Source organism: Argentina silus (genome assembly GCF_951799395.1).
Source record: "Argentina silus genome assembly, chromosome: 17".
NCBI classification, from domain to species: Eukaryota; Metazoa; Chordata; class Actinopteri; order Argentiniformes; family Argentinidae; genus Argentina; species Argentina silus.
Genome location: NC_139671.1, coordinates 11832327 through 11902591, shown reverse-complemented (window position 1 = coordinate 11902591; position 70265 = coordinate 11832327). Strand labels below are relative to the sequence as shown.

General features: G+C 41.9%; 6 protein-coding genes across 12 annotated transcripts; 4 read left to right on the top strand and 2 right to left on the bottom strand.

Annotated features, from left to right (window-relative positions):
• Positions 1-1771: 1771 nt before the first annotated feature.
• Positions 1772-11819, top strand: fermt1 (FERM domain containing kindlin 1). Its single transcript, XM_083688569.1, has 15 exons — positions 1772-1883; positions 3737-3895; positions 4806-5039; positions 5263-5400; positions 6390-6576; positions 6933-7035; positions 7243-7350; positions 8575-8706; positions 8905-8954; positions 9522-9646; positions 9776-9882; positions 10074-10298; positions 10386-10510; positions 10663-10804; positions 11011-11819. Exons 2-15 carry the CDS (start codon positions 3745-3747, stop codon positions 11182-11184), a joined length of 2001 nt encoding a protein of 666 aa, XP_083544695.1. The 5' UTR covers positions 1772-1883; positions 3737-3744; the 3' UTR covers positions 11185-11819.
• Positions 11820-12144: 325 nt separating this feature from the next.
• Positions 12145-17713, top strand: trmt6 (tRNA methyltransferase 6 non-catalytic subunit). Of its 2 annotated transcripts, XM_083688522.1 has the most exons (13): positions 12145-12428; positions 12950-13080; positions 13375-13484; positions 13715-13806; positions 14038-14121; positions 14406-14530; positions 14764-14934; positions 15168-15352; positions 15456-15541; positions 16399-16501; positions 16688-16774; positions 17019-17197; positions 17318-17713. In XM_083688522.1, exons 1-12 carry the CDS (start codon positions 12316-12318, stop codon positions 17178-17180), a joined length of 1449 nt encoding a protein of 482 aa, XP_083544648.1. In that variant the 5' UTR covers positions 12145-12315; the 3' UTR covers positions 17181-17197; positions 17318-17713. The 2 variants fall into 2 exon arrangements, with proteins under 2 accessions (XP_083544648.1, XP_083544647.1); XM_083688521.1 differs by having other exon boundaries at positions 17019-17713.
• A 387-nt stretch (positions 17714-18100) lies between these two features.
• chgb (chromogranin B) lies at positions 18101-22918 on the bottom strand (the record flags this gene model as incomplete). The annotated part of the gene is made up of 6 exons (XM_083689342.1): positions 18101-18184; positions 19528-19641; positions 19819-19972; positions 20114-21440; positions 22245-22316; positions 22873-22918. 6 exons carry the CDS (start codon positions 22916-22918, stop codon positions 18101-18103), a joined length of 1797 nt encoding a protein of 598 aa, XP_083545468.1.
• A 13575-nt stretch (positions 22919-36493) lies between these two features.
• On the top strand, positions 36494-54165 carry gpcpd1 (glycerophosphocholine phosphodiesterase 1). 4 transcript variants are annotated; one of them, XM_083689414.1, is made up of 21 exons: positions 36494-36618; positions 36751-36879; positions 37281-37375; positions 37561-37651; positions 37798-37882; positions 39148-39223; positions 40186-40227; positions 40714-40837; positions 41082-41316; positions 41582-41744; positions 43538-43667; positions 44221-44275; positions 44452-44544; positions 44803-44880; positions 45125-45164; positions 47042-47100; positions 47363-47428; positions 47514-47650; positions 47767-47902; positions 48184-48344; positions 52650-54165. In XM_083689414.1, exons 3-21 carry the CDS (start codon positions 37327-37329, stop codon positions 52846-52848), a joined length of 2019 nt encoding a protein of 672 aa, XP_083545540.1. In that variant the 5' UTR covers positions 36494-36618; positions 36751-36879; positions 37281-37326; the 3' UTR covers positions 52849-54165. The 4 variants fall into 4 exon arrangements, with proteins under 4 accessions (XP_083545540.1, XP_083545538.1, XP_083545541.1 ...); XM_083689412.1 differs by having other exon boundaries at positions 36751-37375; XM_083689415.1 differs by having other exon boundaries at positions 36590-36879.
• Positions 54166-55958: 1793 nt separating this feature from the next.
• Positions 55959-63319, top strand: napbb (N-ethylmaleimide-sensitive factor attachment protein, beta b; the record flags this gene model as incomplete). Of its 2 annotated transcripts, XM_083689176.1 has the most annotated exons (11): positions 55959-56094; positions 58696-58778; positions 59048-59164; positions 60096-60142; positions 60490-60567; positions 60762-60817; positions 60912-60996; positions 61138-61242; positions 61354-61422; positions 61510-61560; positions 61762-63319. In XM_083689176.1, the coding sequence occupies 11 exons, from the start codon at positions 55997-55999 to the stop codon at positions 61861-61863; spliced, it is 891 nt and encodes a 296-aa protein (XP_083545302.1). In that variant the 3' UTR covers positions 61864-63319. The 2 variants fall into 2 exon arrangements, with proteins under 2 accessions (XP_083545302.1, XP_083545301.1); XM_083689175.1 differs by lacking the exons at positions 55959-56094; positions 58696-58778; positions 60096-60142 and having other exon boundaries at positions 59057-59164.
• Positions 63320-63446: 127 nt separating this feature from the next.
• On the bottom strand, positions 63447-67919 carry gzf1 (GDNF-inducible zinc finger protein 1). 2 transcript variants are annotated; one of them, XM_083688542.1, is made up of 8 exons: positions 67862-67919; positions 66975-67469; positions 66461-66644; positions 66101-66270; positions 65769-65863; positions 65504-65671; positions 64989-65146; positions 63447-64723 (listed from the first exon to the last, which is right to left on the bottom strand). In XM_083688542.1, the coding sequence occupies exons 1-8, from the start codon at positions 67873-67875 to the stop codon at positions 63959-63961; spliced, it is 2049 nt and encodes a 682-aa protein (XP_083544668.1). In that variant the 5' UTR covers positions 67876-67919; the 3' UTR covers positions 63447-63958. The 2 variants fall into 2 exon arrangements, with proteins under 2 accessions (XP_083544668.1, XP_083544667.1); XM_083688541.1 differs by lacking the exon at positions 67862-67919 and having other exon boundaries at positions 66975-67828.
• Between the last annotated feature and the right edge of the window lie 2346 nt (positions 67920-70265).

Below are 70265 nucleotides of genomic sequence, written 5' to 3'. Positions count from 1 at the left end.
TTATTTTCCATGTTACTATCCACCAATGACACAATTTATGAGACTGTGGGTTGGTTTGTTTGTTTTTGTCATGGAATTTACATCCCCTCTCCTGCTAAGGGACGGAACAGGGACTCAGGACTAGTTCATATGCCAGCAGTAAAGTCTCAGCTGGAGGAGTATAGAGCCAGCCTCGCATTGCAAAATGTGTTTAGTTCACACACTCTTATGTCTCTTCCTTTCCCTGTCTGTCTACTGACTGTGTGTGTGTGTGTGTGTGTGTGTGTGTGTGTGTGTGTGTGTGTGTGTGTGTGTGTGTGTGTGCATGCGTCTGTGTAAAACAGACATCAAGTTGTTGCAAACAGTAGCCCCATAATTCAAATTGTTCAGACGAGTCTTGAACTTGCGACCTCTGACTTGCCAACACATGTGACCGTCTCCTCAAATACCCGATGTAAACCAGCTATGCTATCGAAAAGCTAGCAATTTGACATCATGGGTAGGGGTATTTGAAGTTTTTTATCATCTCAACTCGGTTACACTCACCCCTCTAAACTCACAACACCACAGCCAGCCCAGCTGTCGAGCTGCGCCCAACTGCGTATCCGGGTCACGGCACCAATGAAGCAGACGTCAAGTTGTTTCAAACGGTAGCCCTGCAATTCAAGTTGCTCCGACCGAGTCTCGAACTTGACCTGCCAACACACGTGACCATCTCCTCAAATAGACCAGCTACGCAATTTGACAGCGCGGGTGGGGGTATTTCAATTTGAGGAGTGAGTTTTTTACCATCTCAACTCGGTTACATGTGCACACGGGTGTTGAGAAAAGCAGAGGTACAGTACATTTGAAATCTGACAGAGATACAAAATGTAGCTGCTTCTCAGTTCTGCTGGCAACCAAATTGGTCTGATATGGTCTGCATGCAGCTTCAAGAGCAATGACAGACTGTTCATGTGCCCTTAGCTCCTTACTGATGACTGTGGTCTAATGACGCCACCATGTGGCAGAAATAGAGAACTGACAAGCTCCTCGACTGTGGTAAGGACGCAGTGTGACTCACTTTGACCATGTGATATACACAACAAAATGCACACACATGCACACACACACACACACACACACACACACACGCATGCACGCACGCACACACACACACACACACACACACACACACACACACACACATTACATTCAAAGCAAAAGGTATCTATTAATCATCGATAGGAACAGTTCAAGACATTGAAGCATCAACCCAATTTGTGATTATTCAATTGTATGAGCTGACATTGACCCAAGGCAATGATTTCATTCAAAACAGACCTGAACTCATATCATCAGTATTGGATAATAATACAGTAGTTCCCCCACCATGCAGCATCCTGAGGATGGCAGGCTTGACCAACCTCTCTCTGCAGTGTGTATTCTCATGAATGAACGACTTCCCAAAAGACATAACTCAGGGAACAGACTTCCTGTGTAATCATGTAATATGATGTATTATTATTATTCAGTGCGTTAATTTCCTCATAACCCTTCAAAAGAACGGGTGACATATGACACATTACAACCCTTTTACATCACAGGATGTATGGATGACGGTGTACTGTAGGGATGGTGCGCTGACTCATCAGTGATAACAGAGAAGTTAAATACTGTGTGGGCCTACCTGCTCCGCTCAAACCTATTCCAAACTTTATGGTGAAGGGGTAGAAGTTAACAAACATATTAAATTCCGATACGAAGATGGTAATTGAATGACTATGCACTAGTAGTTACTGTGTATTGAGAACGTGAACTACTTCCTTACCTGAGTGAACAGGGCGGGTTCTATTCGATCAGCAACTGGGCTCTCCACTGGGAGAAGAAAATCAGGGAAGGATTATCGTTAAGACTATATCAAGGTGAGTTTCAAATTATAACTGTCAATATGTTTGACATTTGGTTACAGCTTACTAAACATCCATTTCGCCAGCCCTTTTAACTGGTTTCAAAATGTATTTTTCAAGCGGTTTCAAATTGAATTTAGTTGAATCAACCGTTTACCTGTTTCATAGGCATTGAACACGTTCGATTTTTCGAAAGATTTGTATTTGGGTTTTAGTCTTCTCCATGTCCTTTAACCTGAGGTTAGAGGGCGACTGTTCACCTGAGAGATATGTTCGATTCGCGATAGCCTTGTGTCCGTTCAATCGCTGTTAGTACGTTGAACCACTTTAGGCTGAACTAGGCCTTCGGGTTTGAAATGCAGTTGTCCTATTTGCATTTCATCTAAATCTAAATTAATATATTTGTCAGTATACCCATAATTTTCTTAGTCATAGTAGAAAGGAACATGTAACATGTTGAATAGAAATTATTCACCATATACGACGTAGGCTATGTAAAAAAACAGCATGATCTGTATTAATTCTCTGGGCTTTGTAGTGGTGATGCCCACCATACAGTCTAATGTATATCCTTTCCTCTCGGAATGTTTAAAAATGTACAACTGTACACACTTTTCACTGATTCGTACCACTCATGTACTACATGTAGCATACTCTCTTTGCTAAGGTTTCTATTGTAGTTTTCCCTTGTAGAAACCCTAATATTCCAAGGCAAACAATCTTATCATCACGTTTTGTTCTTTTATTTTGGTTCCATGTTTTGTTTTGGTTATGTATTGCTTATTGATGCCTGCTGCATAATATTCGGTGGGGGTGTGACAGTAGTTGCAGATTGTATTTGACAAGCTCAAACTTCAACGGAACGCTGCAGCTATGGATTGAGAGAGGACAGTAGACTCTGTGCAGCTTGATCTTGATATCTAAAGATTTTTCTGATCAATATTGTAGCACCCAAGAGTAAAAGTAAAAGTTTTGCAACTTCTCAAAACTGGTTCATTAAATAACATATTCTAGACCACATGCTGTAGCTTTACCGACCCTGCTTCAGGTATTCCTATTATTTAGAGATACCATCGGACAGGTATTTCTATAGCCTCAGGCCACAGAATCTGACTCTCCAATAGAGCGTCTCAGGAGGGTGCTATTGTTCTCCTTGTGTGTGTGTGTGTGTGTGTGTGTGTGTGTGTGTGTGTGTGTGTGTGTGTGTGTGTGTGTGTGTGTCATTGTTGACTGTGGTAGAGCTGAGATGAAGGGAGCTTTGGGTCGTGCAGTTGTTTTGCATGGTGTCTCCTGCACTAGATGCGTGTCCCTGCTCGTCACACATTCCACCCCTCTCTGTCTCCTCTCCTCCCCCTCTACCTGTAGTACTCTCTCTATGTCTTGCTTGTCATCCTTCTCTCTCTCTTTCTCTCTCCTTATTTTGCTATTTTCCTTCTATCTCTAGTTGTCCAGGAACTGTATTTCACACTCTCTGCCCCCCCCCCCCCCCCAGTCTCTCTCTCTCTCTGTTCAAAACTCTAATTAGAGAGGTGATTTCCTGTCTCAGACCAGCTGTGTTTGTTTACTGTTTGCAGCCTCACCTCTGCCATAAGCCCAACTGTTACAGCTCATGCACCCATAGGTGATGATTGATATTTGATTCATGAATGTAGCAGCTCAGAGATTGGCCTCTGATGATCTTCTCATCAGTCACTCAATGTTCAGATGGAAACCACAGGTCCTATTCTCAGCCAGAGCTGTACTAGAACAACGCAGCAGGATGGGCTACTCTCACAGAAGTACAGGATAGATGAAAGCAGTAGGCTCTATGGTAGAAGTATACTACCCTAACTAACCCCCCCCCCCCCTCTCTCACTCTCTCTCTCCAGGCAGGGCCATGATCACAGCAGCGGAGTATGGGAACACATCGTGGGAACTGTCTGTCCAGGTGGACCAAAGAGATGGAGACGAGTCCATGAAGTTCAAACTAAGAGTGAAGGGAGACCTGCACATCGGAGGACTCATGCTCAAACTGGTGGAGAAGATCAGTAAGTGTGTGTGTGTGTGTGTGTGTGTGTGTGTGTGTGTGTGTGTGTGTGTGTGTGTGTGTGTGTGTGTGTGTGTGTGTGTGTACAGATACTGTCTCTATCTCCCTCTCTCCTTCCCTTTCTCTCCTCCCCCTCCGTCTCTCTCCCTCTCTTTCAAGCATGGTGCTGGGAGGGGCACACCCTTGTTTGCCATGCATTCTTCTACATTGCAGTGGCATTGTTTTCCCACAATGCTTTGGTACCACCTCCACAGGGGCTGAAGTTCAGCACTTATCTGATACTCAGTCACTATGGAGGGAAGTCCCCAGGGGAAGACCACATGGAAATGCCTTTGGCCTCTTGTCTTTCCCAGACTAAACTAGGTGTGCTGTGTTTATGAGCTACAGTAGAGTTAGATACATGACTGTACAATACATGACTAACTGACCTGTCATCAGGCTGGACTGACATTGGTCTGGGTTTAGCCAAGCATACTATAACAGGATGTCATACCTAGACATCAAGCCACACCCCTCTGCTCCCTGTGGGTGGTACTGTAGGCAAGTCTGCCACATGTGGTTGGTTGGGAGTGAACTGGTGGGCAGTGCAGTAGCAGTACAGTAAGGCCTGAACATGCCGCAGGCTGGAGTTGCCAAATGGAACACTTGAAATACTTGCGATACGTGCTCAGATAAAGGTCGCTTTATTATTCTACACCTGTGTGTATGATAGTGACCTGTGTGTATGGCTTAACAACACAGACATAAAGTGGTCTATGTTTCACAGAAACAGGGAAAGATCATTGTAGTTTATTAAAACAGTGTTGAATGTACAGTCAACCACAAACATTGATCCTGCGGGGTGAACTATCCCTTTAAATCAAATGATAGTGTTGGTCGTTATCCCCCCCTTCTCTCTCCTTGTCTTCCAGAGGCCCCCCAGGACTGGTCAGACCATGCCCTGTGGTGGGAGCAGAGGAGCTGCTGGCTGCTGAAGACCCACTGGACGTTGGACAAGTACGGGGTCCAGGCTGATGCTGACCTGCGCTACACACCCCAGCACAAGCCCCTGTGTATACAGCTGCCCAACATGAAGACCATCAAACTGACCGTCAGCTACTCTTCTGTGGTCTTCAAGGCTGTCACTGAGATCTGCAGAGTACTCAGTGAGTATGCTGACCTGTTCTGCTTTGAGACAGGGAGGGGGTGCTCCTCTCAATGTTGTTGTTTTTGTTGTTGTTGTTGTTGTAATTTCAGTCAGTCAATCAATCTGTATTACAATACACATTACAAAACAGACTTCAGTGTACAGAGAATATTTTATTTTCTGTTGTTACATGTGTGGTCCTCATGTTTCTTCATGATCCCATGATGCTCTTCTCATTGCAGACATCAGGAGACCGGAGGAGCTGTCTCTGATAAAGCCACCAGACGACGGGTCCAAGAAGAAGAAGAAGAAAGAGAAGAACCTGGCGTTGGACGACGTTTTAGACATGGACACCCTTGGTGGAAGTTCAGGGGGCACAGGTAAGAAACACCACTCTATAACCATGTTAATAAGCATGTTATAAGCACAGTCATATTATATAAGGATGTTAATCGTGCATTATACGCATGTTATTAATGGATTATTAGAATTTGATAATGTTAGTAATCACTTTAATCTTGTGTTATGAGTTTAAGTTAATCTCTTTCTGTTTCTGTTTTATACATATTTCACAAAGTTAGCCGGTAGTATATGCTAAGTTACAATCCAGGTTATGAAGGATTTTGTTCATCTCTATGGCAACGCATGGAGTTTTAAAACCTCTGGCTAGCTCAAAGTGGAACACTTGTGACTTTTATGAGTCACCCTCCCAGAAGAAGCTCACATGGCTCTGTGGACTTCTGAAACAATCAAAGAAGTAATACATAACTCTACATAAATCTGCTGCTGAAGATCTGAAAGAATACTGCTGTCGTGGCAGAGATCTGAAAGAATAGCACAGTACGCTGCCATGTTTGCCAGGCTTTCGTATCTCTCTCTCTCTCTCTGTCTCTCTCTCTTGCTCTCTCTTTCATGGTCTTTCAGTTAATCTGTCTCTCTCTCTCTCTCTCTCTGTCTCTCTCTCTGTGTCTCTCTCTCTCTCTCTCTCTCTCTCTCTCTCGCTCTCTCTCTCCACACCAACTCATTAAAACCACCCCTCATAAGATTGTATGGTCAAAATAGTTCTTTCTTAGGTACTTTTCTGAGCATTCTAGAGAACCTTTCACTCTCTATTGTATGAGGCCTCTCTCCTCTGCATGCCCTGTAAATTATAAAGTCTTCAGTTTCATTAGTCTTTTGCAATTCTTCCCCATGCTTTTCAAAGGATTGTATTGAGTGCGGTTTCTTTTGTGTCATTCTTTTAATTTTACCTCCCACCCTTTAAAACAAGAGGACTAATGTGTTACCATCTCTTCACCTGAAGTGAATTGTGGATTTTTTTGTGGAATAGCCCTTTAAATCTTCCATCTGCTCCACCTCATCCCTCCAGGCAGCCCCCTATACAGTAGAACCATGACCGCAACCTACGACCCAGAGAACGGGACGCCAGCCTCTGCCACCAGCCTGTGGTTTGGGGACAACCCCCTGTCTTCGAGCCAGCCCAACCTGCCCCCTGCAGAGCTGGCCAAGATGTACCAGCAGCTCACCATGGTGGACAAAGCCATCATCAATGCAGGGTAAGGAGCCATCATCAACACTGACTGTTGATTGCTGTGCAATTCTCTACTGCCTCAGGGCAGACATGTTCTTTTACATAATCATTAACATGATGCTCTGAGGTTTTGGTTGTTAACATTGACCCGGACCTACAGTATAGATATACAAATACACAGACCTACTGTATAGATATACAACGTTTGATCAACTCAGTTTTCAAACCATGTTGGCACCCAAAGTACTAAAACATTACACTCAGAAGGCACATTAGAATGCTAATTGTTTAGGTACACTTGGGGCCAAAATGTAGGATGGCTCTGCATTTACCCCTGGATCTAAAAGTGTGACTGTGATTTGTGGCTGCTGTGATTGACAGGTGGCTGGACTCGTCACGCTCTCTGATGGAGCAGGGTATTCAGGATGATGACAGGCTGCAGCTACGATTCAAATACCACTGCTTCTTTGATCTTAACCCAAAGGTAAGGAGCCTGCCTGCCTGTTACCATTGTTAGAGATCCTATTACACAGAAGGTTTTCGATGCTGATGACATTGACTGACATCCCTGCTGAATTGGGAGCTCATTATTGTCAAGTATGATGGATTAAAGTGAGGTTGTGTGTGTGTGTGTGTGTGTGTGTGTGTGTGTGTGTGTGTGTGTGTGTGTGTGTGTGTGTGTGTGTTGCAGTACGATGCTGTGAGGATAACTCAGCTGTATGAGCAGGCTCGCTGGGCTATCCTGCTGGAGGAGATTGACTGTACAGAGGAGGAGATGCTCATGTTCGCCTCCTTACAGGTAACGTTTTCCAACCTCACCTGTCTATTGTACACCTTTAACCAACCTCACCTGTCTATTGTACACCTTTAACCAACCTCACCTGTCTATTGTACACCTTTAACCAACCTCACCTGTCTATTGTACACCTTTAACCAACCTCACCTGTCTATTGTACACCTTTCCCCACGACACATGCTAAATACAACCCTCAACCCAGTGCCCCAACCACTCCATCTCCCATTTCACTTAATATTGGACACTTGTAATTGAATTGGTTTGTAGATTGTATTTGTTTGTAGGTTGACACAGCAAAAACTGTTGTATTCCATGCGTATGATTGATGATATCAATCCTACTGTAGCTATCCGCCTGATTTTAAAATGTGATACTAAACTCATGTATTAAAATGTGCCAATAAAGACTGCAGAAACTTGATTTAAATAAACCAGCTGTAATAAATAGCTCTGAGCTATATATTTTCTCATGGGTAAATTGGTATTATAGTGTGTGTGTGTGTGTGTGTGTGTGTGTGTGTGTGTGTGTGTGTGTGTGTGTGTGTGTGTGTGTGTGTGTGTGTGTGTGTGTGTGTGTGCCTGTGCGTGTGTGTGTGTGTGTGGCTGGCGGCTCAGACTATTATCCTGCTGGGAGAACCGGTTTATCCCATTCCCAGGGGAGGCGTGTTGGTACAAGAGAATCCCACGGGAGAGGAGGAGGGAGTAGGAGGGAGAGAGAGAGAGAGGGAGTAGGAGGGAGAGAAAGGGGGGGAAAGAGGCAGTCTGGTTACCAGCTTGAGCTTTTCTGGTGCAAGAAAAAATGCCAAAACAACAATAACATTTAAGGAAAAATCTTCTCTCAAAATGATCTATTCTTCAGCTCTTTGCTCTTCCAACTTAGACTAGAACCCTGAACAGATTTCTAAAAGCTGTTGTGAGATTTCACAATGATTGTGAAATCACTGAGACTTTTGTACTCGGATACACTCTTACTCCCAGGCTATCAGAGGATCGTATAACAGCGTCTCTCTGCCTCATAAAACAGTTGCACCATAATATGGCATCATCAAGTGTAAATTAAAGTCAGGTTCATACCTGCCATTTACATAGCTAAAAGCTTTCACAGTGGCTTTTTAGTCATGTAAAGTTCTTCATATCCAATTTTTAGTGTGAAAGGTGGCTTAATATTTTCAGTATGATACACTACCTATCAGACAGTGATGATTATTATGTGTTTCTGTTGTTTCAGTATCACATATGCAAATTGACCATGTCGACTGAACCATTGGACTACTCCGATGAACCGGAGATCGATGAAGTAGACGCTGCACTATCCAACCTGGAGGTGACACTTGAAGGAGCAAACACAGACAGAATTCTGGTAAGTGTAGTTCAAATAACTGTTTGTAGGAACCCTAATCCTTTGTTTGCCACAGTTTCAGAGCCATGGGAGAACACCTGTTTTTTTTTAAGCAGGGATTGATGTATGTACTGTAGGCTTCTCGAATTGCATGTCTTAACATGATGATGTCACTGAAAGTCACAGGATAATTGACCCTTCTCTTGTTCCCTCCCCCAGGAAGACATCACAGACATTCCTAAGCTGGCGGACTCCCTGAAGCTGTTCAGGTAACTCCTGATGACCACCACACACAGCACATACAACTATCATACTGTCTCTGCTGCACAACCAGGGTGCGTCTCAATAGTCTAGCGTGGTTCCCTTTCCTGGTCTCTTCTATTGTATCTGCACTGATATGAAAAGACTGTATAGATTAAACCAACAGTGAGGGATGCTCACCAGGTGTTGTATGGGTGGGACTGGTGGGAGAAGACTTGTAGAGGATGCCACTTCCAAACTATTGAGATATAGCCAACCACAGAAGTAGAAAATCTGTGTCGCTAAGGGTCACAGCGCCCCCTGTCTGTTGCTCTCTAACACTGCAGCAATCACTGATTGGTGAAAGATTTCAGATTTTACACTCCTGCAGTTAATTACCGGTACCATATGGATGCATCGTAGACAGAGACCTTCCATGATGAGTACTAGAAGCATAATGCCATTTCAAATAAAAGGTTGAACTCTATATTCTGCCTCAAGTCCATTATGTAGATCACCCAGACCGACAGTGTGACAATTGTGAGGACACAACATTTGTCTTCACAGAGCGTTTTTTGTTTTGTTTCTCACATCAGGCCTAAACGACTAACGCTGAGGCCGTATAAGGAGTACTGGTTCGTGTTTAAGGACACCACCATTTCCTACTACAAGAACAAGGAAGCTGACTCTGGAGAGCCCATAGAACAGTTCCATCTGAGAGGTGAGCGCTACACTCTCCGAGCTCATCTATTTCTTTACACGAGGAAACATTACAGTGACAAGACATGTAGAAAGCAAGTCTCTTGCAGTCTTTCCTAATACCACTGTGGATTTCCTGGTCACATGACAGGCTGTGAGGTCGTCCCTGATGTCAACGTGACGGATAAGAAGTTTGGCATCAAGCTCCTGCTCCCAGTGGCTGACGGGATGAACGAGGTGTACATCCGCTGTGACAACGTGAGTTATACCTCCCATGTCTCTTTTCCTCTCCCCCCTTAAATATACAGGTGTCCATATGATTGATGATCAGTCATTGCTGTGATTAATGATCAGTCTAGCATCTTGGCTAGTTATTTGTGGTACCACTTTCCCCATGTAATCGCTCTATAATATTTGTCCTTTCTCTTCTGATGCTCCTGGGAATAAAGGAGACACAATACGCCAAGTGGAAGGCTGCCTGTATCCTGGCCTCCAAGGGGAAGACGATGGCATATAGTTCCTACAGGTCAGAGGTCAGGAACATCCAGTCCTTCCTGCAGATGAAGAGTCTGGCGCCCCCTTCTGGCCAGGCGGCCCCAGACCTCGACACCATGGAGATGAATGCAGAGTGCTTTGTGTCCCCTCGATACGTCAAGAAGTACAAGAACAAGCAGGTGTGTGTATACTGTAATAACTAGATATATGGTACACTATATTAAAGCTACACAATGACTGAACCATTCCCTACTGGTTGTGTCCAGCTGACAGCTCGTATCCTGGAGGCCCATCAGAACATCGGCCGGCTCTCCCTCAATGAGGCTAAGATGCGCTTCATCCAGGCCTGGCAGTCACTGCCTGAGTTTGGCATCAAGTACTACATTGTCAGGTATTTAGCTACATATCACACATACTTAAATTCTAGAGACCACGACAAGTACAGTACTAACTGAATTTCAAACTTAACACAAGGCCCTCCAAAGCTGGCATGTGAGACAATGATAACGTTTCCCTGTGCCTGTGCATGTGTGTGCATTACAGATTCAGAGGGAGCAAGAAGGATGAGCTACTGGGCATCTCCTACAACCGTCTGATCCGTATTGACATGTCAACGGGGCTACCTGTCACCACATGGAGGTTCGCCAACATGAAACAGTGGAATGTCAACTGGGAGATCAGACAGGTGAATACACACGAGCTACTCTTGTTCCACTGTTCCGCCCCTACCAGAGGGTTGGACAATCATAGCACACAATGTAATCCTTAGATAAAGTCATATGTTGTCCAAGTTGAGAATATCTTTAGGGACATATTTTGCCCCATTTAGTGTTGATAAGTTGTCTATTTGATGGAGGTAAGGTAATCATCCACCTGTTTTCATGTTTCCAGGTGGCCATAGAGTTTGACCAGAACGTATCGATAGCCTTCTCTTGTGTGAGCTGTGACTGTAAGGTGGTCCATGAGTACATCGGAGGCTACATCTTCCTCTCCACACGATCCAAAGACCAGAACCAGACTCTGGACGAGGAACTGTTCCACAAACTAACAGGGGGGCAGGAATGAATGTCTGCGGCGTCAGCTTCATTTAGTGCCCCCCCTCATACCTTGGGATCTTACAATACAAGACTATTCATGCAGTCCAAAATTCATGACATTGAATTTCCATAAGAGAGCAGTGATTTCATTATCAATGTCACGTTGTATTGTAAATGTCGAGAAAAACATATGTCTGACTGTGTCTCACAACAATATCACCCCTTGAACAAAGGGTGGACAATCTCTGCCCTTGAAAGCCTTTGTCTGATGATGATTGCTACATGAACTGAACTCTGAACTGAAGTGGTCACCAGCTTCTCCTGGTTTGTGATGATGAAAACCAGCAGGCTCGTCACTGTAGTTGACAGTGATTTGGACGGCTTCATCCGAACCACATTCTGTTGCTGAAAGACCAAGATAACAGTTTTCTTGAGACATTGAATTCAATTGTGTATCTTTACAATCATTTGAAAAGGTTGTTCGGTTCTGTATTTTTATACATTTAATAGCGTTTTTATTTAGTTTTACAGTATGATGTTTTTGCAAGTTTAGGCCTACAAGTCCAACAGAATTGCAAAAAACTACTGGTGGTGGGTTCATTATCATACAGAGACATTTGTTTACACAGAAAACACTAGCTTTTCCAATCACTGGCTCCACTGAACCACAAATAAATCTGATAAATACTGTTTTTGGTGTATTGTTGTCATTGATAAAAGATCAAAGATAAATAGTGATTTGGCTACAGATGACTGCAGGCTGTGTTGTAAGGTTGTAACACAGGTTTGTCCATTGAAAATGGGAAATGTTTGGCAGAATCGACATTGTTCAATAAACTGCATACCATAGTTCCTTGTAATACACACACACACACACACACACACACACACACACACACACACACATATACATACATACATACATACATCCTCTACTCATCTACTTTCTGCGCCATCTGTGATCGACTAATAGACCTGCTACGGAAATAGCTACTACAACTGCACGCAAGTTAGCACGTGGGAGTATAGATAGCTGATTATCTTTCTATTGTATTACTACATCGTGCCTTTTCATTATTAAAAACGAAAATTCTAGTAGTTTAAGAGTAGCGTTACATTGTCAGCTGGTTTTCAAGCCAGCAAACCACCTTTATTAGCTATGGCGGACAATGCGAATGGAGATGATGACTCCTCGTACAGAGTCAAAGAGGGAGACTTCATTGTATTAAAACGAGGAGATATCTACAAAGCTGTGCAAATTCATAAGAAAAAGTGAGTACGCTTCACTACTGTTAATCAAGCATATCACCGGCAACGTAGTTTGTTTGCCTGTGGTGACATTAGCAGCTAGTAAGGTCTATCTAGCATGTACTGCTGCTCTACTAGCTAGCTGCTGCTGTGGATTGTTGGATGCTCAGTCAGTGCTACCAAAACATTTTGCCCAAGCCATGGTTAGCCAGCAGAATGTCATGATGCAAGCACATAGCTGATCCAGGTCTAGGTGACATCTAACTGGGAGACCCTCAACCAGGCTGATCTTCCCTGATAGACACATACATCAAGGTAGCTAGCTAACCAAGCCTGACTGAGGAGGGTCTCCTGACCAGGTGACAAGACCTCTTGTCCTTATATCAAAAGCCTATCTGGTTGAGTTAATGTCTTGACTGTAGAAGAAGTGTTTGTCTGTTGCCACATTAAATAATGTGTCTTGGTTGTTGGACTTTCCTAATGATATATTGGGACATGTTTGTGGAGGTGATGATCTAGTAATGTCTTCATCACTCCAACTCCAGGAAGATGGTCTTTGAGAAGCAGTGGTTCTTCTTGGACAATGCTATAGGGGAGTTGTACGGGACCTCGTTTGAGGTTGTCCCGGGTGGGATGCTACAGCCACGGAAACCTAAGCTGGTTGAGAGCTCTGCAGGTACAGTACACTTTACTTACCACATCTCATCCTAATCATAACAGTATGAATGAGACTGCTCTGTGATATTGACAAGCCCTTCTAGTCTCTTCCGGTGTAGTGTACCTACTTATGTTTATCAAATCATCCAGTTTGATGTGATGGTTTATGTTCATGGTATTTTAGAGGCACACTAACCAACATTGAGAATGGGATGCATTACAGTACATTGTTTAGGGTAAAGTGGCTCAGATGTTGAAGTGTACAGTAGGTCCTGTGTCTAGTAGTATGTCTTTGTTCTGTACCTCTCTCCAGATGCCAAAGAGGCAGGGACAGACAACAGGAACATTTTGGACGACGGGAAATCACAGAAACTCACCAGAGACGACATTGAGACGCTCAAAGAGAAGGGTCTGAAGGGACAGGTAGTGTACATGAACAGGCACAGCACATGCATGGCTTAGCTGAAAGGGTTGCACAAAATGATAAAGGAATTATTATGGCAGTATTGCTTTATTTGTCTGAAATGAAATGCCACACCATTGTAAAACCATAATGTGAATGAAGCTAGGTTATAAATGTGTTGTCGAACCCTTGTCACTGTATGTTGAAGATGCCTTACAGACTACTCACCCACTTCCTTTCCTCTACACAGGAAATCGTTCAGCATCTGATAGATAATAGCACTACGTTCAGGGATAAGACTGAGTTTGCACAGGAGAAATACATCAAGAAGAAGAAGAAAAAGTGAGTCAAAGAAAGAAGTCCTGATTTCAGTCTGGATATATGGACCCAGATTAAATCGTATTCATCCTGGACTAGAAAGCAGCTATGTGCAGTACAGAGTCTTTATTGCTTTTTAGTTCAGGCTCAATCTGGGTCTGTTAAACAGCCCCTTGCATGTATAGAATCCATATGGAGGTCAGAATATGACGAGGAGAAGGCATTGTGTGTTTCTAATGGCTTGTGTTCCCACAGGTATGAGAGCAGTTTGACAGTTCTGAGACCCTCCTGTCGTATCCTGGCTTTGATGTACCATGGCAGAGAACCGGGGAAAATATGGTGAGCTAACCAGACAGACAGCTACTAGCTTCAACACTGTAGTGATGCCATGACAGCGAAATTATAACATTTCGGCTCAATCCCATTGTCTGTGCATCCCAATTGTCCTTTATCCCATTGTGTCCCTGCCTCCCAATTGTCCATCCTTTTCCCTGAAGTGTACGCTTGTCCACTCCCCTACACAGATTTAAAATCATAGGATTGGCGTAAGTGTTGTGCGTGCGTGCGTGCGTGTGTGTGTGTGTGTATGAGAAGCTTGTTCTAACCCCCGTCCTGTGTTCCAGTCACCTGCGGTACGACACCCTGGCCCAGATGTTGACTCTGGGGAATATCCATGCTGGTAGTAAGGTGCTGGTGTTTGAGACCTGCGCTGGCCTGGTGCTGGGTGCCGTCATGGAGAGGATGGGAGGTACTGAATGTTTACTACTCTGTGTCGTGTTTATTTCTTGTTAGCACCCGACCTGTAAGTTTTAACCATCGATTTGCATTCTCTCCTCGTGCCCACTGTCCATATCCAGTAGTAGCTGAGCAGTCTGCACATACTTTAACATTGTGCCGATCTGAATTAAGCCCAGCTTTTCTTTCCATCCCTTCAGTATTCACCATGATTGCGATGTGTTTCTTCCCCATGTTCTATCCCAGGCTATGGTTCAGTGGTACAAATGTACCCAGGAGGGGGTCCTACCCGGGCAGGAGTGGATAGCTTTGGCTTCCCAGCCCACTTCCACGATACGCTCCATGAGTTCCCCATCTGTCACGTAAACGCTCTGCTGGCGGGGAACCTTAATACGGAGGCCAGAGTCCCCAACACTGGTAGGGTGGGTGGGGGCGGTGATGGAAATCTTTTACAATTGAATCACTATAACTGTTATTATTTTGATTGGGTTTTATTATGACTTCATCAAGCAGTAAACCTTTCAGCTCTAGGCCTACAGCATCACCTTGCAAAGTGTCTGCTATGGTGGCTAGCTGCTAATAATGTGGATGGAGACACATTTGTGAAATGAAAAACGCTGTCGGCGTCATATTTCTCATGCCAACCCTAGATGCTGGGCAGGCCAATGGAAGCAAGCAGGAGGAGCAGGCCGACCCGGCCCAGACGGACCCAGTGCAGGAGGGCAGTCCTGAGTCCCAGAGCATGGAGACCAGTACCAGTACCAGTACCAGTACCAGTACCACTACAGACCCCACTGAAGAGGAGAAGGAGATGGAGAAACGCAAAGAGATCAGAGTATGTCAACACTGTTACTGATCATATGAGATGCTGCTACTTCACACTCCCACCAAGGTGCATGAATTAAATAACAAGTGTGTGGTTTATTATTGATTGACAGGCCCAGGAGAAGAAGGTAAAGATGGAGGAGAGGAGGAAGAAACTAGCAGCTGCAGCGGCGGTGCTTGAGGGGAAGAACGCAGACGGGTTAGTCTCTAATTACTCTCTCTTTTGTCTTCTTCATCATTCTCTCTCTAATCTCTCCTTCGTTGCTCTCTCCTCATTACACATAATCTGTCCTCCTCCAACCGACTCTCCCTTTTCTCTATTATCACTCTCTTCCCATCAGTCTTGTTTTTTTGTTTATCTCTTCTTTCATCATCACACTCCCCTTCTTCATCCCTTACCTCTCCTCCTTTCTCCCTCACCACTCTGTGCTGATGCAGCATACATCTGGTTCATAAACGACAAATAAGCAGTAATAAACCTGAAGTAAACAGTCCCTTGTAATCCCTATACGGTACTAATATCTCACCTAACCATGTGTGTTGAGCATTGAAAAACACCCATCCATTGTATTCTCCTGCAGCCACGTTTGCGTTGTCTTGTCCAAAAGCGTCTGAATGTACTCAGGCATGTCCATGTCAGCGTCTCAAGGTGAACTTTAAAACATTGCTCAGCAGTTCTTTTCATACTTGTTATTTCGACAATTCAAAATGATTGATGGGCTCCGCGTACAGGAGTTGTCATCTCCTCCTGTGTGTGTGTTGATCTGCTTGTTCATGAAGCACTCTTCAAGTGACCTCTAACAGCACAACCCCACCCCCCATATCTGACCAAACTACACCCTCAGTGATAAATCAATCCCTAGCCACAAACCATAGACATCCTATACTAGATGTCTGAGGATTGTCATCGGTGTAAGCAGCAAGCAATATGATAACAACTGTCTTAACAGGCTACAGTACATGGCAATTGCAGCATATTGCTTGCTTACACTATGGGTAGAGGCTGTAGGTGTATTTCAGACAATTGTTGGTCATCTCTCTGCTTGTCCTCCCCAGGTTGGTCATAGCCAGTCGGTTCCACCCGTTGCCAGTTCTAATGGGCCTGATCAAGTTCCTGGCCCCCTCTCGACCTTTTGTCGTGTACAGCCAGTATAAAGAGGTAAGCTCAGCTTATTGCTCTACTCCATTGGATGACCCCCCCCCCCCCCCCCCCGTCACTGTCAAGGAGTTATTACACCTATCATGTTCATACTGGTGGTAACCTTTTATTGTGCTCTTGTTATTAAAACTCTCTCTCTCTCTTTCTCTCTCTCCCTCTCTCTGTCTGTCTTTCTCTCTCTCTCAGCCTCTGATTGAATGCTACTCAAAGCTCCGGGAACTAGGTGGTGCTGTCAGCCTCAGACTCACTGACTCCTGGATCAGACATTACCAGGTGAGTCATGCACTCAACTTGGATGGCATTCAGTTATCTTCCCCGAAGATATTAACAGCAAAATGACCCTTCCAAATGTCTTGCTCTAAAAAAAACGTCCTCATGTATAGCATCTAGCATAGCATATAGTATCCCTATGTAAGCATATGTTTTGTAGGGAGTGACTACTTTTTATTTTATTTTATTTTTTATAAATGCTTCCTCTTCCAAACCCTCTTCTTCTCTCTCTGTTTGGTTTCTGTAGGTATTGCCTAACAGGACACACCCTTTACTGCTGATGAGCGGGGGCGGGGGTTACCTCCTCAGTGGGATAACAGTTGCCACAGACACCCCAAGAGCAACAGGCTCGCAAAAAGCAGAGGAGCCGGCGCCAAAGAGACAAAAACTGGCAGAGACCGAAGGATAAAACACTACAAACCTCAGGTTTAATGTTGCCTCCTTCTCTTGTCTCCTTCTCTTGTCTCCTTTCCTTCTGCATCGATGTGAGAATAAATACCTGATAGGCATTCACCCTGTTGCTTTCACCTGTCCATCTTTCAGCAGAGTTGAGTTGAAGGAGGGGAGATGAGCAGAGTAAGCCAGAGTAAGATTTAACTGCTCTTCTGTGGCCAGTACAGAAGAAGAAATATCTGTCTCTGTCCTCTTGAGACATGTTAAAAAGAAACAAGGCTATTTCTCTGCCCTGCTGCTCTTGGAGGCTTCAAGCTCTGAGTATGCAGTGGAGCGATGTTTTTGTTTTTATTTTATGATTCTTTTTAGCACTAAGTGCCATGTAGTAAATGAGCCATGTGTCATTGCAGCCTCACACAAAGCATTGCAACTGTGTATGAACATTTAAATAAAACACAGTGCTAAAACAACACTGTTCATTTTGTATTTGACTGTCCATGTGATTATGTGCTCTCTCTATTAATGTTTCTGAACAATAAAACACCCTGAGAGATATGTTTTGGTTTGGTCCCAGAAAACTTCATTTTATTAAATGCAGATTGATGAAACAAACAGTCAAGAAAAACACAAACAACCATTCAAAAGTTGGAACTGTTTGGCAAAGCATACTTGAAATTCATAGAAATCTTTTTAACGAATCAGCAAAGCATTGATTTAGTAATATCTATAAACGTCAAGACATTTCCCATGCTGATTCTTTTGATAACATCAAAATGTCACAGATACAAAGGTTAACACAACAGAATCAGTAGCAAGGCTTTGATATTAATTTTTTTGTCTTTTAGTAAACAAGGCAAGCACACAGAGATGGTAGCTGTAGATGAGTTGGTGTCCACCACTCGTGTCCCTGTGTCTGTCTGTCTGTCTACCTCTGTCTCATTCACTCCTGTTCACATGCATCTTCTCAGCGATCTGCTGAAGCTCAATGTCCATCGCTGCAAGGTTCTCCAGCTCTTTCTCCTGAAACACACACGCAGACACACATACAGTAGACTATTGGGTTAAGTTCAGTTACAAAATCATTCTAGACTGTGAACCAAGTATGGTTCATTAAATACCTGCCACCCGATGCCTGCAATGTTTTCAGTTCCCCTCCAGTATTGTAAAATGTGAGATCCCTGGATTCTTGTTTATTAGCCAAAACTTTGCCTGGAAATGAGTTCTGGATTAAGGAGGGTCAATTGGTATTCACACTCAAAGTCATAAATACTGTACATGTTTCTGTATGAATGGCTCTGTTCCCACTGCTCTGCTCCCAGTTGGAGGATGCAGCAGTGTAGTGCTGTCAAGATGAAGAATAATAAGTCTGCACCACCAGCACCAGCACCAGCACCAGCACCCCCCCTTCTCCCTCTCCCCATTGTTCTTCACTGCTCCAAAGCATATTGAATGATGGGGAGTTCTTCACGGGCAACAGCACCATTCTCTATAATAGGGGTATTTTGACACTTAGGGTCGCTCAGGGAGGATATAATTACGAGGGTTTTGGTGCAATCACTGCAGTGGGTAAAAAAAAAAAAAAAAAACGAGGAGGAGGCAAGCGGAGAAAAAGAGAGAGAGAGAGATTTATAGAGCGATAGAGAATCACACTGTGCTTATAGAGACTGTACATCATAGCCTGTGCTTTTATTGCTCAGATGAATACCACACAGCGGACCGTTTGGAACAGGGTCGCTGTCTTTCTCTTGTTTACACCTGCTTAGACCCTTTCAAACTGACGAGTTCCAACGAACAACGTGTTACGTCTGAATGTATTCTTTGCATTATTCATTTGCTTACTGCGCACCTCGAACTAGAACATGCTCGCAGGGGGCATCTTTCTGCATGCATTTGCACAGATGGTCTCGTTGGTTCCACAGGCTCAAATTGAGTCCCACTTTCTCTGTCTGAGCCAGAGCTCCTAGAATATATATATATATATATATATATATATATATATATATATATATATATATATATGGCTTTGGTATGCCCCCATAACAAGCAATTAAATGGGCAATATTGGAACCATATGTTATTTTCATGCCGTTGAAATAATCATTTGGATATTTAATAGGTTACTCACTTAGTCACTTATAGTCATAGTGAAATTACGCTTGATTATCCAAATAGAGTTGTGGCTTAATAAGTATGTGGCTTTTACTGTTTACCTCTCTACTTTAGCATCATTTGTATGAGCATCATGTGAGCATAATACAGTGGATATTCTATACTGTAGGTGAAAGCGCCACGTTTCCTCGTCTCTCGATGACAGACTCAGCTCAGCACACTCAGGTTATTGTCTGTGTTTGTGTAAATGTTACCTCCTCTGGGGTCAGTGGTCTCTGATGTAGTCTACTCTTCTTCACCCCCTCTGGCTCCACCTGGCTGGCCAGCTGGTTCCTCTTATAGCTCAGCAGCTTGGCCAGTTCCTCCAGCTTCATTAACATTATAAATCATGTCAATTTTGATACAAAACACATTCAAAATATCAATATACACTTTAGAATCTAAATAAACCATAGGCTAAGCTTCCAATGTTATTGCAGATGATATACTGTATCATAATGAAGGCTGTAATGCCTAAAAGTGAAAAATAAACATAATTTATAAACCTTGTGTGAGGGGGTTGTGTGTTGCCCCTCTAGGCTTCTCTTCCACCAGGCAGGGTGGTAGTAGCCTCTGTACGCCCAGGGTGAACGCTTGTCATACGCCTCCTCCTTGCCAAGGAGGTGTCTCTCCACCTCACTCCTCTTCTCCTCCAGGTACCTGTCAAACAAAACCTGTTAAAATGTCTCTATTCTACCGAATCATTTTCAGTGTTTATTTTACAGATCCTTTAACTCCCTGAAAAATAGTGACAATGGAGTCTGATAGGGTTATCCTGGACAGATAGAATTAGTTGGATACCTCAGAGCCTCCTGCCTCTCTCTCTCCTCTTCTTCATCTCTGAACCTCTTCTCCTCCTCCTCCATGTGGTCTTCCTGAAGATGTCTCTTTTCTTCTTCATACTCATTTGGCACACTCCTTCGTTCCTCCTCTTCCTCCTCTGAGGAACCTCCAGTGCGTTTCTGGTGTTTTTTCTTGTGGTGATATCGGTGGGTGGGCTTCCAGATTCTCTTCTCTCTCTCATCTTCTTCCTCCTCTTCTTCCTCTTTCTCATGTCTCTTCTCCTTCTCCTCATCCAGGCCCCAGGACTCTTGGCTGCGTTCATTGTCTGGCTCTTCCCTCTGTTCCTCTGAAGGCTCTTCATCACGTTTCTGGTGTTTTATCTTGTGGTGGTATCTGTGTGTTGGCTTCCAGATTCTCTTCTCTCTCTCCTCACTCTCCCCCTCATCCTCTGATCTCTTTTCCTTCTCTTCATCTAGACCCCAGGACTCCTGGCTGCGTTCTTCTGATTCTCCTTCACTGCGTTTGTGTGCTTGGTGTTTTATCTTGTGGTGATATCTATGTGTCGGCTTCCAGATTCTTTTCTCTCTCTCCTCCTCCTCCTCCTCCTCCTCTTCTGACTCTTCTGATCTCTTTTCATGGGAAGTTGCCTCCTCAGATTCCTCATCTGATGATTCACCATCTCGTTTCTGGTGTTTCTTTTTGTGGTGATATCTATGTGTGGGTTTCCAGATTCTCTTCTCTCTGTCTTCCTCCTCCTCTTCTTCCTCTTTCTCATGTCTCTTCTCCTTCTCCTCGTCCAGGCCCCAAGACTCTTGGCTGCGTTCATTGTCCGGCTCTTCCCTCTGTTCCTCTGAAGGCTCTTCATCACGTTTCTGGTGTTTTATCTTGTGGTGGTATCTGTGTGTTGGCTTCCAGATTCTCTTCTCTCTCTCCTCACTCTCCTCCTCATCCTCTGATCTCTTTTCCTTATCTTCATCTAGGCCCCAGGACTCCTGGCTGCGTTCGTTGTCTGCCTCCTCCTCCGAGGGCTCCTCATCTCGTTTCTGGTGTTTCTTCTTATGGTGATAACGATGCGTGGGCTTCCATCTCTTCTCTCTGTCTTCCTCTTTCTCCTCCTCCTCCTCTTTCTCATGTCTTTTCTCCTTCCCCTCATCCAGGTCCCATGACTCCTGACTACGTTCATCCTCTGGGTTCTCTCGTTTTTCCTCCACGGACTTCAGGAGCGCCTCGATGTCTTTCACGTCCGTCCGCCGGACCTCAGGCTCCTCCTCATGCCCTTTGACCTCCTCTTCGTGTGTCATAACCTCCTCATCAATTCTCTTCTCCAGAGGAGCATGTTTGGAGCCTGAGGAAGAAGAGAGGATAAGAAGGAAGACTCAATGGCTCTGAGAACTCTGGCTTTTGTTCTAGCCCTGCATTTAAACAAACACATCATTTGCATCTACTAATTAAATACTCATCCAGATCTGTGTTACTCAAAGGCCCAGGACCTGAGTTTGTGACTGCTGCTCAATTGGCATTCAACAGTGCATTCATGGAGAAAGACCATTAACGTCTGTGATGTTGGCTTCAACCTCATTATAGGAGAATTCCATAAATAAAATGCAGTGCTATGCTAATCTGGGTTGCTCTTTTCATACAAGCAACTGGTTGCTGTGAGCTTGATATTTCCTCAACAGAACCATGCTGGGTCTCTCTGACCTGAGTGAGAGATCTGAGCACTGTCAACACCAACTAGCTATGTCCCCGAATCAACATGAATATGAATTTCAATAGTGGCAATAACCACTAATCTCCATAACATTATAGAACAGGAACAATTGCTGGCACTAATTAATCATTAACCATTGCTTTCACTGTACATTATATATTTTCTGATCAAAATGAGGGAGAGAAGGCAAGGAGAGGAAGTCAATTTTGACTTCTACTCATAAACAAGAACACTATTGACAAGTATTGGTTCAGCAATATTATACCACCAACAATCATTATTAGGGAATGCCGGTTTGACTTGAATGCAGGTTTATACTTTGTATATGTTTACAAATAGTATTATAGAATGGGCATTCCTTATCATCAACAGTGCAACTGAGGACAATCCAAACTGTTGCAACAAACAACTATGCTAATACACATTTAAACGACTTGCCTGCTTTGAGAATGTCTTTGCATTCCTGATCTAGTGGGTGAGAGTCTGGTTTGGTGAGAGCCTTGGACAGGACTTCAACCAAACACCGTGTTACCTGAAAAGACATAACCTTGCATGAGCCTCTGACGATGATAGTTAATTTTCGGATAACTGAAATGTATTCTAGACGTGTTCACATGGTGATCAAATGAAGAGCAATGTTTCCTACCACATCTTCTCTCTGTCGATCTTTCCCGATTGGAAGTGCTAGATGTTCTGTAAATTAAAAGAGCATGTTTTGCTGTTGAACGGGTAGGGATTTGATCTAAAATGCGTCAGTTTCTGAAAAATATAGGAAAGCGTTCTACCTTGTAAAAAACATGTCTAAAGCCAATTGAAACCTCAAGATTCATTTTCTTCAAATTGTTTTGTAAAAAATAAATAAGAAATGTTTGAGGTAGCCTAGAGAAGTAACTATGAAGATGTATCTTTCTTCTTTCTTGCTTATTTTCTTAAAAAGAAAACAACACAATTCCTACTGCACGCAAAATTTACTGCATGCAGCGCACGATACACAGCTGCTATCCATGGTGCTGAAATGTGCTGAGTCCACGCACCTTGAAACAAACAGAGAGTACTAATAGCTTACCTGCAAAGAAGGATGCAACCACGGCAATAACAAACACAAGTTTCATCATGGCAGAATGAGATTACCTCCTGAAAAATGTTATCAAAAAGAGAAAGCAACTTCACATCCTAACTGAAAACACCGCTAAACCAACTCCGGTTCCTTTGTGGGTGTAGGAGCTCGCGTCTTGGGCGAGCTGCGCTTCTTGGACGCTTCAGCTCTGAACTGGAGGGGGGAGGCACTCGAGATAAAGAGCGGGCTAGAAGAGGCGTAGGTGGAATATGGGCTGCACACTAGATGACACTTGCGTCATTAGAACCTTAGAAAGTTACACGATCGAGATAGACAGCTTTCATTCAATAGAGCTTGTGCAAAGTGGAAGGCTATTTATGGTGGGTTGAATGCAACGAATGGGGAGACAACTATGTATATGATGATATAATTATTTCTATCCTGAACGCATCATAATCAACTTCAATTTTAGTCCGTTACAATGCTTTTGTTGGAATTTAAAAAAAATATTTCAACATGTCAAGCCCATGTGTGTTCAGCTCGCAAGCAGGGGCTAAGCAGAAATGTATGTAGGCTACTGTACCGTTTATGTTCTGCACATCAAAAGGATGGATTCAAGGCAAAAACTTGACTGAATAATTGATGGCAAGAATGTGGCATTTAAGTTATCAGAGGGACTGGAGTGGATAATCCCGTAGAGAACAATAACCTGGTGCCTATATATGCTTATAGGCATGGCACTGTTGCACACGCATAAAGCTATGGTTCAAATTGAAATGGCATTAGTGTACAATAAATGGCTAGCATCTACTGTTTTTACTCATGTTCTCCACATAATTTAGTCTCATCAAATAACATCAGGCAGTTTTGCAAACACTCAATGTATCATTTGCTCAAAGCACCCTTCACAAGATATCTTATATATTTTAGAGATAGTCATGCAATGCAAGCCAAACATTTTCATGCTGGATGGATATTCATGAAATTTACTCTGAGAGGCTCAAAAGGAAGGCTGGGAAGATTATCAGGGACACCCCAGTCACTCCTTGTTCTCTCTGTTGCCTTCTGGCAGAAGGTACCGGAGCATCCAGACCCGGTCCAACAGGCTCTGGAACAGTTTCTACCTGCAGGCCATTAGACTGCTCAACTGACCAGGCGGTGATACAACCGGACAGGATACTCTCTATGATGCACCTATAGTACGTTTGTGAGGATCTGGGGGGGGGCATACCAAATTTCCTCAACCGCCTGGCCACACAGTTGTGGGTGAAAAGGGAGTACAGCAGGGAACTGAGCACACAGAGGAGGTTAGGGTTAGGGGTCTGCTCGTCAGGAAGTCCAGGTTCCAGTTACACAGGGAGGTGTTACAGTAAGACCCAGGTCCCTGAGCTTGGTGACAAGCTTGGAGGGGACTATGGTGTTGAATGCTGAACAGAGACAGACAGAAAGAGACAGACAGAGAAATAGACCAGTATCATTGTGACTTAGCTAATGTTCTACCTCTGGAGTTTCCCAGGCAATGAATTATACAGGGATTGTTGCTCTGTGTGTGTGTATGTGTGCGTGTGTGTGTGTGTGTGTGTGTGTGTGTGTGTGTGTGTGTGTGTGTGTCTGTTAGAGAGTGTGTGCATTTGTGTGTGTGTGTGTGTGTGTGTGTGTGTGTTTGTGTGTTCGAGAGTGTGTGCATTTGTGTGTGCGTGCGTGCGTGCGTGCGTGTGTGTGTGTGTGTGTGTGTGTGTGTGTGTGTGTGTGTGTGTGTGTGTGTTAGAGAGTGTGTGCATTTGTGTGTGTTTGTGTGTTTATGTGTTAGAGAGTGTGTGCATTTGTGTGTGCGTGTGTGTCAGTCCCCTGCTGTACTCCCTTTTCACCCACAACTGCGTGTGTGTGTGTGTGTGTACATGCACATCAGTGCTCCCAACACTCAGGGCTCTATATTAATATTTAAGTGAGCTATAAAGAGAGGTTTTTAAAGCCAGTGGAGCAGGATTAAGAGAGGAGCCCAACACATTCAGAAAGGCTCTGTGAACAAGCCTCAGAACTGTCATTGTATACAGGTACACTGGCCTTTCATCACAAGCATTTACATGCACGAACAAAAAGCAAAAGGCACAAGACAAACACGGTATCAACACAGAGCATGAAAGCTTTTGGAGCTTTGATCTCAGTGACGACGACGCATTACACTTTTAGCTCCATCTCAAGAGGGACAGACTTTCATGACGCTCCGACAACAATACAGAGGTCTGTGTGTCGAGTTGTCTGGGGTCAATGGATTCATTTGTTTGTTGTGTGTGGGAGCTTCTCGTAATGGGAGATGATTTTCTGGACTTTGGTCCTTGTCTTTCAACCTTGATTGAACTTAATTGAGTTACTTGGCCTTTTTTATTTTCATCTTTGTCAAACTTTGTCAAACTCCCGCAGGCCTGTCAGCCTCCAAAGCAAACATGTCACCCATAGACACCTGTCACATGTCACCCATAGACACCTGTCACATGTCACCCATAGACACCTGTCACATGTCACCCATAGACACCTGTCACATGTCACCCATAGACACCTGTCACATGTCACCCATAGACACCTGTCACATGTCACCCACAGACACTTAATCAAAACAAGCAGACTGTATGTAGGGAAACACCCCATTTTGCCTGTGAGGAGGTGACCACTTAAGCACTGTCTAATTGAAGCACTAGCAGCACTTTTTCAACAATGATGTCAACAACAAGAACCAAAATCACACTGTAATGTTCATGAATCATCTATCATTTGAAATGAATATGCATGTCTTAGACACTGGGGATGAGTAACATCAGGGTGGATTGGGTCAGATGGATGGGGAGGAGGGTGAGGAGGAGGAGGAGGAGGGGGTAAAGTGTTAGCTTGGTTCATGACGACCTGTGCAGGTGTGATTTCAAAGCTCTCTGCTTACTTATACATGCAGGAAACAAGCAATCAGAGCAGGCTCCTTTGTAGCCGTGTCTTAGTAATGTTCTCTGCTATTGTCTCTCTGCTCCCACACTGGTTGGCTCAAATCCCCACGCTTACAAAGCCACCATTGTAAAGCAGGACGCCCTGTCAATACAAACCTCACCAGGTTGCCCTGCTTCCAAAGGCCCATAGTGGCAGACACACTACAGGACTGGAATGGTCTACAATTACCTCAGACAGGTTCAGACAGAATCCATTGTAAAACATTGGTCCAGGTATGGATAGACTTAGCGATGCCTGATTAGAATATTCTCTTTTAATTACAAGGCCCTCCATGGTTCAGTTCTCTAGGTGGGGAATTAGCATCACTCTCATTTCAATTGAATATATTACAGACACAGATTTCAAAGACTAATAGAAATGAGACAGCAGAAACCTGATGCTTTATTTTGTTTTTGAATATCCAGTGTGTATCTGTGACACACAGTCCTAGACCGGTGTTAATCAGAGAAAGGGATAACGACTAATAACAATAATAATAACAATAATAATAATAATAATACATTGGATTTAAAAGTGTCTTTCAAAGAACACCAAGGACACTGTACAGCAAATAAACTAATTGCTGATGTTTTGTGCTGAATAATAATGTGAATAAGACAGATGTTGAGGCTAATACGCAGCAGCTTAGTGAAAAAGCTGCATTCAGGACAGGAACCATGAGAGGCAAAATATGAAAAGCTCCTAACAAGTTCTTTGGGGAACTGAGGATCAAGGGTAAAATATAGGGAAGAAAAATCTGAATATCAAAAGAACAGAACAGAAAAGAGCTCACTGCAATTGTTTTATGGGTGAACACTGTATTACAATTCAGAAAACGTTCTACCACGTACAATACACCATACACATTTGATGACTGTACACATTAGATTTGGGACTTAGACTTGGTAGAAGTGGTTTCTAATTATTATATTATATCTAGATAGTTGAAACAGAACACACATAAATGCTAAAACAGTGACGTAAGGACAAAGATGAAAGGAAGACCTGATGCATTCAAACTCTATGTTGTTCTGTTGCTTTGTTTAGTCTGTGGGCTTTTGTTATTCTTCATAATGGTTGACATCAAATGAAGAAGCCTAAGGGGTCTAAAAGTCTGGTCAGTAATCCTCCTCTTGTTCATTGAAAAGTTGTGCTCTCTGCTATACCAGGTTATTTATCATAATGGGAATGTATTCCTAGTAAATTTACATAGTAGCTATAATAAAGATCAATAGATAAATTAATCTTTAAAACATATCATTTGACTCAGTACGAAGTGGTCTTCCTATGGTCTGTATTGGTCTGTTGGTACTATATACATCAGCTGAGAAACAGAATTACTGTACATAGTCATGCATTTGGTTTTCAATGCCATGGGGAGAGTTTAGCTATTGTAGTTCCAATCAAAAAACGTTATACTGTAGCAGCATCAAATAATTATTTAGCATCCAGGTTAGCCATGTTAGCACCTCCAGAGCAACATTGGTTACTAGTGGGGTTTATTCACCTGTAGTTCATATTCACATGGCTTCTAGTCTGCACTGTTCCTCTGTGGTATGAAACCCTATTAAACATTAATAGGGGACAGTGTAGCAGTATTACAGCCAAACATGCTCTTCTCCCCTGGGCTTTCATAACACTCGCATGAGTATTGATCTAAAGCAATTAACGCAATATCACCCTCCTATAACACAACACTGGCTCCTAGAGGGAACACAGCTGGCTGTGGGGAATACATACTGTATCTCCAGCACAATTAACTGTCCCTTGATTGGTTTATTTTCCTGAGAGGCAGGCCTACAATTGGCTTCGTTATTAGCCTCATATGCTTGGATTGTACCTGCTCATGTCCTTTTTACTGTATTGTTTTCGGAATAACAACAACAACAACAACAACCATACATCACATATACATGTGATGAAGAGAAAACATTTGATTAAAGAGTGTTTGGTGTTGGTCAGAGCCACTTAATCTGATTCAGCGAGTTTTCTTTTGTTTATTTTTCTATACTTACATACAAAGCACCAAAGTTTGGGATCTCAAATAAAAACAAAGGCAGAAATCATTTTTCCTGTTTAGAAATGAAAAATCCATGAAAAATAGATTATTTTATTAAAGATCCCTACACAGTCCCACAAATTAAATTGTTCTGTGGTTAGAGGCAGATCGCTCAGACAGGAGCATTCCTCATCGTAATTGTGAGACATATTTTCATATAAGAACTGTTAATGGGAATTTGCTTTACTAACTGCAAGTGGGGAAAAAGGCACTCGCCTCATACATACAGTGCAGTGCAGACAAGCTGTAATTTGTATGCAATTATTGCAATGGTCTTTGTTTTGTTTGGCCCCGAGCAAGACAATGTGACCACACAGGAATATTGTGGCAAAACTTGTTACATAATTAGGATTTCAATGAGAGATACAGTATTCTTAGCCCTATAATAAAACAGTTAGAACCACAGTACTCTTGAAGAGTGTACGCTTCACAAATGTGTGTCAAATATTACATGCTGGTTTTTACCTAAAGAGTATGCTTTTTGATGTGTATGTTTGTATGATATGACATGAGTATCACATGTACATTACATGCATGTAGACTTTACACACTACATAGCTGTGTGTTGGAAACATCGCTGTATGTTGGAAACAAAGACATTGCTGACATCCATGTCATTGTTGTGATTTGATACAAAACACATTCACCTGAACCAACACATTGGAGTTGATCACACTGATCGATACGGATGCTGCTGTTGTCCTTTCTTTGTCTACAGAAAACATTTAAGGTGACAGATGCCTTTTCAATCTGGTCAAACCACTCCAAGTGACCTTTCAGCACATTGGCTTGGATTGACACTGATTCTTAAGTGTTGTCTGGTGAGGAGGTGATGAGACAGGAGATGCAGTAGGGGAGATAGAGTACCTGGTAGACATAGCTGTGACCTGGAGACGGTAATGAAACAGACAGGGGGTGAAATTCAATTGTTTTGTTTCGTATCTCCCCCCCAGGCTCCAAGGATTAATGATGCTGCCACTAAGCACATCTAAGAACCTCTCCACCATCAAGAGGAATAACTGACCTAGAACCATTGTTCTATACTACTGATAATAAATTGAATGGCTAGCAATTAGAATAGGTGTAGTTTCAAAGGTTGACCTGAACCAATTTACAATCTCATCAGCTCATGCACATTTACGCTTGTGAATGTACTGTAATGCAGGATTGTTTTGATATGCATTACAAATAATGCTTTGCTGTAACAAAGTATGTTAATATTGTAGCAGCTTGGAAATCATAAAGAATTGTACATATCATAGTGAATTATTATTATTTTTTTTTAAATGAAGTAGCAATTCGGATGGGTCATGAGTATTACTGTTCTGTCTCTGTAAAGATCAGTGATCATCTGAGACTCCAGGAGTTGGTTTACCGGACCTAGATTAAGCTTAGTCCAAGACTAAAAATAATTTTCTATAGAGAATCACCATTAAAGGTGTGTCTTATCTGATACTCTGATGCCCATATTCCAAAACAGAGGATATGACGCCACTGGAACACTGCTGAATGGGATCCCAGGACTGGAGATCTTGTCATGTGAACCATGGACTAAGGGCCTTGTCTCTGTGGAGGTTGTTAGACAGGTCTCGCCAGACTGATCAGATTGTCCTGAAAGGCTTTATTAAAGCAGTTATCAGTGGCATGTCAGAGTCTCGGTCGCCTGGCAAATGAGCAGGAGCCAGGAGGGAAGCAACGCAGGAGTGAGGTCATTGAATGAATGTTGAGACGTTGAGCTGAGACGTTGAGGCGATGTGCAAATGAAGCAGGATATTATCAGGGGAACACAAAGAAGTATGTAAAGTATATCTATAGCTACAGTATGTATAGTGTATTTATGCCATGGAACAGTGAGACAAATTCCTATCAACAAATTTGAATGGCTATATGATTCTGATGAACAAAGAATAAACAATGATTCATAGAATAAATAATTAATCCATAACTGGTATTATAATGGACAGCAGACATCATTATTTATTGCTACTTGATTAGATTAGATTAGATTAGATTAGATTCAACTTTATTGTCATTGTCCAGAGTACAAGTACAGAGACAACGAAATGCAGTTAGCGTCTAACCAGAAGTGCAAAATAGCAGAAAGTGCAATGAACAGTATATACAGGTAGTGCAATATATGAGCAGTAAGTAGTGCAGTATAATATAGTAGTGCAGTGTAAGCAGTATATGAGTAAGCAGTATGATGCTTCCTATGATCATTCAGAAGTTTAATCATGTCTCATTCAATAGCATTGCCTTGAGCATTGTCTCAGTGCTGAAAGATTGACATGAAACACTATTACCAGGGTAAATGGCAATTTCAAAACAAAATCTTCACTAAACATCTGGGTGGATTGGAGTGGATGTCTGTTTGTTTTTCAGGGACGTCAGCTTCTTTCCTCCCCCCGAAATTGGCACATTCATCACAGGTAATCTGTTTTTCTCTACTGGAGGACTTGAGGCAGGATTCAGGTTGGATGGAGGTGGATGTCTGATGTCTGATGGAGAAAGCACCCACAATAGCTTCTCACAGGGGCTTGTATCATCAATCTCTACTGCTACACTGACCTGTCAAAGAGAAGTAATCTTTCCATGCTTGAAATATGCTCAAGCTACCCATCAAACACAGAGAATGATGCTACACTAAGACCACAGCTTACACCAAGGTCTTGCTTGTTGCATTAGTTGTGCAATGATATCTTAAGAATGGGAATATAGACTGTTTGGGAATATAGACTGTAGAATGTACTGTTTATTTTTTTAGAAAGCTTCCCAATAACTTATTATTTAATTATTTTCCATCTGTCATTTCTCCTAGCTCCATTAGATAAAGATGGAAGTTTTAGAAATTAAATGATGAGAAAATGCTTCAAATTAGTCATGGCTGATGATCATGATAATCATGTTCCACAGTGCTCTTTATTCCTCCTGTGAGCATATTTACCTTGCATGTGCATAGTTTAGGGCATAGTTATCTTGCATGCTTCCCTTCATCTACAGTAGCTAATGAGAATGGATCATAAAAACCCTTGTTGCAGAGAAAGAGTTTGATGTGCCAATTAGCCATGCAGACCTTGCAGACCAAACTATGTTTTATTGCAAATGAACCAGGAGTTGCCTCAAAGTGTTGCTGCAATGTTGTGTTGCTGCAATGTTGAATTGCCACATGATTTGAGATAATGTACACTCATTTGGTTATTCTGTGGGTGAGTCATCCTCCAAAGCTAGCTGTAACAAACATAGAGTATGCTGTATGTTGGAAGGAGGCTGTCTATTACAATCTCCATGACACTCCTAATATCCAGAGTGATGCATGAATATTTTATGTTGTGGTGAATTAGCCACAGCACCAGGGGCTATAATGGTGTGTCTTTACAGGTGGTTGTCACATTGTGGTTGTCACGTTGTGGTTGTTTATCAATTTGAATCAACACTGTAATTGCTTACGGCATAACTCACCAACAGTAGGCTCCATGTTTAATTACGGTGAGCAAGACATTAAGCCAGCTATGGATTTAGATGGATGATTTGGAACAGAATAACAGTGTCTGATTCTTCCCTCAGAGAAAGAATAACAACACTGTCTTGTTGCATCTTCAAAACAATACATTTGCCTAATCTTTTTCAAATGTTATAGGGAGCTGATGTTTTTCTTGCTCTCAACATCTAAAATTACTGTTATAATGTTCTCGTAAAGAGCATCCTTTCTAGAATACAAAATCACACCGAAGTGCCTGCAATATCAGGGCTGCGCTTGCAGACGGCCCAAACAAATTAGCATGATCATAAAGACGGAAACCATCTTTGATACAAATCTTGTCTGAATACAAATTGTATATTTGGTTCATCAAAGAGAATTTCTCTCCGCCTTCCCAGTGATTTCCTGCTCTGACTTCAGAGATAGAGAGAGGGCAGATGTTTCACAGGTTTTCCTGAGTCACACTGACCAGGTGTTGTGGTTTTCCTCAAGGTGTCATTACTCAGTAATAACAGAGTAGATAAGGCACACTTTACCTTGTATTTACTGGGGGTTTTCTAGAGATGAAGTGGATATGGGGAGTGACTGACAGATACTCTGGGTCACAGCGACCAGAGGTCAAACACACTGAGACATGACGTCCACACAGAAAAGACAAGCGATGTGGGTGAAAATGGAGAGAGCTCTGCTGCCATTTGTTTATTGTACAATAAACAGATTACATTTTGTGAATTATCTGTTTACCAGTTTTTTAGGCCTGTAACGTAAAAGAGAAATCAACCTGAAATCAACCCAACATTACTTTCAGTAAAATATATTGTACATACATTTGTACTGTTTTGCACTTTTTGAATGTGACATGACTATACAAAATCTAGATTCTTTGTATATTGATTTCTGAGGAAGAGACATCCTATGTAGCATCCTACTGTGCTTCATATGATGGTCCATATTTCCCAGAGCAGTTCCACTGCTTATTAATAACCCTATCGCTCAGCTAGCTTTTGTGAGTTCCCACTCAGAGATTAAAAGTTCTTCTTTTTAGATGATGCTTATCTCTTTATCTGTTCACTCTCCTCCTTAAGACCTGCCAAGATTGTGCGATTTTGAAGGGAGGACATTTTGTTTGCGATCAAACGAGTGGTCCAGTGGAGCCATCAGGGCTCGGGTGGAGATTGAGGCCTGGAATCAGTTACAGTGTCTCTCTCCTGTCTGCTTTCAAAGGAAATTGAAGAAGGCTCTTGGTTGAATTAATCATTACACTACTATCGCTGAAATGATCAAGAACACTCCTCATAAGCTTCAGAACAGAAGCAGCGCTTGTCACAACAGTGGGAGCTGTTATTGTCCCTTCAACTACAATCACACCATCACAGGACCATGGGAGGCTCTTAGCTTTCTTTTATGAGAGCCATCCATTTCTGCCTCAAAGAGTATGTGTGTGTGTGTGTGTGTGTGTGTGTGTGTGTGTGTGTGTGTGTGTGTGTGTGTGTGTGTGTGTGTGTGCGTGTGTGTGTGTGTGTGTGTGTGCGTGTGTGTGTGTACATGCCTGCATCTCAGGCCACTAGATGGGGGTGTGACTGCAGGCATAACACCACAGGAGACCTGTACTGTAGAGCCAATAGTGAACACTTGAATGAAATATATAATGAAATAAAAAAATTAAAAATGACACAGTATACTGTAGATTTTATGATAAGCCAATATGATCATACTGCTATTTAAAGCCATTTTTACGTTTTATGGACCATGCATTCGTTCAGCTGCCCCACATTTTATTTTCTGATGAACTAGCACTATAGAGATCTGACTATAATCACTTCTTTGCCTTAAGGGCTGGATTTCAGACTACCAGAAGCTCAGCACATTTATTCAAGGATAGAGTGGAATTAGTTATGGTGGACTAAAACTCAGAACTGAACTTTAATGAGCACCCTAAAGGCGAAGGCTTACCATCTACAATGTGATAGTTCTTTAACATGCAGAATATAATTTCCTCTTCCAGTCTATGCATGTCCACTTAAATTCTCCTCACATAAATTGATCACTCTATCTATAAGTTTTGAAGCAACTTCAAAACAGTGGTTGTAAGTCACTTTGTTTCAGTCCTATTGCAGCTTGTATGTGCCTTGAGCAATCCTCCCAGAAAATAGGCTTGAAAGGGTATGTTGATTTGCCTAATCTGATCAACAAAACCTCTCTGACAATATCTAGTGGAAATTGTCCCCCTGCATGAACTGTTCCATCACCAGCTGCTTTCGTCTTGTTTTTAATAGAGTTTGGCCTAAATCAACTGCATGCAATTTTGCTCCCCTTTTAAAAGATGTTCCCTACATAAAACTGCTCATCCAAGAAAAGCAGCAGAACAGAACATTCTAACAAAATTAGAAATGATTCAGACTGAATCTAAATTAACAAAAGCAAATGGCTGATTGATGTTATCTATTTAAATACTGACTTCAAACCCAGATGCAGACACACCATTATGAATGCAATAACTGGCTCCTTGCGTTTGAGTTTGTTAACATGTTTGTTGAATTGAGATCTGATATACACTACTACACGTTACTGCTACTCGGCCACAAACTGCCCTACAGTGGACACCATTATACATAAACTGTTAGTGTATTTCCCATTCAAACAGTTAGATACAATCAATCTTCATCATATCCTCCACAGAAGGTTTCTACTATGTATTGTTTTAGTGTGGGACAGTGAGTTGCCTGAGATCATGAAGGAGAAACAGCAAAGCTGTGAGGAACTCTGCACTGGGAAAGCGTTAAATATTCATAATGCTGCAGTCTCTCTCTCTCTCTCTTTCACACTCTCTCTCTATCCCTCGCTCGTTCTCTCTCTCTCTATGGCTCTCTATGGCTCTCTCTCTCTCTCTCTCTCTCAGCCCCCTGCAGTAACAACCACTGCCAGACATCGATCCAGTGTTACAATATGGCCAGACCTCAATACCACGACTCACATCACAACAACACATGCACAGTGGAATCAAGAGCTTTCTCGCCCACTCCTTTATGTCTACAGTATACTCTTCACAAAAACAGCAACAATAAACAATAGCAGCATACATGTTATTATTTGACCAGACCAGTGCCAGATCATATTCACTATGTCCTGAAAAAGAATACACTCTCTCCCCAGGACCTGACACAGACTCAGTGGTGTCCCACTGGTGTTCATTATACAGGCAAGGATAAACAGAGGCCGCTGGAGAACTCAATAACAGCAGCTCGGAATGATTCCTCCTCATTAAATTAATATCACATAGGATCTTTGACCTGCCATCTATCACATAGGTTCCTCAGTGTGCTGCGGTTTTCAGAATGTATTTCCCTCCAGACAGAACTTCATAACATCATCACATAGAGAGATTGGGAATATAAATCTATGAATATGAAGTAGCTGGTGCTTCAGTCACTGTATTCATTCCATCTCTTGTCCCTTCCCCATCTCCCCTCTGCTCTCCTATCCTATCCTCTTCTTTCATTCCCTTTCCATTCCCTTCCTCTCCCCTCCCATCCCCTCCCTCCTCTCTATAATACACTTTGTGAACACTAGAGGGGGCTACGGCCTAACTGTTGTGTATCTGTATTTTATTTAACCTTTATTTTAGCAGGGAGTCCCATTGAGACCAATGTCTCTTTTACAAGGGAGCCCTGCATACACACAGTTTACAATCATACATAATACAAATACAAAATTACAACATTATAAAACACAATCAAGAAACATGTATGTATGTATGTTCAAAATTCTGCAATAAACCAATGATCTATATACCTATATTGCACTAAACTCATCTTATCTGTTCATATTGTCTGTACCATATGTTGATGACTAAAATGATTTGTCATATAAGAACATAAACATATAAATGTACAGTATAGGTTAATAAATAATAATAATAATAATAATAATAATAATAATAATAATAATAATAATAATAATAATAATAATAATAATAATAATAATAATAAATGTGTTGGTAGTGTAACTAAATACAGTCCTGGACAAAATTCTTTCTAATAATTTAAACGGGTCAAGGGAGGAAGTCCCCTGTATAATTAATGCTGTACAGTCATTCAGTCAGGTTAGAGGACGGGTAAGCCTATTAGTGTATTAGTGATCACGAGGGAGGCTTTCTACTCTCATCAGCAGAGCAGGATACTTGACCTCCCTCGTTTAGAAACAAGCACACTTTCACTCAAGGCATGAAAGTGGTAGTATCTTTTTTTTTTACTGATGAAAAATATTATAAATGGCGTATAACCTTAATCTTACCCTATCATAACCCAAGATCAAAGATTGTATTACTTAAATGTTTATGTTTTGATTCTCACTTGAGTGTAAACAAAACATGGAGGTATAAAGCTTGAGAATATATAAATATCCATCTCATCCCATGGACTCAGTCTTGGTTTGCATTGCGCTATCTAGGAATTTGAACTAGACCAAATAATTTCACACTATTTCCGTCTTAAGACATTTCAAAAACAACCAGATTCAGTGTTAGTTGTTTTTGCCAAACGATACATCGGCTGTGAAAATAGGTTAGGCAAACTGGTATATAATCCCCTTCAATTTAAACAGTGTATACCATTCGATCTAAATGTAAGACACATTTAGAACTATTGGCTGGGACAAAGAGTTATGCATCTTGTACACAAGAGAAAATCTTTGCGGGCGACCCCACTGCAGTGGAAAAGCGATTCACCTACAGGAGAAGCAGAGCCTGAACATATCAGATCACAACAACCACTTGTGTTTTTATTTTTATTTTTTATTATTCTATTGTCACTTTATTGTGTTGTTGTTGTTGTTTGTGATGTGAGCTGCTGTAACGCCTTAATTTCCCCTCGGGGATCAATAAAGTACCTATCTATCTAATGCCACCATGTCTTCTAATTGATTTCGTATACGTTGATGAAGGCAATGGTTTCTAATTAATGCATATGTTATTACTTAGCTATATCGACACTCTCAAGCTTTGAAGAGAATGTTAAAACATTGGATTGCTATTGCAGCGAGAGGCTGGCTGGCTGGCTAGCTGCTTATTTACCAGCTGTCATGTTGTTGCGCAACGGAAGTAAAACGACGCCCAGGGTCGCTTGACAGTGAACGACCTAGCTAGCTAGCATAACCAGCTAGTACAGTAGCTTGCTAGCTGGTTCCACCCTTTTTGCTGCAGTTGTTGTTTTCCAATCCGGACTATGGCAGTTTGAGTTGATACAAAGTGTGTATAGATTGGCTAGTTTAACGATGTTAGCTAGGTAACGATGTGTAACGCGTAATGTGTCTGTTTTACCGACTTACCGCTAACACATTACGTAGCTAACGTGTTGTGTAATGTAATTTTCATCGTCAGACTCAGCACAATGCCACTGCATTGGACCTGATTCATTCGAGACAGATGCATCTCAACGTGATAAACCAACACGGCTTTCATCGACCTAGCTAGCTAGCCCTGGCTCGTGTGAATAGATCCAAAAGCAAGGTATGAAACATTTAAAATGGTAGCTAGAGAGCTAACTAAAAATAAAACAATTTCTTGATGCTGTGAAGGTAGGTCTTTTGGTTATCGATTCCTCTTGCCAGCTGATATCTCCATCTCTGTGACTAGTTTTACTTTTATATTTTCAAATGAATATATAAAACAATACTGATCACAGATGGCGCTAGCCAGCTACTTTGATATGCATTGAACTGGTACTATTAGTTGACTTAATGCCTTTGATATGTTGATCATTGAAGTTCCAGTTCTTCTAACCTGAAATTCCTTTTTTGGCTAATTTGTTTGCGCTTCTAGTTTCACTTTACGTAAATTATTGCATATGTGTTAATCAGTTAAATGCATTTGAGATGTTCTGTTTAACAGTGAAGTTCCTGGTTTTCTAGCTTGTTTGCGCCAGCAAATTGCGTTAAATTAGTGCCTGTGTCAACTATGGAGACAACTCAAGTGACTTTGGCTGTGAGGGGAGCAACATCCCCAGGTAAGGCAACCTGAACAGACTAACCAGACCAAAACAGACAAAAAGAACGACATGTTTCAAGAAGACTTCAGGAGTGTCAACCTTTAGAGTAGTCATTGGATCATTTGGACAAGTGTGTGAAGTAAACATGCATCATGAGGGGCTTTGTTTCGGAATGTAATAATGTGGTATATTTATATGAATAGGTGAGTTGATAGCAGTGGTTGGTTGCTGTAAGGCTCTAGGAAGCTGGTGCCATCAGAAAGCTGTGACTCTCCAACCTGATGGAGATGATGGGTAAATATACCTTTCTTGACCAATGTCAGCTTGCTCTTTGAAATATGATCAGGATATGTTTGTCAGTGTGAAAGTATTGGTAAGTGTCTATTGCATGCACAGTTCAGTGTATGTATATGTAATGAAATTTGTTTTCCCCTGGCCAGCACTGTGTGGAAACAGACCATCAGCGTGCCCAGAGGAGCTGTCTTATACTATCGTTATTTCAAAGGCCTCTTTCTGGAGTCAAAGGTGAGTTGCACCTTTTATTTCCATAGATGTAAATCAGTCAAATTAAATGTAGACCTTTTAGAAGATGTAGACATTTTCATTGTATTTTGGCAGTCAGAATTTGTTGTTTTATTGGTTGTGGTATCGACCCGTTACTGTTTACAGATAAGCTAGAGCTTGATTCGAAGTGGTGGTGGTATTGTACTGTCAACCCTTCCCTTGTAATGATAGAGACATATGAGCAATGTTGATATTGATTTTCAGTTGCGGAGGCTGCTGATGTTCTTGTCTAACAACCGTTCTGTTTCGTGTAACATAATCAAAGCAGATTTAATGTTTCAGATTTTCACAGGTTATTACCATAGGTCTTTTGATCATAGTAAATCTATCTCTATAGGGCCACTGTAATCCAAGTGAGACTGAAGTGTGACCAATGAATCGATTAGTGTGTCTTAGAGTGTAGGCTATTAGATTAGTTACAGCAAATATAAACTCACTCAGAGTGTTTAGCTTGGTTTCCTCACTGATGTGTTTTACTAGAGCTGGCCTCAGTTCACCATAACCTCTGTGACTCTAGGAACAGACTGGCCTTGGAGCACTGCCAGCTGGCTTCGTATAATCTGACCCTGTGGGCCACTCTCATGTTATTTGCTGTGCTAGGCTCGATGTGACTTGCGCACTGGAACACACAATCACACACACACACACACACACACACACACACACACACACACACAGTTTGTTGTTGAAGTCTCCAATAACACTTTTTGGGTCTCCTCTAATGTCAGGGAGAACGCCTGGTAGTTGTAAACTATTGTCGGAAGCAGACTTGTCAGGGAGCATGTTTATTGAGGCTAACATCATACCTCCTTATATAGTATGTGTTTAATTTTTCTATGTGGTTATGACAGTTGCAATTTCAAGGTAGACTTCATGTGATCGATACTAATGCAGGGTTTAGTAGCAGATTTGGGCCCAACTGTTAATCTGAAAGAATTTGTTCTTGACTGAAAAATAATTTAAACATATTCAAAATCTTAAACAAGGAGACAGCGAAAAAGATGCTGGAATTGCTGACACAATGATGCCAAGTCCTTCCCTCCTTACTAATAAATCCACTTTTCAGATTTCAACCATTCATGACTGGCTGGCCCAGGGATTGGTGAATAGTACCAGTTCAAATTACTTTCCAGCACTTTGATCCCTAAAGCAGCCCAGAGACCAAAGTAAAAGTTGACTGTATTTTATTTCACATCTTAACACTGTACTAAACATTGGAATTGCAGAGTGCAGGTGGTCCATGTCAAGTCATAGTCAATAAGTGGGAGACCCATCAGCAACCACGCACGATGAGCCCCACAGGTATCGAACACCAGAACAGCGCACCGTTTGGTTTGGTTAAGTGTCCAATAACCTTCAGAGACCCCCTGTCGCTACCTCTCACTACTGATATATCTGATGATATTTGATCATCCTCTTAGTTAAGGTTAATATTTGGAGGTAGGCTAATCTGACCCTAGATCTGTGGTCAGGGCCAACTTCTAGATCCATGCCCTCCTTCACCCTCGTCACAGTGTTTCCTCTATAATTGGACTACGATTAGCATATGGCGGTCCTAGTAACTGGGACTGTTTCTATGCAGGATTTTGCTGAGGCAGGGGGTTGCTGTTTTAGCTTGAATGTTCTAGAGCAGAGGAAACACTAGAGGATGTGACCACTAGATAGATGCCTCTAGTTCAAACAGCATTGTGTTAGAGAACCTCAGACAAAGCTCATTCAAAATGAGCTTGATAGGAAAAAGTCAATGCAGTGCCCCTTGCTCCCCCAGTCATCTCAACAGTCTTGACCCTTTTTGATAGTGAACTCCACTTAAAACTTTCAACTCTTTTTGCATGTCTTTGTCTTTTTTTTTTTCTTTTTTTTTTTCTTTTTTTTTTTATATATAAAGCTTTTTGGAGTTATTTTTCCCCTTATTCAAAGCAAAGGTTCTTTGGTGAACTAAGAACTCTGGTTGATGCCTGTTTAAAATGAGAGAGAGAGATGCATGAATTGATACATCTTTATGGTTTCTTGCCCCCAGTGTACAGTAACATCTGAATAGTTTCATGTATAGTAAATCTGAAGACTTGTCCACTACCTGCTTGTAGTATTTGATAACTCCATCAACAAACTATACTCTTAAAACCACCTGAAACCTCAATTTATATTCAAAAAAAAAAAAATAGTTGCATTTTTTGTATTGCTCTGTTGTGATCTATTCTCAGTTGTAGTGGTTGTATCAAGTATGTATGTATCAAATATAAAACATTTTGTTTCTGTTACAGGGGCACACCTTGACATTGAAGACGGCCAATTTGGATTTCACAGTAAGTACATTGAATATATCAGAGCTTGATTAATACTTTTCCTTCTGTGAGATTATTATTGTAGTATTTCTTACCATTGCTTTGTAAGAAACATACATCTGACATGTATAGGTAGTGTCCTAGAATCTCAGGTTTAACTATTACCATTTGTGGGATGTTAAGTTATGTTAAATAATGCACAGATGCATATACTTCAAGGTGGTCCTTAGTTAAGCACTAATACCAGATTAACTCATGGCTCAAAAGATGATAAATACTGAATAAGCACCTTGAACATGACCTTTAGGGGAAAGTAAATCTCCCCAGATTACATGTAAAGTAGTGGTTTACTATGTTTCCTCCCTTAGTGGTGTTGTAGTGTGTTTGAATAATGGATTATTTGCAGCTCATTCAAGCATTACATTGTATAGTCAGCTGAGCTCATTCCATCCATTTGTGGCAACATTGCTCAACATTTGTGTCTCATACTCTGTCCGTTCCTTACAGACGGCTCCGAGTGTGTGGACTCTGGGTGGCTGACATGCCAGACAGAGATTCGTCTGCGACTACATTATTCCAAGAAGATTCCAGTGTCCATCACCAAGAAGAAATACAAGAAGTCTCGCTTCAGGTAAAGTTGAGACCCAGATCGAATTCAGCACCATTCTCTTAATGTCTAGTGAATCACTTGGGCCAAACAGGGTCTGCGATGTCAGCATCTCCTCTTTCTCTGCTGAGAAACGGCAGAAGATACATTTCTGTTTTGATGCCTTTCTATCATTTTGTGCCATTCGGTCTCATCTGTTCTTTGCCATGAAGCAGTCTCACAGGGAGTGAAAACACTCCAACCTCTGGTATGTGACCTTTTCTACCAGGATTAAACTGGCACTGGAGGGCTTTGAGGAAGATGAGGATGAGGAGGAGCAGAGCCCGTCATCCTCGCACAAGATGACCCCTACCCTAGAGATCAGCATGATCAGCAAAGATGGCTACAAGTCGCGTCACTCCCAGCCAGAGTGTGGCTATGCCCTGGAGCCCACTATTTGGACTGAGTACTGCATCCACACCATGGACCCAGACAACCTGGAACTCACCTTCGAGTTCTTTGAGGTAACACAGATACAAGTTCCCCTCATTGACCTGTAATTTATTAACTGATGCCTATCATCCTCTGTTTAGCCGTCATGGAAATGGTCACGCTCCCATAGCAATACTCTTGTTTATTGATCATCGTTATTACACTGATGAAAAATCTCTGTAATCCTCCCAGATACTGTGTATATATGCAAACATTTGAAGACATTAACCAACCCTTCAGCACATTGCCTTGGTCACGGTCAATATTGTACTGATCCCACCACCTCTCTGTTCTCAGGAGGACCTAGGTGAACATGTGGTCCAGGGGGATGCCCACCCAGGGCACGTGGGCACGGCATGTCTCCTCTCCTCCTTCTTCAAGGAGAATGGCAAGGACACCGGAGTGGTCACCCTCCCCATCATGGGACGCAACTCCAGACAGACCCTCGGGAAAGTCCGAGGTGAGCAGCTGTTGCAGGCCTATTTCCAATCTACCATTTTTGTCTAAAATGTTGGAGAAAGCGGTTTCTCAACAGCTCACTGATAAATAATTAATAATATCCATGAGAGGTTCCAATCGGGTTTTATGCCAAAACATAGCACAGAGACTGCCTTAACAAAGTATTTAATGACCTACTGCAGGCCTCTGACAGCAACTCTGTCTCTATCCTTGTGCTCATTGACTTGTGTGTTGTGTGTGAGACAGTCGATCACCTAATTCTATTACTGGAGACTGGAGAAAATTCTGGGATTCTGTGAGTCTTAATATCTTACTAACAAATACCAATTTGTACACATCGGTGGTGATTCAGATCATATCATTGTACTGTTCCCCAAAAAACATAGTAAAAAATCATCTTGGTGGACGCTTACATTAGGAACACGTGCAGAATAGCTTATTTCCCCTACACATTATTGCAAAAATATGAAATTGTCGCTTTTATAACTGTGGTGGAAGTCTAGGATTTACCACTCTGTACTTTAGCTCTTCGGAGGTAAGAATCAAGAAACAAGTCCTGAGTAGCCACAATATCTGAGTCCGTTCCGTTCAGCGCAAGTCTGAAGAGACAATGATCAGGTTTGTCTTTTATACAGTTTGAACATAATGACAGGCGTCGCCAAGGCTATCGGCTGATGGGCTTGTGCTTACGTGAGAAAGGGCGGGAGAGAATGAACAATGGGGAGACTCTTACTGATCAATCAGCGCTTTCTTACTGATTAATCGGCGTTCAACATTTCACACCTAGCGGCAAGATATGTCTGTTCCCCCATTACTGCGCTCTCTCACCACTCCCTCCGAGATTGCCGCTGTTCATATGGTAAATCATGCAGTGCTTCTCAGAACAATGGCTATAGAACTTTAGAGGTGTGGCAAGAGAAAATGTAATCACAGTAGTTACACAAGTTGTATCAGTCATATGAAAGTGTATAACCTGAAAATAGTTCTATGAATGTATTTTCCATAACATAACATCAACACTTTATTACTGCAGTGCGGTAATCCCCATGTCAATATTACTTTGTACCCTATGTATATGCCCTTATTTATGTAATGTATTTTGTTTTTATATGATGTACCTTGGTGAGAATGCACTTAAAGACTAAATAAACTTGACTGCAGCCATGATGAAGATTTTAATGTAGAAAGAAACAGCTTTCATTAGCATAATATTGTACCTTCATTTTTCTGTAAGTGGCTAAATATCTTATGTAGGCCAAGATCCTCCCGCACTTCTAGGAAACAGTATGATGAAGCCTGCAAGTAATGCCAAAATCTAAATAAAGAAACGGATATGATTCCAAAATGGAGATGTAACCGACTAGAGAAATTACACTGGGCTGAATGTTTTTGGCGCATGTGCTCTGCTGTCTTATGTCGGAGGGAAGTGAAACAAGTGGACGCTCTCATTCGCACTTGTTCACTACAACATCTTTGATGAAAGTTGCTCTGTTTTTACGGGTGTGACGTAATATCCCTGAGTCTACCTTTTAACTGTCCTTACTGCACCTTACTGAGGTGCATCCTCTGCTGCCACTGCCATTAGAACTGCATGTTTTACTCACTTGAATGGGAAAGATAGGGAGTGGAATGGCTCTCCTTTGAAGGGCTGTGATGGCATGTACATGTCAAACCTGTTCCAAGTAACATCAGCAATAGCAGCATGTTGCTAGCTTTTATTGTGGGTGTGGGTGGGTGTGTGTGTGTGTGTGTGTGAGATGTCACGTACTCATATTTGCTGTTCTCTTGTTGTAGTGGATTACATGGTGATCAGGCCTGTCCAGGGGCTGCAGTGTGACATGAGCTCCTCCTTTACCAAGTACTGGAGGAAGAGGGGTGCTCTGGATGTAGGCCACAGAGGGGCTGGCAGCACCCATGCAGCCAAGTGAGTCACACACAAACACTTCACCTCACCTTAACCCAAGGGCTGAAATGCCTGAATGGAGTTTAAACATTCCATCGATAACAGGCGATTCTGGGTGGAGTTGTTTTGTCTTGAAGCAGGAATCAAGAAAGGCCTCACACATTTGAAGACAAAGTCCCTTTCATATCTTGTTTGCTGAATGTTTGAACGCACTGTGTTCTTTCCTTTTCCTGTATGGGTGCTGGGTTGAAAGATTGTGAAACTTTTAACAAAGATATTCTCCTTGGATTCTCTATTGTGTCAGTCAGCCATTGTAGTCAGAATTCAGGTCATGTTCAACCATGGCCATTGTATTTGACCTTTTTTATCCAGGCTAGTCTCAGACAATAATCTGTTTTACTAGAGAGACCCATGCAGGCACTGTTTAGGTTATGTGGCATATGGACAAGCTCAATGTTGCCATTGTCCTTGTCACAGACATTGTGAGTTTCGGGGAGACTAGAGCCGTCATGTGTTATAGATTGAGATTAGCTTTTGTTTAGCTAATCTTAAATTATTTATTTTTATTTTTCAGGCACCATAAAATCAGGGAGAACACCATTGCTTCTTTCAAAAGCGCTGCCAATCATGTAAGTAACCCACAGTAGAATGCATGAAGAAGATAACTGAAAATAGCATATGATGTGTGTTTATTGACTTGACTGACCCTAAAGCTTCCCTCCGGTCTGTATGATCTTCCTTTTTTAGCGTCAGTTGTCTGTTGTCATTGAAATTCAACATTTGTTTCATTTTGACATATTTGTAGGGTGCTGCCTATGTGGAGTTTGATGTCCATCTCTCCAAGGACTCAGTTCCCATCGTTTATCATGATCTGACCTGCTGTATCTCCACCAAGAAGGTCAATTAACAACACACCACACAAAAAAAAGCTAATTATTGTCTGTTTTTGGGTCTATTTATTGATTGAATGAAAACATACATTCTTACACACGCTCAAGTTAGGGTTTAACCTTGAATGTCCTGAGTAATGTGTTAATGAACACAAACGTTCATGTTTAAATGACTATTTTATCACAGAAGAATCCTTTGCTATTGATGTAATAGCATCTGAATCACCTCCTGGCTCCTTTATGTTTTCTTCTTTTGTTCCTGACAGAAAGTTGATAAGCACTCTGTGGAGCTGTTTGAGGTGCCAGTCAAAGATCTCACATATGATCAGCTGCAGCTGCTGAAGGTAAAACATGAGCATGATATTTGCTGTGGTCCTGTGTGAACATATCCTACTCTTGGAAACATCAGTCTTGGAGATGTGTTCCTACTAAGTAACTTTGAGGACAGTGTGGATGTCTGCAATACTTTTAGCCTTACTATTTTAAGCTTCAACCTATTTTTTTAAGCAGATGCATTGTGAGTGTTTTTCTTTGCTTAGATGATGATAATGTCACAGGTGACATGGCTGTTTTGTGTTTGTTTCACAGTTGGCCCACGCTACTGCCCTGAAAGTGAATGATGACAAAGGTACCAGTACCACACCTGCTTACAGTTGAAGTCGGCAGTTTACATACACCTTAGCCAAATACATTTAAACTCAGTTTTTCACAATTCCTGACATTTAATCCAAGTAAACATTCCCTGTCTTAGGTCAGTTAGGACCACTTCTTTATTTTAAGAATGTGAAATGTCAGAATAATAGTAGAGAGAAATATTTATTTCAGTTTTTATTTCTTTCATCACATTCCCAGTGGGTCTTTAAGTTTACATACACTTAGTTAGTATTTGGTAGCATTGCCTTTAAATTGTTTAACTTGGGTCAAGCGTTTTGGGTAGCCTTCCACAAACTTCCCACAACAAGTTGGTGGAATTTTGGCCCATTCCTCCTGACACAACTTGTGTAACTGAGTCAGGTTTGTAGGCCTCCTTGCTTGCACACGCTTTTTCAGTTCTGCCCACAATTTTCTATAGGATTGAGGTCAGGGCTTTGTGATGGCAAATCCAATAACTGCTGGACTTTGTTGTCCTTAAGCCATTTTGCCTCAACTTTGGAAATATGCTTGGGGTCATTGTCCATTTGGAAGACCCATTTGCGACCAAGCTTTAAGTTCCTGGCTGATGTCTTGAGATGTTGCTTCAATATATCCACATAATTTTCCTTCCTCATGATGCCATCTATTTTGTGAAGTGCACCAGTCCATTCTGCAGCAAAGCACCCCCACAACATGATGCTGCCACCCCCGAGCTTCACGGTTGGGATGGTGTTCTTTGGCTTGCAAGCCTCCCCCTTTTTCCTCCAAACATAACGATGGTCATTATGGCCAAACAGAGTCCTATATCAGGTTATGTCGATATAGGACTCGTTTTACTGTGGATATAGATACTTTTGTACCTGTTTCCTCCAGCATCTTCACAAGGTCCTTTGCTGTTGTTCTGGGATTGATTTGCACTTTTTGCGCTAAAGTCATCTTCATCTCTAGGAGACAGAATGCGTCTCCTTCCTGAGCGGTATGATGGCTGTGTGTGGTCCCATGGTGTTTATACTTTCGTACAGTTGTTTGTACAGATGAACATGGTACTTTCAGGTGTTTGGAAATTGCTCCCAAGGAATGAACCAGACTTGTGGATGTCCACAAATTTTTTTCTGAGGTCTTGGTAGATTTCTTTTGATTTTCCCATGATGTGAAGCAAAGAGGCACTGAGTCTGAAGGTAGGCCTTAAAATACATCCACAGGTACACCTCCAATTGACTCAAATGATGCCAATTAGCCTATCTGAAGCTTCTAAAGCCATCACATCATTTTCTGGAATTTTCCAAGCTGTTTAAAGGCACAGTCAACTTAGTGTATGTAAACTTCTGACCCACTGGAATTATGATATAGTGAATTATAAGTGAAATAAGTTGTCTGTAAACAATTGTTGGTTAATTGTTGTGTTCATGCACAAAGTAGATGTCCTAACCGACTTGCCGAAACATATAGTTTGTGAACATGAAATGAAATCTGTGGAGTGAACATGAAATCTGTGGAGTGGTTAAAAAGTTTTAATGCCTTCAACCTAAGTGTATGTAAACTTTCGACTTCAACTGTATGTATTTAAAGCCATCAACAGTCGAATGATCAAATATAGCCCCGTCCATTGAGTTTGCCAACATTGACTTCCACATACAGTAGAGGCAATTCTATCCTTATTTTGATGGGAACCTTCACTCCGTCCTACGCCTCTTGCAAGGCCAGACCTGTTGTGTTAGTTCTGATCAAAAGAATGGCAAGAATCCAAAGCAAATCCCTGTTGTTAAGATCAAAGATATGTCCTCTGTGTACACCACTGCAAGGCATGTCAAAATGGGAAAAAACAAAGCAACTAGTATATCTGTGAGGGAATTTAACGTTTAATTTACTCAGATTTACTTGATGAGGAGGAGGAAGTTGACGAGCATCAGCCTTTCCCCTCACTGACACAGGTAATTAACATGATAGTCAATGCTTACTGCACTGTTAGAAACCTGTCTGGTAATCTCTCCCTTTGTTAAACAACCACTAATTTTGGGTTGCTGACTAAACTCAGACTACTTTTGGTTTCCTAAAGATGAGATGGATTTATAATTTGGTTGAATAATCCCAAGCCCTTGGAACACCATGTGCCAAATGTCCCTTTGAGTAGCTTAGTCCAAGTACCATTTTGTCTATATTTCCCAATCTACTTCCTCTGTGTCCATTCTCCAGATCTTTCAAGCTGTTCCTGAACATGTGGGATTCAACATTGAGCTGAAGTGGATCTGCCAACTGAAGGTGGGTGGAGCACAGCCAGCCATTCATGATACTCTATGTCTGAGTCTTTGTCATGTCAGATATGAATTGTATTCTTTGTTGACAGGATGGCTCGTGGGATGGAAACCTGTCATCCTACTTCGACATGAACCTGTTCTTGGACATCATCCTGTCCTGTGTAATGCAGAAAGCCGGCAAGAGACGCATTGTCTTCTCCTGCTTCGACCCTGACGTCTGCACTATGTAAGCACTACCTACCAGTGTGGTTATAGCCTACCAGAAGATGGGTAGAGGAAGCCAGATTGGTAATGCATGTTTCAGAGAATGCCCCTTCAATTTTGCACGTGTATTTCCCCCAGGGTGCGTCAGAAGCAGAACAAGTATCCCATCCTGTTCCTGACCCAGGGTGTGTCAGAGATCTACCCTGAAATGATCGATGTCCGCTGCCAGAACACCCAGATCGCCATGAGTTTTGCCCAGAGCGAGAACATCCTGGTGGGTGTGGTGGGAACCGAACACCGTGTTTTGAGTCACATTTTATTTTCCGACAGTCTTGCACTCAATGTGCGAGTGCGTCCGTTTTCAAGTGATACTGCAACTGTTGAAAGTCCACCTTTTTTAATTACCTTGACCTTTCTGGTTAAAATACAAAGCTAATCATAGGATTAAATAATATATTTGGAGTCAATGATAAACTACAGTATCCCATGCTTCACTTGTATTGTAACACCTTATAACCTAAGTGTCTGCCCTCCTCTTGCCTCTCTTCCTCCCAGGGTATCAGTGCCAACGCCGAGGAACTGCTGAAGAACCTGGACCACATCAGAGAGGCCCAGTCTAAAGGCCTGGTGATGTTCTGCTGGGGAGACCATAACAACGACCATGAGAACAGGACAAAGCTACGAGAGCGGGGTATCGACGGCCTCATCTACGACAGGTAAGACCTACAGTCATGAGAAAAAATTAGGACACCCTATGAAGACCTTTGTCTTCTTCAACATATTCAAACTAGGGATGGGCATTCGACTAAATTGTCTTAGTCGATCGTCGGGAGAATTAACGATCGATTTTCGATTAATCATTAATATTTGTATATTAAAATTCACTATTTATAGGCTATATTCAAAATGCAATGAAAATACAAAAACACAGCGTGTTTTCCTCATTGAGATCTTTATTACAAGATGAACAACTCTTGTGGCAGTTAAACAAACAAGATGAACAAGTCTTGTGGCAGTTAAACCGGATCGGTTCGATTGAAGATAGCGCTGCTGTGCTTTAGCAGCGGAGCCTGCAGCTAAGCCGGTGCTTAGAAACACAACTGACCCTCGTTTTTTTTCCAAAATAATAATAATATATTAAAAAAAAAAAATATCATGTTAAACAATAACTTAACCAAAAATATATAATACTTAGGTCGGACAGGTTTTGCCAAATGTAACTCAAAACTATCAAAAAAGGCACCAAGTCGAGAAAGAGGGAGATTAGCCTACCCAACAATGAATTAGGCTTATTAAACAAAGCTTCATAAAAAATAACCAGTAACTCACATACAACTTCAGCACCAGTAAGCTGTGCTTAATTCTTTTAACAGCTCTTGCTTCCGTTCTTCGTAGTGAGTTTCTATCAGTCTAGTTAGTAGTCGTGTGGATAGTACGTCGTGACGGAATGTGATATGCTGGTTCCAATAAGTTTATCAGTTTTCGAAAACCTTCTCCCTCAACAATACTTAAGGGCAGCATATCCATCTCAATACACTTGCAGATCCCTTGGGTCATTTTCTCTGCTCGTTGTGCATCGCAGCTCCTCCGTGCTAACACCGAGTTGATGCTAGGTTGAGACTGAGAGGAGGATGCGCGTTGTTCAAGTGGTACATCATTTGAGCCGTGGCCGAGTTATACTTATACACAGCTTCGCAGTGTTTGCAGTTAACTAAGTCATTTTTTTAAAAAACAAAATGGTCCCACACCACACTTCGCCGTGACCTCTTCATGATTACTTTTGAAATACACGGAAACTCGCAGGTAACTGAGTAGGCCTGTGTGGTAAAATTAAGCAATAAGCCCCAAGAGGCCGCGGGTTTCGCTGATTTTACAACAGGTAAGGGGAGTTGTTTGGCACGACGCGAAGCCTAGTTTCATCGACTAAAAAAATAATGTCATCGACGAAATTCTAATGATCAATTAATCGATCGTCGATTAAATAGACATTTGATATTCATTTGAACAATATTGAAAAATGTAGGTAATATAACTAAACAAATTATTCAAAAAATGATTGGTAAAATGTAATTAATAGAAATGCAATCTTCTTGTGAGGAAAAAGTTAGGACACCCCCACATTTAGTTCCACTTAAAATGCCTAAAATTATAATCAAGAGCACCACATCAGGTGCAAATGATTAGAACATCGTTACAGAGGATTTTGGAGGAGCCTGTCCTATTTAAACCTCAGACATTTAGTTTGGTTTGCTCTTGATTGTTGAAGTGAGTTGCATCACCATGGCGAGATCAAAAGAGCTCTCTGAGGCCTTCAGAAGAAAAATTGTAGATGCATATGAGTCTGGGAAGGGATATAAAAAGATCTCCAAACAATTTGAAATTAGCCATTCCGCTGTCCGGAAAATAATTTACAAGTGGAGAACATTTAAAAGAATGAATTCTGCAAGGAGGAGTGGGAAAAACCTTCTCCCAATCGATGTCAGATACTTGTAGACAGTTATAAGAAACGTCTAATTGCGTTTATTTCAGCCAAGGGGGGCAATACTAGCTATTAGGGCATAGGGTGTCCTAACTTTTTCCTCAGTAGGAATTGGCATTATTGTTAATCGTTAAATAAATGATTACAAAGTTAAATGTTCATTGTTTTTTGTTCAATTACATCCCCTTTATCTATAGATATTGTTAGAAAGAAGATCAAATATTGATATGTCCATATTTTTAAGAGAATAACTTAATATTTTGGGGGGTGTCCTAACTTTTTCGCATGACTGTACATGCAGCGTTTGGCCGGAATAGATACTATACAAACAGTGATAGTAGCCTTCCATTCTGATGTCTTTAACTCTCATTCCATGCTCGCAATCTCACAGTCTCTATCCTACAGTCTTATCTTTCATCAACTGTCAGGTAGACACAGTCAACAAGGGTGTTGGTTAAAAGGTGTGGGCATAAATGTCTCGAGGTTATTTTATGCTTTTGGCCATTGTGTTTTCAAACTTTCTGGAATGTGTATGCACTTCAGTACCTGTGAAATATAGAAGCCGTACATAAGGTCAATTGGTTATCCCTTGTTTGCTATCAACAGTCTTACTGTCCCCTGTTTATGTAATGATGTACTATGTCTTAAGTGTCTTTCACTTTCAGTTACTATAGTACCTACACTAATACATAGATAACAGTGATAGAGGTTTGGGCTTGCAGTTCAGAGTAGGGCTACTTAGTTGGTCTGGCATGAAGATGATTTGAATTTCACTCACATCAGCAGTATCTGATATCTAATATGATAGTTGGGAACATGATAGTTGTTACATAATGATAGTGGTTACATAATCTAGACTGACAGATGTTTGAAACACATGGCTTGAGCTACAGTGGTTACTGAAAATAATTAAGTTATATAAAGTTGAGAGCTCGGTCAAAGAGACACTTCCTCAAGGGAACAGACATATCTGACCTCAGCAGGAGCTGGTTTTTTAACAAGCTCAGCACTCTGTTGCCCATTTCAACATACAGTAGGGGACACTTGCAGTTGAATTATGGCCTACATGTTTCACCCGCCCCCACTAATGTGAATAGACCCAGGCACTGATCTAGGGTCAACACACCCTCACCAAGTCATAAACATGAACCATTAGGGGTAAATCTGATCTTTGATCAGTGTCTAGGGAAAACTTCAACCCACTCCTTCAATGACTAGTGTGGTCAAGCAGTGTCTCAAGTTTCCAGGTTTTTGTTGTGATAACTGTGCCTCTTTCTTTCAGAATATGTGAATGCTTGATGCCAAATTTGATTGACTCAAGTTCTCCAGATGCCCGTAATGTCTCTCTGGTTCTTGGTTGAGTTGATTTTCTCACCCCCGCCGGTTGATTTTGGTTCCCCCCTCCCTGACTCAAAGCCTGTGTCCACATACTGTACAGCTGGCCTGGAACAATGTAGCGTTCCATGACAATGATGCAAGATGGTTGACTTTTCTGTTTGCATTACTGCTCGCAGAACTACATACTGTAACATTCTCCCTGAAATCCCCCCAACTGTTGGGGTGTTGTTTGTTGGTCCTGTATAACAATGGGCCTATTGACAAGTTAAAAGAAGCAATGATTGAGTTGTCAACTGCCCTGTCTATCATTTAGAGACTAGCCTCCTCCAGTTGATAAAAGTCCCCCTTCTGTTCATGCTTGTGTATTGCTCGGTATGCTTACAACTCTCATTTAGCCATTTGTTAATGCATGGCATATCCTTAATCTCACTGTCAAAGCAAAACAAAGCACATTGAATGAATGGCTGTTTAACCGGAATGGCAGGAGCATGGGTCAGATATGGCTGTTAGAACATGCTTTTGAAATGAGCTAATCTCTCTGTGTTGACAAGTTTGGGTGTGTGCTCTCGTCTTTATAATGCCCAATGAAAGCCAACTTGAACCAGAGATCTCAGTATCAACATTGAGTCATGGATTTGCATGCTTCTCTTTTAGCGAAGTGTCTTTGTGAGTTCACTTTGTGGTTTAGCTAGTTCTAAGACAATTAACACACTGCAGCACACAGAGCAGCACGGAATGGATTCAGGCCTGTATTATTTACGGATCATCTCTGATGATATCGGCCTAGTTTGACTTTAATTATCGTTCCTCTTTTCTTTGGAGAAGATGAGTGAACAAGCCTGCTTTTAACATATTTATTTCAGTCTCTTAACAGTACTCGGGGGGGGGGGGGGGGGGGGGTTATTTGTGATACCACTTGGGTTTTGCATATAAAAAGCAGAGATTCATGAATAGAGAATAATGAGGTAGCGAATAGCCCTGCTCCTGTTGTTTGAAAGATGATGCGTTTGTTGTACTAGTTGAGATTGTGTTATCTTCAATGATGAAGCTAATCCCATCTCCTCTAGTTTGTACTGCGTTGCTTATAACTAATGTAGAGGTACAACATTGTTTTATCTACGCTATGAAGTTACCGCATGTCCAATGTCCAGCATAACCAATCTAGATCCTCTGACAGACTTTGGGTTTTCCTTCTTTGCTCCAGAATCTGCGAGGACCAAGGTGAGCAGCCCAACATTTTTAAAGTAGAGGAGCAGCACTCTCTGCAAGAGATGGTTTCTGAGGAGACCCTGAAAAGCTGCATCTGCTCCTGCTACACCATCCCGTGCGCCTCCGAGCCCTGCGCCTCCTCCAAGGACCGCATCGGCAGCGCCGAGTCCGACTCTGGCCTCAGCTCCTCCTGAACTACCTCACCACCACTACTACCAACCACCACCTCCTAAAGCGTAGTCACTAGACCATGCTAGAAAGGACAGAATTGACAACATAATCATAAATTATTAGGAAGTAGTTCAGCTACCTGTTTAGGGGTAGTGATTAAAAAATGCCATTCTTTTATCTTTTTAGAGCATAGTCAGTTAATGATTAATCTTCCTGAACCACCTCCACTCTCCATTCTGTCCACTTGACGCAATACACAAGTTGAACAAGGCATGTGTTCACCTGTTTGTTTTGACTGGAGATGGGAGTGTTTATTTTGCCAAAAGAGTGTGTGGTGTTATTATAGTGTTGGTATGACTGCTGAGGGTGTCTGAGTGTCAGCACCTTAGTCACAGCAAAAACAAAAAGGAAATGCGTTTACAAGTTCTTAACTTGTAAACTAATGGCTACTCAAGGAATTCATTTTCAGGTGTGTCTTTAGTTTGCTCATTTGCTGTATCAATTCAAACCCAGTGCTAAAATTTACTGTGTATTAGCTTGTCCAAGTCTACATTTTCATATTGGAGTATCACATTTAGTTTCGTGCAAATGTTGTAGCTCTGGGACATAATGTAGATAATGTAGATGATGGCAAAACATATTATTTATGTGTATGATATCGCCAAAACTTTAGTATAGCAGTGTTATTATTTCATTTTACTCATATTCCGAACAGCAGTGGTTACAATTTAAATTGGAATTTTAAGGACAGGTTCATACAGGACAATGACCAATACTCTCTGTCGCAGTGGTAATATTGAATTTGATGGTGAATTTGACTTAATGCATTGTCATTTGTGTAAGGACTGCCTTGTGCTATGCCATTAATGACGTGTCACTATTGACTGACCCGATTTCATAGCACTTCTACAGTGCCTCAATCTATGTATTTGTATGTCTCATTCATGACCTATACTATGGTTATCGGCAGCACTTACAAACTTCCGACTGAATGTGAGTCTTTTGCATACCAGTAAGAAGGGGTAGGTAAGCCTTTCTAAATACATAAAGAATTAGTTATTATCAAGCTCATTTGATGATGAAGATTTTCATTGTAGCTGTGCTTGCTCTAAAAGCCTTAAAGAAGCAGTCAGGTTTTTCTTTTCTCATGTCTCATGTCTGCTGATTGTTTCACTCCATACCTCAGTCTGACCACTTACATGCAATAGTCAAAGATTTGACCATTGCCTCAACTGAACAAACGGTGCTTGGTTCTTAATGCACATCCCGGTTTTCTTGCAGCATTAGAACTCTTATTTTTCTTTCATGTGTTGTTTATTAAATATTCTTTGCACATTGAAGATTATCTGTCTATTTTTAAATGGTATGCCAAGATTATATGACACAGGAGCAAATGCAGCTCAGTTTGTTGTAGAGATGTACATAGTGTATGTCTGTCTGTAGAGTTTCATGAGTTTCAGACTCGTACTATGTGGACTACTGTTAGAGTCATGCATGCCCCACAGATAATGCACTTAAAATATTGGCCGAATGACTGAAATTTATTCATTCACTGTTAACCTTGTCATATATTCAATATGGACAAATGAAAGCTAACTGAAATACAAATATTAAAAAAATAATGTCTTTGGCTCTTTATCTGATGCGCAAGCACAGGGTGTGTCTCAGAATCTCCCTTTAGCTGTTCCATGGGGCCTGTAATCATAGTTTTCTTTCACATAGTATTGTAGTATATTTAAAAGCATACAGTACAGTATCATTAATTGTACTTTTTTTATTATTATGAATTACCACTAATTGTACTTTTTTTATTATTATGAATTACCAACTACCACAGCTTATTCCTCTAGTCTGTCATAACTAACTCATTGAGATGTGCCTATACACAAAAATACATTCTGTTTGTTTATCTTCTTTTGTTTTTTTTACATACATCATGCTCTGTTGGCACTGCCAGGTAGTGTCCTGCACATAACCAAATGCTGGCATGGACAGGGTAGCTGTTATGTCATCACACTGCTATAACAAGTGAATATGAACTATCAACATGACACAGACACACACACACACTCCGATTTCTACCTCCACAAAGTACCTTGCATTATAAGCCCTTTAAACTACAAATCCCAGCAAAAGAACAATTAATTTAAAGGCCCTGTTACGTAATATTTCACGCCTTCACAAATACATTATTTAATTGACACATGTAGTTTCCCTGACATCTCCTGCAGGTACAGTAAGGTACATGTGTGAACCCTGTGTTCAGTTGGTCAACATGGGCATGGCTCCAGACAGGGTAGAGAATTACAGTATCAAAGCCTTCTACACTTTGGATATGTTATAGATATGGGAATAATAACTCTGTTACATGTAGTCAATTTAAAACCAAACAATGTAACTAACGTTGAACAAGTGGGCTGACCGACGAGTATGTAGGAGCAGCAGGTCTGAGGACAGAAGCAAGATACAGGTGAGAGAATGAGGACGACTGACTATGCAGAGAGAGGTGTGTTCATGGTATGATTTGGGCCTATATTCTCTGTGTTTTAGTGCCTCCTGCTGCTACTCAATGATGTAGCACATTGAGGATATAAAAACAGAATGGTAGATGTTGAGAGGCTTTGATAAACACAAGTTACACAACTAATTAGATTATTTATTTGTATTATTATTAAACCATTTAAAATTATAATCTGTAGGTATATAGTGCGGCCAAAGATCAGTAATTCAGAATGCAATATTTATTGATTAATTCGTGTGGTGATGGAATGATTGATGAGTTGGATCGAGCCTTCTATCGTTTCTGATATTAATATACATTTTAAAAACATTTTAAAAAAAATGTTATAGCTTCAATGAATCACAGAGTTTCATGAGGAGATGTCAGGGAAACTACATCTGTCAATTAAATAATGTATTTGTGAAGGCGTGAAATATTACGTAACAGGGCCTTTAAATTAATTGTTCTTTTGCTGGGATTTGTAGTTTAAAGGGCTTATAATGCAAGGTACTTTGTCTACAGAGACACTCAAAGTCCCATGACTAAAGCGACGGATGAGTCCACGCCTACGCGAGATAAAACCATCGACTAGCTAATCCGTCATTACTAGCCTCCTATGCGGGTAGTCTCATTCAACTCTGAGACAGCATTTGCACTATTATACTAAGAAAATGGACAACTCTGGAAAAGAAAAGGAAGCGATTCAGCTCATGGCTGATGCTGACAAGAAAGTGAAGTCTTCTGGCTCGTTCTTGGGAGGGATGTTTGGGTAAGAATACTGCAGCAAGAACGATAACAAACGGTACAGTACTAGCTGACTAGCTAAACTAGCTTGCTGTAGCTCGTCGTCAGCATGCAAACGCATAGGACACAGGGCTAACGTCAACTCATCCACAAGCAAGGACAATTATTTAGATTTGGCCAGCAATTTATTGAATCTCACAATCTTTTTGCTGAATTTCGCTTATTCTTTGAGATCAGTGTATGACACTGTCACTGACAGCAGCATCAACTACTACTAGCTAGCCTCGATTGTGGCTAGTAGCGAACATCTATGTAAACAACTAGCTGTCGAGGTCACGACTGTCTTGTCTTGGCCTGGGTCCATGCCGTATATCGTATGTATAGATAGTACGACCTAACGAGCTCATACGTCTTCTATGCCCGCCCAGGCAGTTTGTTAACAGGACAATCAGATTTATTCCTTCATGAAATTGTTGCAGTGAAGCTATATGCAGTATATTGCATTGGTTTCACCTGTAAGAGGAAGCTTTAGGCATCTTTATAGCCTAAACCATCAAGATTTAACTCAACATTTGTGTGTAAAGCACTGGGGATGCACCTCCATGATGGTGTCCATGTGCATGTATAAAGGCTATTTTTAAACTTTCAAATGTTTCAAGTTAGTGACATAATTGAAGCCAAGTAATTGGGTATGTGCAAGTATGACCAAAATATGTCAGTGTAACTGCAAATTGTAGTCCACTGCAATGCAGGTCAGTCAGGTTACAGCCCCATGGTGTATCTGCCAGGAGGCTCCCCTCAATTGGCTCCCTGCAGTGCCATGTCTCATATACACCACTGTCAGTGAATGAAGAGTCCCTCAAACACTGCTTTAGGTTGCTGTAAATATTAACTCTATGACCACTTGAGCTTCAATGTCCCTAGGCTATATGTCATGGATAGTAGGCTACATTTCGTAGAGTGGATGCACTGATAATATGCATTCAGTCCTGGGTTTCAGGGTGTCTTCTCGGCATAATGAGAACTCTCCTGAGGGGAAAGCTGTGGAGAGGTCGGCCCAGGTGTAAATCTGCCCTCCTTTATGTTTGGCCTCAGGGGAAAGCCTGTCAGCTGTGCTGTACGAGTGCCAAAGCCATTAAAGTATTGTATGTGAAAAGGATTGTGTAGGTTTGAGGTACAGTAGACCTGTGTGTGTGTGTGTGTGTGTGTGTGTGTGTGTGTGTGTGTGTGTGTGTGTGTGTGTGTGTGTGTGAGAGAGAGAGAGAGAGAGATTGTTTAAGTCTCCTTTCATCCATGCTATGGATGAAAATCCTTTAGCATTTTGCTCCCTCGCTGCTCTGACTAACTAGGCCACATAAAAACCTAGAAAGACAGTCAACTGAAACATCTGTCAAGCAAATGCAGGACGCCAGATTTCCTAGTATCTAGCCTAAAAAGGACCTGCCTAGTAGAGGGTCTAAGCTACACTCAGGTCTACACAGCTTTAGTAACCATGATGACGGCTTTCACACCAACACTGAAAGGTATGTTTTTGATTTGATAAATAGAAGCACTTTTAGCAGACAGAGAACCTTGATTTTCTTTCTAGCCAGGGAGGCTTAATATATCTTGCATGCTACACATGACATGCTTTCATGTTAACTGTTAATTGGTGGAGTAAGCCTTTGCAAAACCTCTGCTTTATCAGAGCACCCCTGTGGTCCTTTGCTCTGTTGTATTGATCTAGAAGCACTGTCAGAGAGGCATCTGAATTGCTAATTAGCAGCAGTGTACTGAGTGTCCTATTTATGTGTGTAATTTGACAGCATCCTGTCCCAAATTAAGGACATTGAGCACTGGTAGGCAGTAGGCAATGTCTCTGGAAAATGTATTCACTCAGTGTATGAAGACGTATGTCATGCACCTAAACCATAAACATGTTATTTCTTGAGTAGTCTCAATCTATATAATTTTGTGTGTGCATGTTTGTGTGTCCGTGCACAAATATACAGTGCCTTCGGAAAGTATTCAGACGCCTTCATTTTTTCCACATTTTGTTGTTATAAACTCAATTTACTTGGATTAAATTAAAATAATTTGCCATAAATCCACACACAATTCCCCAGAATGACAAAGCGAAAACAGGTTTTTAGAAATTTTAAATTGAGTCTATAACACAACAAAATGGGGAAAAAGTAAAGGGGTCTGAATACTTTCCGAAGGCATTGTAAGCCGTGACTCAGTACACTGCTCAAGGTGATCCCTGATGTGACCAGTCAGACACACAGACATTATGCAGATGACTAGAGGGGCCGTGGAATGTTCAGGGCATCTGTGCGACGATGTCATCCTCTCTCTGTGTGACTGTGCCTGTGATTGAACAACCTTTACATCATTACGACTCCAGGATATTCTCAGGGGTCACCCCTGGTTGTAGATCACAGAGGGAGAAATCCATAGAGCTGTCAAACATGTTGACGTCAGTGATGTTACTTCTGTAAGCTTAGTGAGATAAATGCAAAGCACTCGTGGTTTCTCTCTTTTCCGGTGTTGTTGCCCTCTCCTCTGTAATTTGGTATGAAAAACAGAATGATGTTTACTTGATCATTTATTGACGACCATGTTGTTTTCACTCGTTCTTTTCCAGCGGTGGACCTGGTAAAGTGGAGGAAGCCTGTGAGATGTATGCCAGGGCAGCCAACATGTTCAAGATGGCCAAGAACTGGAGCGGTGCGTTCCTGCTTACTTTCACACTGCTGAGGATAAACGTATATCATTTACATACACACTTGAAAGACTATGGCAGAGTGTGCTGCCCTCTTCTGGCGGAGTCATTGCGGTTTGTGTTTTTAGCCGAGTGATTCAAACTAATTGAATAGCACAACACTGTTTTGAGAGTGCCATGAGGGTGCAATGAATATGCTTTATGTTGAGGTTGAATTTAAGTGCGCGTGTGTGTGTGTGTGTGTGTGTGTGTGTGTGTGTGTTCCTCTCTCCAGCTGCTGGTAATGCATTCTGTCAGGCGGCTCGTCTCCACATGCAGCTCCAGAACAAACACGACTCCGCCACCAGCTTCATCGATGCAGGAAACGCTTTCAAGAAGGCCGACCCCAACGGTGAGACTGGCCGACATTGTTTAGTGTACGTTTCCCAGGGCTCATAGTCTCTGTCAGAGGATTCACACACCCAGCCGCGAACTGAGGCTCTGGAAGTGAAGGTGGCTCTACAGGGACACTTGTTCAGCCTGCTGTGCTGAGCTCCAGCTCCAGTGACTTGCTACAGAACTGCACCTCTCCTGCCTGCTAGTGTTGCAGTTATCAGGCCACACTGACTCACATCTGCTCTTTAGCGTATGACATGTAGGCCAACTAGCTGTTAGGCCTAACCTCTTATGTGCTATCATGCTGATGGTGATGAAAGTTGTTGATGACGGTGTTGTTGACAAATTGACCTTAAAAATTAAATAGTGTGGAGTTGCTCTCAGGTGCTCTGTCCTCTCTGCTCTGGTTATTAACTCTGGAGCAGTGGGGACCTGTAGGGTAGCATAGGTTAGTAGTTATTATCTGGGTTAATATTAATACACCTGCCTGCCACCAATGGTGATGTAATTATTCTGTACATCCCCCACCCCGACCATACTGTATACCCAGATTATAGACCACAAGGGAAAATGAGATTGGATATTATGTAATGTTTGTCTAACCCTAAAGCACATTTACTCAAATTGTCTTTACAATTATAGTACGATTTATTCGGGTTTGATACTATAACTAACAATACTGCATCTAGAGATGACAAGTCTGTGCCTACCACAAAAAAAGTAATTCTTCCTCCTTCTAGCATTGTGACTGCCAATGGCCCCTGGTCCTGGCATAGATTTATTTGTCTTATGATGACTAATGGATAGATGATTCACTTACTTAGACAAATGTATTTGTCGCTTTGGATAAAGGCGTATGCCTGCTAAATGTCAAAAATGTAAATGGTAACACATCATCGTCCTGTCAGTCTAACTCTTCCCTCCTCTTCCCTTACTGCTGCCAATAGAGGCTATCAAGTGCTTAAACGCAGCCATCGATATATACACAGACATGGTAAGACGCTCAGAGACTGACAGCTTCCATCTATGCAGTGCTCTTCAGTGGTCATAGCCGTACAGTCCATGGGCTTCATCTTCTGTGTTTGTCATGAGTCATCACAAGTGTTCACAAATGGCGGTTTGTTTACGCGGTCAGGAGCATTTTACCAGTTGGTGTAAACTAAAGCTCTGATAATGCGTTCGCTAGCTGTGAAACTCAGGATATAGAGTGTATGTAGCTGCTACCATACTTTCCATCTCTGGCCCATAGAGGATAATGTATTGTGTCAGTGTTAATAACTGGACTGGCTCCTCTGTTTAAACCCAATTAGTAATGATTCCTCTTCTGTTTTCCTCCTCCAGGGAAGATTCACCATCGCAGCCAAACACCACATCACCATCGCAGAGATCTACGAGTCAGAGATGGTGGATATCGAAAAGGTAGTGTGTGTGTGTGTGTGTGTGTGTGTGTGTGTGTGTGTGTGTGTGTTTGTTTCATAGTCTCATCTCATCATTGGTTGAATTATTACAATACTGTCGTTTTAGATTTTCATTGTAAATGCACCCTGTACTAATGTAACTTGGGTAACGGAAAGTTATAACAGTTATACCATCCTGTCTCTGTGTTCTTTTAGGCGATTGCCCACTATGAGCAGGCAGCAGACTACTACAAAGGAGAGGAATCTAACAGGTTGGCGTTATTAACTATGGTCATCATGCTTGAACTGAACTGTGTCTCTCTTCTGAGACACACACTTATCTGACACACTCTTCCTCTGACGCAGCTCTGCAAACAGATGTCTGCTGAAGGTGGGGTCCTACAGTGCTCAGTTGGAGCAGTACCCAAAGGCCATCGAGATCTATGAGCAGGTGTGTGTGTGTGTACATGCCTGCCTGCCTGCGTGCACATGCTTTTTTGTGTTTTGTATTTGCCAGTGATATCTCAATGACATCATTGTACACAGTGAATGGACAATGCTCTAAAATCTGTCCTTGTTTGGGTGTGTCCAGGTTGGAGCTAACACCATGGACAACCCCTTGCTGAAATACAGCGCCAAAGAGTACTTCTTCAAAGCCTCCCTATGCCACTTTATTGTGGATGAGCTGAACGCTAAGGTGAGTTCCACCCGTCTCTAAACCAGAAGATGCAGTCCCAGTGTTTGTGATGACAATCATGCAGTGCTCTAATGTGAAGTTAAATGATGTTCACTCCTATCACGTCTGCAGCTTGCGGTTGAGAAGTACGAAGAGATGTTCCCAGCCTTCTCAGACTCCAGAGAGTGCAAGCTGTTGAAGGTACAGTGTATGGTTGTAGAATGAATCTTAATCGATTCGTTTAACTGTCTGTTACCATTACCAACCATTACTGCCTCTGTTTCGCAGAAACTCCTGGAGGCTCACGAGGAACAGAGCTGTGAAGCCTTCACAGAGGCAGTAAGTCTCCATATCTGATACCCCATTGCAGCCTAGGGTCTCAAACTGGGTCTTTTGTTTTTGTTTCAAATAAGGCTTCATCTCATATATTTACTAATAGTTACCTCATCTTATGTCTTTATTTATAGTAATAAACAGGTTCATCTCATCATTAATCTCAATACTCTCATTAATCTCATCTCTCTCTCTCTCTCCTCTCAGGTAAAGGAGTTTGACTCCATCTCCCGCTTGGACCAGTGGCACACCACCATGCTGTTGCGCATCAAGAAGACCATCCAAGGTGACGAGGGGGACCTGAAGTGAGGCTACACCCGGGAGGAACACATCCCAGCAGAGGAACTCATCACGGCATGCCACCCCTCTCCACCACCACCACCACCACCATCATCCTCACTCATCATGTATTGTTTTTGTGCAATGACTCAGACCAGGTCCTCCATACAGTATGCCCAGTTAGAACTGCTGCCATGTTCATAGAGGATCTGTAGAAGAGTCAACTTTGTCATTCCGAATGTTCTACTGAATTATATTCTATAAAGTTATGTCTGTGCTCTTGTATTGACATCTCCAAACCGAGTTAGGATGTTGTTGATCCTCCGTGACACCTCTTTTTGGAGGATGGCTATGTGTTTCCCTTTTTAGTTATGAGTAAGCCAGGAGGTTTCTGAGAAGTGAAGGGTGTAGATGTGTTCCACTAAGGCGTAACCACAATGTTAGTATTGAGAGCCAGAACTGCATGATTTGTACAGTTGTAATTACTCTATAGGCTGAGCAGATGTGACTTCTTTTTATCTATGAATTAGTATTGGAATATATATTTAACGATTACTTTTATTATTTGTAACACACATTTTTAATTTATGAACATAGATTATGAGATTTGTATTCATAGTATCTGTTTGGCCTCCAGTGAATGGAAAACAAAAATCACACCATGATTTATATGTCAAAAACACGCCTTATACAAAGTTATTCCAGTCTGGAGATGACAATGAAATGCTCTGCCTGTTCATATCTGATACTCACTACAGTAAAAAAGCAAGGCTATTCTTGTTCATAAAATGGCAATTGATACATTAAATTGAGAGTCTTACCATAATTCAAACATGGTTCAAAGGCATATCGGAAATGTGGTTTCCTAATACTGTAAATAATGTATAACTATTATTTATAATTCTGTATTATTTATGGAGGTGATCTACAAACAGTGTTGGTGAAGCTACTCTGAAAATGTATCAAACTAAATTACCAATTACTTTACAAGGAGAGAACTACACTAAAGAGAGAAATATAGTTTGTCAAACCAAAGCTACTGCAAAAAACAAGTGAGGTGGCGCAAAGTGGGGAGACATTGAAGCCGTGAGGGAAGAAATAGTGGTAACATTTGAAATTCAAAGGCCAAAACAGTTACATGTGTTATTTGTTATCTTTTTTTTGTTTTAGGAAAAAATTTAATGAGTTCTGACAATTCTCTCGGTGTGATCCATCTTGATGTGCTATGTATCGTGTTGTGAATTTGTAATCATTGTGAAGGTTAACTGTGGTGCACTTTTCACTATAGTAGGGCCACTAGCAGAGCATGTCATTGTGTGTAATTCATAGTGTCGTGCAACATTTACTCGTGCGTATACTACTGCACCAAGGTTTTTACGAGGCCATCCAGAGTCACGGGGCAATCAACATGCATATCAAGCTTCTGTCATTCAGACAGAATAGTGTTGGGTTTTTTTTGTCTCTGTCTGCAAATGGACTGTAATAAAGGCATATCTATCACCGTGTCTCTTTGGTGTATTCTCTTATGTCTCAGATGTGAGTGATGTTGGTGCAATGGATTAATGACAGTTGGTTTGACTTTTTATTATACATTAGCAAATATTCCAGGAAATTACTGCAATTTACAATGTCATTTCAATGATAATTTGAAAGCCGGCAGACATTTCTTATATTAATACTGTGTAAAGCATTGTCTCCCAAGGATGTGCAACAGAGCTGTTATGTACTGATACTATAAGACTAGAGTACTGTATATACACATTGCCCACAGGTCATGAGTTTGAATGTAGTCACTGTGGTTGCATCGCCAAAGAAAAGGACATATCAGACACAGTAACGCACACACACACAGCTCTAGCTGTAGGCTAACACTGCACAGGTTGGTTTCGATGGTCATGTATGCTTTAATTTGAAGAGTAAAGTACTCAAGAAAAAACTGAAAAGGAGAAGTTAAGTTACTGAGATAAAATGATATAAAGAAACTGATAACTAATAGCAGTTCATTTCCAACGTACAGGTAGGTCAAAAACCTACCTCAGCCAGGTCAAAGACAGACAGAAAGAAAGAATGACAAATGAAAATGGATTCGGACCCAAATACACAGTACATTCAACCATAGGCTATGCTACACCGCACCATCTTCAGTGGAGACTTCCATTGCTTCCACAACAGCAGTATCCTCGGCTGTGCTGTGGTGTCCATGAGTGGGGATAGTAGGTGTCTGTTCCTCATCTGTCTCCATTTCTGATGCCTGTGCTGTAACACACTCCTCCTCAGAGACACAAGTGCTCTCTGCAACTGCCGCAACATCAGGATCCATAATGGCCGTCTCTAAAGCTGGCCCAGCCACTGAAACCGGAGCCAAAATGGTTTGCGAGACCGCAGTTTCCAGCACAGAAGCAGTCGAAACAGTGGAGTTGTCCAAAACTGGGGTCAATATGGCCCCAGAGACGGTGACTGGGACAGATAGAGTTACAGGGCCAGAGAGAGAGGAGGAGGAGACAGGGATGGAGTGAGCCATAGAGACAGGGATGGAGAAGGGGACAGAGACAGTGGAGCCATCCAGGGTGATGACACTAGCCCCTGTACTGTCAGTGGTGACAATGGGCTGGAGCTGGGTCCCTACAGGGACCTCAGTTTGGATGACTGTGAAGCCCTCCAGGGAGGTGTGGCTGACCAGGGCAATGGTGCCGGGACCACCCCAGTCTCCATGGAGGGTGATGTGCTCAGTCGGCACTATCACCTGGGGCTGACCTCCACCCCCACTCTGCTCTCCAGCCCCAGTCTTCTGTTGTTTAACCTTGGGCGAGGATTTGGGCTTCTTGGCACCCTCCATATTGTCCTTGAGAACCACCAGGTAGTTCTTCCAGGGAGTGTCTTTGTCGTGAGTCTGTGGATGACAAGAGTATGTTTTACAGAATTACACTTTTTTTCTACCAGTAACTAAGTCAGACATGTTAGTAATGTCCCCAAGAAGAACACATCATACCATACAAGGACACAAGTGAAGTGAGAAACACTGATATCAGTTATCCCATAGTTCTGTATAAAAGCTGGGGTTTAAATTACAGCAGAGCCTTTGAATATATATATCACTCTACTTTGGGAAACAACGAGAAGAAGAGTGAATGGAGCTCTGACAGTGTTTCTCTCACCATGGTGTGCCTGCGGACAGTGGATTTGTCTGTGAAGGTGCGGTTGCAGAGGCCACACATGTAGGGCTTCTCTCCAGTGTGGATCCGCTGGTGCCTCTGGAGGGCATTCAGCTGGGTGAACTGCTTATCACAGTTTGTACAGCAGTACGGACGCTCGCCTGCCAGAGGAATGGGACAAACAACATACTGAGGTCAGATAAGAGTCAGGGGACAACAGATGCCTCACAAAATATTTAGGAGGGCTGGAGGGCTCATACAGGAGGGAAGGGACAGTTAATTCACAAGCAACTACAATAAGGCTGTATAAAAACAAGCAAAACAGTCAAATTTGCGATTGTTTCCTCCCCCCTACAGTGACACTGTCATATCAACACATATGTTTGCTTGCATGGCATAATATATACCTTGTGTTCATACGTAACGTATTTAATGTGAAAATAAACATTTAGTGCAAGGTCATGTTTCAGTGCAAGGTCATGTTTCAGTGCAAGGTCATGTTACGGTGGTAACAGTACCTGTGTGTATTTTCAGATGCTGGTGGAGGGAGTTTCTTTGAGCAAACGCCCGACCACACTGTTCACACTTGTAGGGCTTAGACCCCGTGTGGATTCTGGAGTGATGTTTCAGGTATTCTTTGGATGCAAAGCTCTTCCCACAGCTCTCACACATGAAAGGCTTCTCTCCTAGGAGACAAAAACATAGTGTTGTTTAGTCTATGGATACAGTGTACACATTCTCACAAGTCTTTTTTGGTAGGATTCGGGTAGCGAGATGCTTTACCTGTGTGGCACCTCTTATGATAGGACAGCATGTGGTTCTGGGTGAACCTGGCATCACACTGGTCACAGGCAAACGGCTTCTCTCCAGTGTGGGTCCTGACATAAATAGAAATATTGATAGAAATTGTAGCCTTCATTTCAGACAGGACATTACATCAGGCACAAGACATACTATATTTCCTTTAACTGTATTATTTAGCTGAATATTGTGAATACAAAGTGAATACAATCATCTGTTTCACTTGTGTGCAGAGATTTTTGTGTGCAGGCACTTTCAATCCAGGTTTGATCAGGTTTATGATTATATTGGACATGAGTGAGGAATAACATTACCGGCGGTGTGTTGTCAGAGCAGAGCTTTGGGAGAACTTGGCGTCACAGTCGGTGCACTTGTAGGGCTTGTCCCCTGTGTGTATTCTCTCATGCAGCGTGAGGGCTGTTCTGGAGCTGAGCGGCTTGCTACAGATGGTACAGATGTGCCGCTGCCCACCACCCTCGTGCACCTAGATGTACAACAGAATAGATAGATCTTTAGTGTCCCAATGGGCAATCTGTTACAAATAGACATTGGAATACATAATGAATTCACCAAATAATACATATATTATGACACAGAATACACATACATCATCCAAGAAGAGACCTACTACATAGTGCTCAAATAGCAGTCCAAATGATCGAATGTGCCATTACCTGCCGCTGATGGCGTATCACGTCCTTCTTGCGTTTGAAGGTCTTGGTGCAGACATCGCAGGGGAAGAGCCTCTCATCGCTGTGCACGTGTTTCTGGTGGATCTTCAGGTTGCCACGGTTAGCGAAGGTCTGTTGGCAGGTGTCACATTTGTACGTAATCTCTTCCTGGACGCCATGACTCATGCTGGTAATAATGATCGTAGGAACAGATTGCATTAATATGGTATGTTGCTATTGTTTTCCATGGTGTCACAGTGGTAGGTCACGTATGGTACTGACAATACTGTTATTCAACATGGTCAATTTGCACACTTTCATCCATAACTCAAATCCAGAAACGTAACGCTGTAAGAAGCACATGCTCCAACCAACTGAGCCATCGGAAACCAAAATAATAATAATAATGGATTACATTTTCATTGCTATTTTCCAACTGCTCAAAATGTGCATTGGGAGGAGTTAAGTCACCTCATCCACCAAATACATCAAACCAATGCGTGATCCCACCACCCACCTAATGTGCTTCAGGTAGCTCTTCTCGTAGAGGAACGTCCGCTGGCACTTCTCACACTTGTACTGGGTGTGTCCCCGCTTGGATGTTATATTACTTGCCCTCCCATCCTCCCCATCTTCCTCCCCCTCTGTGAGTTGGAACAGTGGGTCATCAGCATCTTCAGGGTCATCATCAGGTATGTCGTCCTGGTCCTCAGCATCTGATGAATTCAAAGTCACATCCATCTCTGTGTATGCACTGAGTAGCTCTGGCAGAGTCTCATCCCCCCGTGTGTCGTCAGGTATATCCTGATGGCTGGTATTCTCCAGCGACTCCTCCTTGCTCTGGTCTTTCATTTTCCTCATATACTTCTTTTTGGGAATGTCGACGAAGACCTTACGGCCTGCTAGCCTGTTGCTCAGCCTTCTGCTTAGGACTTCGGATTTGACTCCTGTTTCTTCTTCAGCTGTAGCCTTAACTTTCACTCTTTTAGGAATTCCCTCCCACCTTTTTGATCTAGTTGGAGAGATAAACGCCTTCAGTTTCCTAACTCGGTTAGTTGGTGCGTTCTTAACACTATCCAAACCTGCCTCCATATCTTGTGATGTTTCTTTTCCATGCACACTTGAGCCTCCTGCATTCAAAGCCAAACTGCAAATCTCTGTTAGCTCCTTACAGTCTAACAGTATCGCCACTTCATGAATGTCACCAATCTTGTCTTTAGCCACTTTCAGTTTACCAGTGTATACATATTCCAAAAATGTGGCAAAATCAGTGGTTCGCATATTCGTCAGGAATAATTTGTTTAGTGCATCTTGGTTGAGGAGAATGCCCTTAAAGTAGCCACTGGATGCAGCCAGCACCACTTGGTGGACCTCAAACTCCTCCAGCTCCCCATGGAAGTCTACCTGAACAGTGACATCACACAGGTGTCCTTGTAGCCTCAGCTGATGCATGGACTCAAGCAGGTCACCATGGTGGCATTTAGAGGAGAGCTGAACCACTTGATCACTCATGGTTCCTTGACACTGTTTGGTAAACAAAAAAATATGGGAAAGGTTGACCAAATCAATCAATCAAACGTGTGGGCAGCTGCCACTGACTACAGTGCCTACTTTTCAATTAAATTGAACTAGGCCCAGATATATATGACTGACAACTACATAGCTTGAACTGCAGTTGTCCTATCTGGATGCAGTATGACTACAACGGTAAGAGATTGTATGACTATGGTATGATCATGATGACCCACAAGCCAGAGAGATGTGTTGTTGTTGTCACATTAGCTGTGTATGTGGCTAGTTGTTTAGATGTTAGCAAGCTAACACACTGGGTGCGAGTGCTTGTATTGTTTTGAATTGAACAGGTTACGTTGACAATCTGGCAGAATTATTATTTAGCTCAGCTAAATATTTAGCTCAGCAACACATTATAGCTAGCCGTGGTGACAAGTCCAGCTAAAAACAATCAGCAATCAGCTTATCAGTTTGGCTTACAGCTAGTTATTAATTCCCAAGCTTATAGCAAGCAACCGAGTTAGCATAGCAAGCTAGCTAGCTTGAGAACATAAGGAAATAATGAATATATCCCAAAATTCGTAGAGCGAAAAGAAAATATGCCCTTTATTTGAAGGCATATTTTCTGTTCTAGTGTATCAGTTACAGCGGAATATGTGCAATGAGCGTGTACGCATCTCTAGTGTTCTTACCGTAAGCTCGGTAAAATGGCAGCCCTTCACAAATGCAGCACGTCGAAAGTATTTCCTGTAAAATGTGCACCTGAAATTGGGGCCCCAGTACAGCTAGGGATCAGTTCTCCTTACATTTTACCATTGGATGAGCGACACGACACTAAACAAATAACTGAATGAAATACAGCAAAAATAAACACAACATTTCTACCAGTTTTGGAGCTATGAAATGTGTTTTGTCAAATATAGCCCATATATATCTTTACTTTTCAAATGTTCAAAATGAACTAATGCAATTATGGATATTACCCCAGTTATTTACAAAAAACCTATATAGATCAGTGTTTTATCAGAGAGACACCTTATGAGATATGTTATCCATTAGGCCTTTGCATCGAACTTTGATATTTTTTATTTTGAAAATGTACCTAAGGTTAGTTACCTAAGGTCATAGGGAGCTTCTGTTGACTTTACAAAGCTTGAAATTCAGAAATATATAACTGAATTGATCTTAACTGTATTTCTCCTCAGTGACCACATGATGGCGCTAGTGTCATGTATTTCAAGATATGCCATCATAGAGGGCTGGCAGAAATAGGTTTGATTTGCAATCTGCAGATACCTACCGAACTGATCTCTAAAGACCCAAATTAACTGTTACACACTAACCTAGACCAATTGATATCTCAAACTGTTTCAAGCCCATATAAATTAATCCTTTGTCTAAATGTATGCCTAAACCTGCAATGAAAATCAAGAGAGATACAGTAAGATCATTAGATTCATGACATGATGAGACTAGCTTTTATTATAACATTTTCATATCTAATTCAGTTTAACGGTTACATTTATTTTCTTCCCAAAACCCATAACAAGGCAATATCTATTTAGTATTACTATTTCTACCCTAGATCCCTTACAAATGTATGATGACGTTTCTGGAGTCAAATGTAGATGTCTAAGAGGGACAACAAAAAAGTCAGAAGCCTTCAGAGGTTATTCCACTTGAATGCAGTCCAACCCACAAATCGGGCACGCAGATTTCTGAATGTTTGCTGTCATTCCAAGGCTGTATGCTGCTAAGCTACTTGAGGATTCACTAGGGGCCTGTGCAGTTGCCAAGGCTTTTTTATTGACAGAGGAAATCCATATACCTTACATTTCCCTTAATGAGTTCTGCAAGCGCACAGGCTCTTCCGGTGACTCATACGGCTCTCCTGTGGACCGGAGCTGGTTTTCAGCTCAAGTCTGGAGCCCAGCCACCACGTCTGCCTGACTACCGCCACCCCCCTCCCCTCTAATAGACACACACATGCACACACACACACACACACACACACACACACACACACACACACACACACACAGACACACAGACACACAGACACACACACACACACATACACACACACACACACACACATGCTGTACAACCTGCACTCTCTGACCCAGTTCAGGGATGGCTTTGCATTAATGATATGGTGCAAAATAGAAGTGAGGTTTTGCTGAATTTAATCATATGTAATTCAAGGATAGCTTGCCATAGGACACTGGAAAAAGTAGCAAGAGAGAGGTTAAGTTTGCAAATACGTTTTTTTTTTTTATTAATCAGGAATTCCTCG

Excerpts from the sequence above, each read along its gene's own strand:
- fermt1 (XM_083688569.1), top strand. The coding sequence starts at position 3,745 with ATGATCACAGCAGCGGAGTATGGGAACACATCGTGGGAACTGTCTGTC. Across the intron at positions 7,351-8,574 it reads TCATGTTCGCCTCCTTACAG|TATCACATATGCAAATTGAC; the intron begins GTAACGTTTTCC and ends CTGTTGTTTCAG. Across the intron at positions 10,805-11,010 it reads TCAACTGGGAGATCAGACAG|GTGGCCATAGAGTTTGACCA; the intron begins GTGAATACACAC and ends TCATGTTTCCAG.
- trmt6 (XM_083688522.1), top strand. The coding sequence starts at position 12,316 with ATGGCGGACAATGCGAATGGAGATGATGACTCCTCGTACAGAGTCAAA. Across the intron at positions 13,081-13,374 it reads GCTGGTTGAGAGCTCTGCAG|ATGCCAAAGAGGCAGGGACA; the intron begins GTACAGTACACT and ends ACCTCTCTCCAG. Across the intron at positions 15,353-15,455 it reads AGAAACGCAAAGAGATCAGA|GCCCAGGAGAAGAAGGTAAA; the intron begins GTATGTCAACAC and ends ATTGATTGACAG.
- gpcpd1 (XM_083689414.1), top strand. The coding sequence starts at position 37,327 with ATGGAGACAACTCAAGTGACTTTGGCTGTGAGGGGAGCAACATCCCCA. Across the intron at positions 41,745-43,537 it reads GACCCTCGGGAAAGTCCGAG|TGGATTACATGGTGATCAGG; the intron begins GTGAGCAGCTGT and ends CTCTTGTTGTAG. Across the intron at positions 47,429-47,513 it reads AGTGGATCTGCCAACTGAAG|GATGGCTCGTGGGATGGAAA; the intron begins GTGGGTGGAGCA and ends CTTTGTTGACAG.
- gzf1 (XM_083688541.1), bottom strand. The coding sequence starts at position 67,738 with ATGCGAACCACTGATTTTGCCACATTTTTGGAATATGTATACACTGGT. Across the intron at positions 66,271-66,460 it reads TGATACGCCATCAGCGGCAG|GTGCACGAGGGTGGTGGGCA; the intron begins GTAATGGCACAT and ends TTGTACATCTAG. Across the intron at positions 64,724-64,988 it reads CTGTCCGCAGGCACACCATG|ACTCACGACAAAGACACTCC; the intron begins GTGAGAGAAACA and ends TGTCATCCACAG.